General features: G+C 39.4%; 1 protein-coding gene across 2 annotated transcripts; it reads left to right on the top strand.

Annotated features, from left to right (window-relative positions):
- Positions 1-38,075: 38,075 nt before the first annotated feature.
- EMP2 (epithelial membrane protein 2) lies at positions 38,076-62,008 on the top strand. 2 transcript variants are annotated; one of them, XM_068423755.1, is made up of 6 exons: positions 38,076-38,329; positions 44,373-44,479; positions 53,982-54,093; positions 56,134-56,227; positions 57,610-57,756; positions 58,322-62,008. In XM_068423755.1, the coding sequence occupies exons 3-6, from the start codon at positions 54,016-54,018 to the stop codon at positions 58,504-58,506; spliced, it is 504 nt and encodes a 167-aa protein (XP_068279856.1). In that variant the 5' UTR covers positions 38,076-38,329; positions 44,373-44,479; positions 53,982-54,015; the 3' UTR covers positions 58,507-62,008. The 2 variants fall into 2 exon arrangements, with proteins under 2 accessions (XP_068279856.1, XP_068279855.1); XM_068423754.1 differs by lacking the exon at positions 44,373-44,479 and having other exon boundaries at positions 38,077-38,329.
- Positions 62,009-70,427: the final 8,419 nt, after the last annotated feature.

The raw sequence follows: 70,427 nt of genomic DNA, 5'->3' as shown, positions 1-70,427 counted from the left end.
GTGCAGGGTACTACTGTGCATCTTACTACCATGCTGGAAGGGTGTTGGTCTCAAGTCTTGAATCACAACCTCCAGCCACCCTGTGCACAGGTCTCAGGCACCTAAGGGCATTTCAAACAGCACCATAACTCATTAACCCAAACACATTATCCCTTTCCTCACATCACTGCCCTCCCCAAAGAGGAGCACTCTTCTCTAAAAGCTACAGAGGCTCTAGCAAATCAAGGGTGGGGGGGGAAATTAGCTCACGATTGAACTAATCAGTGTTCTGAAATAAAGCATATCTATCTATAGGCATAAGGAATTCATGAGTATTAAGGTCTTTCTCGGGTACAGAATTAGTTCAGGCACATGCTAGAACTCCAGAACCAATACTGTTTTTTGAGCTTGGGTCTGTGCCTAAGCTCAGATTTCAGTCACTTCATGTATTATAGTGCTCAACTCTGCAAGTTTGTTAAAAAACCACGTCCAGTCCAGACACTTTTTTATATAAATATCCTCTACTCTAACTAGTTTTCAATATATAACAAGTGTAAGTTGTTTCTTGACTTAGGAAAAGGTTAAATAACTAAAAGAAGCAGCAAGACCAGCATTCCTAAGAGTCTGAAAACCTCATACTTCAAGCAACAGAAGTATTGTCACCAATTGCCATGATGTTATAGTTGCATGATCTGGCAGGCACAATATGCAGTTTCCAGGACTCAAACTGAGGTGCTGCAAGAGAAGTATCATAGACTGCAATTCTTTCTTTTGCAGCTGAAAACAGAAAAAGCAGTCAAAAGAAATACAGGCCCCCAACATACAGCAAGTCACATGCAAGTACCTGTTTAATGATTAAGAAAAAAAAAAATCTCACAGTGTTACAACAAAATCCTGAAGTTCCACTGTGGTTACAAATCTGGAATTTGAGAGACACGCAGATGTCCTCTCCAGCACAGGAAATGTCATTTCTTGGAAAGATTCTGAATTTTTATTTATCAAATTTCATAATTATTGCAATGGCCCAAAACCTTGCGGTAAACATCATCCTCTTGGGCTGTCTGTGGCTTTGGGATCTTCTTTATTGGTATAGCATTTGTTATATGGTTTTGGAAAGCAAGTGTGCAGTCCAGTGGCCTATACGGTTAACTCCTTTATACACTTTTGAACTGGCTACTTCTGCACTGTTACATGTAACTGTGAGGCTGACCTGATCCAGGTGCTCCCTTTCAATCCAATGGGTTAAATTTCTTCTTAAAAGGAAAGACCAGGAACCTTAATTTGCATTATCAGCAGTAATACATATAAAATGCTACAGTTAACAATATTACAACATCTCTAGTGACACTACAGGATACCACAAGTGAGTTCTTTTCTTATTGGAAATATGCCCACAGAAATGCAACACAAAAAAAAAAAAGAAAATTACTGTTTGGTTTTTTTTCCCCCCACATTGCCAGTTTGATAGGCTGTCTTTCAGGATTTCAACGTGTAGCACACAGATTTTCTTTTACACCGAGAAGTTTGTCACAGTTAACATCACGTTTGCTTGCAAGGAACAATACAAAGTCTTATCCAGAAAGCTAGGAATAGATTCCTATACCTGTTGATTATTTTGCTCCATCATCTCTGCTTATAGAAGGGCTGGGCCTCAGAAAAATTAAGATTCATTGCATCAAACCACATCTCAGACTCGTGTGTCTCCTCTATGCTTTGAAACTCAGTGCAGTCTTATCTACATCAGCTCCCTCCACAGGGATATCCCTCCCACACCTCCAATACATAGCAGAGATTTGCATTCCTCCTGAGTGCCTATGTTTAATTTTGGAGGTATACATTCAGTCTAATGAGGAAAAAATGAAACTAGGTGCCTAGACTGATATGATAGCACCATTGAATACACAACTGCAGGCAAACAGTAAGCATGTTGTTCGCTTACTTCCCTCAACAGGTTTTATCCACTGAGACATGCCTTGAAATTAGAGGATAAGCAAAAAACTTAATGAGAGAAGGGAAGAGAAGGAAGATGAGAACAACCCTCTTTAACCATCCTCTTGGTCACTCTCCAGACTACTCCTGTTTAATCTTGCCTTGAGGTATCATTAATAGAAATTACACTGTATAGGGGTATAAACACTTGTCCCACATGCATACAGTTCTAGTGGAAGAACAGGATTTCCTGGGTTGGCTCACTCAGTGAGGGGATCATACAGTACCTCTTACTCCTCCAGACCTTTCAACAAGGCTTTCCTTGACAATTCTCCTTTATTTAGTCTTAAATGGGTGAAATTCAGCAGTCTACAGTGTTTTAGAAGATCAGGCAAAGGTATTGCATCATCTCCTGGAAGGTCTTTGGAAACAAGAAATAGAAACTACTACTCCCCTTCTGCATACCCTTGTCAGTCCTGGGGTTTGCAAAACGTAGCAGAAATTGGACTGCATGAAATACATGAAGTGGTAGTCAGAGGAATTGTATTCTGCCTGGTCTTTGTCAGAGAATGTTTACTGGCTGGTATTTCTCTCTCGTATTCAACCCTTGGTTATATTAGCTATCAAATCAACCTCTGCAGCTTGGTGGGAAAGTCACCCTGAATTAGCTTCATGAACCTTTTCTGGATTTCAAGTTCTCTCTTACACTATAATAGATATAGCTATTTTGGGAAACAGACAAGATGCTTTATACTTAGCACAATTGTGTCAGGCTATCATTAATGCCAGACAAATCCAAAAAGGCAAAAAAAAGTTTAGTCAAGCAAAGCAGAGGGTTACATTCTTGATTACAAAATAGGAAATAAAAAGTTATCAAAAACAAAACAACAAGTAAGACACAGAACATACTTGAAACAGCTCAATTCTCCCAGATGTCTCAAGACTTTCCTGAGTCCTGTCCCAGGAGCAGACATGGGAGAAAAATGTAACACAGTTGTACCAAATCCCAAGTTTTGACTTTCAGAAATAACCTCACATTATTGTGGAACTAGAGTTAGCTCTGCTGAGGTCACTCAGAGCTGAAGCTACCACTATCTTCACTTCATGCAACATCCATTTCTTCCCCCTCATTTTTGTTCCCAGCTTGGATGATATTAACATTTTCTCTGCCTGGGTGATTTTCTGACTCTACAGTCTGTCCTTGTACATTCTTTTAACTTAAGCGATCTTCAAGAGGGATAACATTCTTCAAGGCTCATACAGCACTTCAAGTCACATCTCAGAAGCAACACTACTATACCTACTCTTTCACTGAACACATTTTATTATGTCATTATATCTTCAGAGAGGTCACTACACAACATTAATCATACAGATTATACACTTGTTTGTGAACATGTGTCCCCTCCTTAACATTTAAGGGAAGGAGCCTTCAATTAAGGTATGTTCCACTCTCCCCTATCACAGAGTGGTTGAGGTTGGAAGGGGCCTCTGGAGTTCATCCAGTCCAACCCCCCTGCTCAAGCAGGGCTATCTTTTCTCCTCTGGAGGGAGAGGAAAAACATCTCCATCTCTAGAGTCTTCAAGACTCTGCTACAGCTGATCTGATCTAGTGACAGCAATAGCCCTGCTTCACATAAGAGTTTGGGCCAGAGGTACTTTCCATCCATATCTCTAATCCCATAAATATGAATGTGCTTCATTCAACTGAAATTTCTCCTCTTTTCTTGGTCAAAAAGTACCCCCATCCAGCAAGTCAAAGATCACTTCAGTCAGCGTGCCTTATTCCATCCGATTGCATTCACACATTGCAATTCTACATCCACTACTGGCAAGCAGACAGCTCCCTACAAACTGAACACTTCAGGTGCTGTCTTACTAGAACATACACAGCTATGTATTTTTAATGCTATAACAGCTTGGTTCTTAACTCCAGTTGGACCTTGTCTTCCTTTCATGAAATATTTACAGCTTTTTGGTAATATTTTGTACACCTGGGTTTTTTCATTCATCTAAAAGCCATTACTAATGTTTGCATAATAAAGGATTGGTTTAGTCAACAAAGAAAACAGTAGCTAGGTCAAGAACATGAACAAATTAAAATTAAAAAAGGAAATAAAGCCACTTAGAATTCAACAATACAACATACACAGCCACAATATTTAAGTGTATTATTCCCTACTAACACTAATATTTAAGTATATTATTCCCTACCATACTATTCTTCACAGTACATCTTGTATTAAATGAACAGAAGTTAAGACAGCATATTCCAGTCACCTAAAGTAACTATCAGCTTTTATTAGATGTTAGGGACAATCTTGCTGTGTTAAATTAGCATCTACAAAAAAGCTTCTATTTGAAAGTCCTAGAAATAAATTTTGATCTGTCATTGAAAGCTACACAACCAGTTGCTTTTCCCTTATTCACAGGTTAAGTCTGTTCTTGGAAAAGTCACTTCCCTCCTTATCTGAGCACTCCCCACAATGGCTGGCAGTTCCTGAGTTCCAGCAGAGTGCAGCCATCATTGGAGCTTTGAACATTTAAGCACCTAAACTAGCCCTGTGGAAGGTTATCACACAGGTCTTTCGCCTGGTATGGATTTGTATTCAAGGGCAGCCAATACAGAGAATAGTCCACAGAAGCCAAGTGTTCCTTGGAGTCATCTATTCATGGAAGCCAAACTTTGATTTCATAATGCTTCTATTCAATAATGAAAATTTATTTTTGTATGCATACAGATGTAGACTGCAGAAGAATGTATACCTTTGGTATGAGTCATATCACTTAGTAGAAGATTACATCTAGAGCTATTTACTGGTTTATTAATGAAGGAGAACATAAATCTAAAGTTTTTAAATATTTATAATTTCTGTTCCCTTAACTAAGTATCTGGATGAACAGGTTCAATACAGTAGTTTTATACTGAATGAACCTGGCAAGAGACAGGAAGAATAAGCAATAATTTTATCTATTGATCTTATAGCCATTTAAAAAAAATCTTTAGTTACACACTAAGAAGTTATCTGGATTCTTGTTGGTACACAGCAGCTTCCACCTTTGATAGTCCAAAAGCACTGGATGCACAATAGTGGATGGATTTTAAAGTTGTGTGGGAAAAATGTGCTCTAGCTGCTGGCTGTAATGAGAGACCTCTCTGCTACAACTACATGCTAGAAGAGAGACAGGAACGAGACTCATCATTTCCTTAGGGGAGGTGGAACAGGACTGATGGAAGAAACTGCTTAAGAGTCCATGGAGAGAGATCATGTAAAGAAAGGGGTGGATCACCGTTCTGATAAAGAAAAGAACATTCTTTCTTGCTCAATGAAAATTATTACACTTAATATATGCCACTAATCTTCCCACATGCCCTGGAGACCTAATTGAGCCTATGCACATTATTCTCTGTTGTTTTTTGATGGCAACTAATTAATCTCAATGAGAGGGAGTGCCGAGTTTAGGGGTTTTATCTCACTGCACTGCAATTTGTTTTCACTGGCAACTGGTTGACTTTTCCTTTACAACATGCAGGTTATGAATGTCTTGTTTATTTTGACAATGAAATCAAAGATTGATACATCTATGTTTAAAGCATTATGTTTCTAATAAAATTGCATTTCAGAGTCCCACTTAGGTACCGAGCCAACAGTGATTTATTTAAGGGTTTACTGCATTCTCAATTACTAGTTCAGTTGCTTTTGGAGCTTTTTCTCTGGCCTCTACCCTCAGTTCCTACTTGGACACTCTTGCACATCCTCCATTTGCTGTTCTCTGAAGACTCTGGTATCCAAACCACTGCCTTATTTTTTTCATGCTCAACAACAGCGACAGAGAGCCAGTAGCAAAGGAATCTGGCAGAGGAAGAAGTCACCACTAATTAGTTGATTAAAGCATGTATCATCTGGAAGAAGTTACTGTACACTCAGTATGCTGCCTTGATTCCATTAATCGAATAATAAAATTCTACTTGAACTATAAAATCTGAAAGTAAAGAAATACAGAAGTGAAAAAGTAATTTACTATGCTGATGAAAGCAAAACCACCCATTCGTTTCAGCTCCTGAATTTAAGTGTTGTGTTAAAAATGCATCTTTAATTTAATTGAGTGTTTAAAGCTCAAGATATGGAAGCAGTTTGTCAAAGTCAGAATTTATTTTTTATAGGAAAAGAGAACATGGGGGTGACAAAAGTAATATATTCTAAGATGTTGCCGCAGGCCCTAGACTGTGCATTTGCACACACAATACACTACCTGGGTAATTACTGTGAGCAACAGGATTTATTTTAAACTATTAGTTCCATAACAGCTTCTTTCTGCTGAAGAATATAGCATTATTTATATTTAAATTTCCTCCTTAAATCAGATAAAACATTTAAATGCTTTGGTAGCAATTGTGGCACTTCTGGTGACATTTCCCATGGGGAATATTATAAGCTTCCATCTTCCTACTTATGCAGGAAAATGGGGGATGCCTAAACATGAGGTACTTGTTAAAAGACAAACTTCTTTCATTAGGCTGTAAAGCAGGCAGGACTTGTCAGAAACTCTCTAGCAGTGGGTAAGCCTGGTAACCAGGCTGCTGGATAGGAGCACATAGACAGCAGGCTCCCTCTTTCCATTTCAGAGTCTTTCGCTTCATTAGTTGGCACACTTCCAGTTGTGTGTCTCTTCAAGCAAAATCTTCCCAAGGGTTTGCAAGGCAATAGAGACAGTCTCTGATTTTTCATGAAGTCCAGCCAAACTCTTCTAGCCTAAATCAGAAGGCTCAGGCAATGACTTGACGGCAAAACAATCTTGAGTACCTGAATCTAATCGGCACCATCTCTGTTCCACCAGTGATCCCCCGTAAACCACCATTGCTAAGTCCTAGATACTTTCCTTGGCAGTCAAGGTCCTTCCACACCCACGCAGAAGTGGAACATAACCTTTTAGCTTGGGGCTTTAGTACTCAACTCCATCACACAGAATTGTAAAGATGCAAAAGTGGAACTAAGACTGTAAAGATGCAATAGTACTGCAGTTTCTACATTTTCTTTCCCAGCACATGCAAATCTCATTTCAAGTATAGTCCTTAATAATGAACCTCAAAAAAGACTTAATACTGTAACACCAGTAATCTGCTTCTTTTTATTAGCTATAGATCTAATTCTTCTAAAACATAATCAAATTAAAATAAGCCCCCCTGCTTCTCCCTGCTGCAAAAAAAAAAAAAAAAAAAAAAAATGCCCTCAATCAAAATCTAGTTTGATTTTCAAGAGTGCTGTGCAATGGAGACTAGTTACTGCTAGTTTATCTTTTATTTCCCCTCCATCTCCTAGATCATTTGAACACTGAACACTGGTTTCATGTTAACTTATTACAACCTGTTAATGATCTCAACTGTTCTGAGAGCGCTCAGTCTGGGCCAACCAGCACAGGTCACAGCATTGCCATAAAACAGAAATATAAGATCCAGCAGTATCAGTGCTGTTGGAACTTGAATGCATTCAGGTTGAACAATAGGCTACCAGTAGTTTTCTGTATAACTCTTTGCCACTGCTCTCTCTGGGAAGTGATGATGAAATTTGAGAAGTACTCAGGCCCTAGTTTCAAAAACAACATTAAGCATTTCTCAACATATCCCATACATCAGCATAATGAACTTAAACTATTCACTGGCTGGTCAACTTGCAACAACAAACAGAAACAAGAATCCAAAACCTCAGAGTTACTTTGCGATTACTTCCTTAAGTACACATGAAGACAGCAGCCTTTTATGATTGCATTACCTATGTGGTCTTAAAAGCCATGAACTACTTGCATTTTAAACCGCAGAGCTTGAAGAGAATCATGTTAGAGGAACTTTACTAACTAAAAAAAAGTTAGAAGAGTTGTGAAAGTTCCCAAACTTACCTAGTCACATTGTCCACAAACATTGCAAGACAAGAGAGTAAGAACCCCTTAAGTTATTTTTCTGCTCTAGTCCATTGTAGATTTATTTAACACTCAGAAGATCTTCCTGCTGCTTCTCCACAAGTTACTCAAAAAGGCAACTGAGGGTATTCACTACCTTGGGAAAGCACTTTACTACATTAGTCACCTTTACTGGATTAATTTTCATCATAAACATGTGTCCTATCTGCAACTTAGGGAAATCTCATATTTCTACATAGACTTGTTTACTTTTTAAAATACAGATAACTTCACCTGTGGGAAGATTTCTGACATGTTATACACATAAAGAGGACTCCCTCCCAACATATCTTGCCAGTGTTTTTAATGATGTAAGACAAAAACAAAAGATATGAAAATCTCTGACTTCATCAATGCTTGAGCATACTTCTATCACTGCACTTGCTCATGTTTCCTGTAAATGCTAATGAAATTGATTTCATGACACTCTGGCACTGTAGCAGAAAGTTTGAGTCCAAATCCTATTATTTTTTTCATTAAAATTAAAATTAACTTCCCACAGAAATGCTCCCTACCTCCTGTAAGGGGAAAGGCAAACAAGTGACTGAGTGAAGACCTGAGAACTGCCACAACTTCAGACCGACCACGGATGGTATCATCCGACTCAACTACATTTACCCACCTCTAGTAGCACAAATACGCTGTCAAGACATGTGAAACAAGCCAAATACTTGTGTGCGATTATGTACTTTTCCCATTATTTTCCATTTCTTGTCTCCTTTTACTCTACATCTTTATGCACATTTTGACAAAGTTGCACTTTTTCAGAAAGATCTCTACTGACAGGAGCCTGTGTTTATGGTTAAACTATCAGAATAAATCGTGGGAGTTACTTTCCCTCCCTGCTGTGCTATTCAGTGACTGGACTCTGTATCTATTTTCCAGTATGTAAGGTCATACTTTACAGAGAGATTGTGCATCAACGTTTCTTAATGATTAAGACCCTACATTGAACTGTTTTATTCACAGATGTTTCTCATTGGTATCATGTGACAATCCTGCACGTGCATTTCTGTTACTTAGATTTCTCCCTCTCTTTTCCCCCTCACAGTTAATGCTGGCTTGGCTTCCACTGCTCTGGACTCTTGGCTGTAGAGGGAACTGGGATAGGCTGCTTTTAACAAGCAGCAGATTTCATTTTAAACCCTTTTGCACAGAATACAAATGCTTGAATGTTTTCCAGAAATCTGAAGTGTGTTGACTTCTGTACTCAGAATAATAAACACAACTGTGCTTGTCTAACAAAAAAAAAAAAAAAAAAGTGGAAATGCAGCTCTGTTACCCGTTCATGATAGAGCCGTCAAAATACTTTCACCCTGTCTATTGATAACATAACCAGGTTCCTCTGCGTGGGAGTGGTGGGGGGGTTCTTTTTTTTGGGGGGGGGGGAGGGGTTTATTTGATTTTTAAAGGTGTGGGTTTTTTGTTTTTAAGTAATTCCTTGGACTAGCAGCCAAGATTTCAAATAGTTGGCATTACATAGATCACTAATAATCAAGGTGCTCCTCAGTCTCTGCCATTGAATTGTGCAATTTCTTCAGTAGGGCATTACCCTACGCTATGTGCAAACTGAGCGTGCCATTTTGCATCAGCAGTAGACAGCCTGGGAAAATACTGCTTGGCTGGCATCGTAATTCTTCAAGTAAAATAAAAAAAGCCTTCAAACTCTAAAGCCTCTAGGGATGTTAAGTTTAGCCAAAAATCTAAATGTTAAATTACACCCAATTGCAATGCACAGCAGCATCTCAAAGTAAGATGCTGGGACTAAGGATATGGTAATGCCAAAAAAAAAAAATAAAAAAAAAAAAATCAAAGCACAGCCATGCCCAAGTCAGGTGGTTTAAAGCTGACTCTGGTATCACAGAAAGCAAGTAATGTCAACTCAGAAGGAGGAATCATCCAACTGCATCTCATTCTGCTCTTATTTTTATGTCTAGGTAATACTGATGCTCAAGCCCATACACAGCTAAGCCTGTCCACAGTCCTGGTATCATTGCCATAGCAAGGCTCTCTTGGAAAAAATTAAACAGTCAAATTGTTAAGGTCACAGCCCAGCTGGGGCAACAGGAGATCAGCCAAGGACATGAATTGTGGCAGCTCCCTCTGAAGTCAGCATGAGGTCTTATTATAACCATTTCTTATCAAAGCATCAGCCAGAGGAAAAAACAAATGTGGCCAGAGGAAAGAGGTGCATTCTAGGTACTGGCACTGCCTCCTTTTGTTTATGCCCATTTCTGCTGTAGATAGGCAGGGAATATTTGTCTTTTGCTGTACATGTGGCTCTAGTTTTCTAACTGCATTTGTGCTGCTTACAAGTGTGAGAACAGAATCTGGTCTTCAGCTTAAAACATTTTCCAGCCTTATTTGGTATGAAACCTTAACTTCTTTATCAAGTACAAGGGGTATTGTGTCTATGCTTTTTATTAACAACCTAGAGAAACTTTAAGATTTTATACTACAAAAGAATAAAACATGGCATGGACTGAACAACATTGTCACCTATTCTATCATCATCAAAATGCAGCAGAGCTCACGGCATCTTTAAGACAAAGAAAGCAGCTATTTGCAGAATGACTTTTTTTAGTAGGAAGCAGTTTTTTTTCCAGAAAATCCCCCTTCCCAGTTTCATACAGGAAACTGCAAGGACTTCAAATACAGAATTACTTTGATCCTGTGTTGCAGTTGCTTTCCTACTCAGTGTGACCTACTGGTTTTCTCACAGCTTCGTTTAATATTTGAACTAGAATAAAGAGAAGTCTGTCAAAACCTTTAACTCTTTAATCCAAATATCTGAGCTAATGCATGAGATTTTCAAAAGGCAAAAAAAATTGGTTCAGACAAGAGCAGAATGAAGTTGTTTCCCTTTCCCAAAAGCATATAAACATAAATGTACATAAAAATGTTATACATAAGTTTATAAAAATATAAAATCAATAAATAAGTGTAGCCTCAAAAGACCATTCACTTTGCTTTTTGGACATTAACAGCTATGCTAAGTGTTGAACTTCAGGGGACCATGAGGGGAAGTTTCTTACAAGTGACCAGATTTCTGATCTGCTTGTGAAATATTCAAGCACAGTTTTTGAGTAGACATAGACAATTCATTTTCCTACAGCTTTGCTCCATTTGTAGTCAGAATTTAACTGTTCACTCCTTTGGTAAGGATGGCCTGTTTTAAAACACGGCCACTCACACTGCATGTGGCAAAGTTCCAGCTCTACACAGGTTCTCTGTTTAAAGGCTCTCACTGCCTCAAAGATTCAGCTCTGCTCCAGTTCAGATCTACCACAGCCACACTCCACCTTCATGTCTACCCATCATCTGAACTTTCCCTTTAAAATCCTTAAAGATAATCAAACCCTAGGTAGCAATACCTGCTTTGAGTAGGCATCTTCTGAGCTGAAGCAACTGCTGAATTACCTTTTGATCCTTTTGTCGTGAAGCAAAGAGCAATATGTACTACTCTGCTGTTGATGGTGAATTCACTGTACCTCAATTGTAAGGGACTGGACTCAACAAAATCTGTTATGTATCAGAACATGTAGGATAAATACTAGGTTATCTATTTGATGACTAAGTTTCCAATTTACTTGGTTAATTACTACTTTTTTGGCTCATAATACTAGAAAACCCTTGTGGGTAGAGATGTACTGTGAACATATTTGTCTCATCATCTATTAAGAATAAAAGCAGCCTCAGGAATGCCCAAATTTGAGTCCATGGTCTGACTTTCCTGAGAAGCATGTGAGAACTCCATGTACAAGACAGTGTTGGTTACACCCACTCACTTAGCTTTCACCATGCCTGTATCAGTGATGTTGGGCCTTGGTGCTGGAGTAGTCACAATCTCATTTTCCCTCCAAAGAAAGGACTCAAAGGCAGTATTATCTGGAGATATCTTTGAGTAGGTTGCTGTTTATACAGCACAACTTCCCAAGATTCTGAGGATCAATATGTTGCAAATTCTCCACTCAATAGCATCCTTTCATATAAATCCTTCCTTCAAAGATCCTGTTAGCAGAGTTCTCCCCTTCTCATGTCTGGAATCAGCAGACAAAGAGGGTATTTCTGCACACCTGAACTCAAGGCAGGACTTTTCATGTTCCACGGGTGGCCTCAGAAGCATCTCTGTGTATCAACCTAGACAGCACTAGATAAACAATTCTTAACTGGAAAAAGAGTTTCAGCAGGTAAGTCAGAAGGCGAAGCAGCACAAATCCTATGCAAGTATAAATCCAGCAGTTGTGCCTTTTGCTTTCTGTCCTCCTGCCATTTCTAACTTTGGCTGACAGTGTTTCCTTTGGGAACCTAGAAAAAACATGCAATTCCCAGCAGCTCCAGCTGCAGTGATGAACTTCCTCTTGGTTAGGGGTACACAGAACTAAATCAGTTTCCTTAAAACTGGTGAAAATCCAGATAAACTTATCTAGATTTCATTAGTCAATCTTTAGAGGTATCATAGTGAAAATAAAAATCCACTCCGTGGCTTGCTTTATTTGTCATAATAACAAGGCTCAGACTTGTGGGGGCTATTCTTTGCCAGTTAAGAGCCAAAACTTAACAGCAATAACAGCTGTTAGGCTAAGAGTTATAAGTTACAACAATTTGCTAAGAGCCACAGCAAGTTTAAACCCATTTCTTCTCAGAATTCTCACAGAGGATAAACCATTTATTGTTTGAAGTCTGTAATCTAATCCTTATTTCTACTCCTCCACTTCCCACATCAAGTTTTATGCAGATTGGCAAGCAAAAATTCTACCAATTTTGGTCATAATAAATGCTACTTTACTCCATGAAAAATTTTACAAAACTATTATTGATCCTCAAAGAATATCTGCAACATCAAGCTGATATTTCTTGAGCAAGAGTCATATCCAATCACTGCTCCATCCTACCTGTCAGTTTCATTTTAAAAGCTTAACATGACAAAAAGGAAATAGCCTGTTGTGCATGGACTACTTCAAAATATTTTGTCATTAATTCTGCAAAGAAGAGTGAAACTAGCCATCAGGTAAGAGGTTGTTTCATATAAGAATATATTCTGGTCCAGATTTCAAGAGAATCACCTTTAAAACACTTTATACAACAAAGAGGTAATGTTTGTTGTACCTTGAGTCTATAATGGTTTGGGAGAACAAGAGTAAAATTGTCAACCCTGAAATCCAAGGACTAGCAGACTACACTAGGTGGCACTGCTACACATGGCTTACTTTCTTTACTGTGGGTTCAAATTAAGCTTAATTTTTAAACAAATATCTGTATTAAGTTTGAGGGAAGTGTTTTGAGGGAGCTCTGCAAGCAGCAAGGAAGCCCGCTCTTTGCTCTCCTGTGATCACAGACAATTTTTGCTGTGAAGTTATTATCTAGAAAGCAGACAGTAGGGGTCTTGATGATAATGCTGTTCCCTCCTTCAGGAATTGCATACCCACTGTTTAAGCCAGTCCTTCAACAGTCACACACACAATCAAAACCAAACATTGCCTTTGCAATGCAGACAGGAGCACAGTCACTGGCTTTGGCAAGATGGAGAACTTGACCTGAAAGAGCTGGACATTACAAAGGACTACAAATAGCAGGAAGATGACAGTACTTTACAAGCCAACTGGGTTAGAGAGAGAGACAATAAAAAAAGTTGTCTTTATATGATGCTGTCTAAATAATTAATTAATTTAGATGTCTTCTTTTAACATTATTCAAAGGTTATTGCTGCATTAATGGTGCTCTACAGTTTGTATTTAGACATGCATTACCCTTTTGTTTACCGTTTTACCTTTTGTTTACGGCTACCACTTAACAGGACACTTAATAGTTACCAACAAATAGGACAAAATAACTGGTAAAATGGATAGTTGCAGGCATCCAAGTGTTGTTCATATTTATTCATAGCCCTGTGCATTGCACAGCAGGATACTTAGCTAAATGCCTGTAATTCTACTTGTCTTTTAAATCTAATTCCTTCATAGTAGCAACTGGAATCAACTGAAAGCCTCTTAGCATTGCAACCCCAGGTTGGGTGTGGGCCACATGGCCAGTGGGCCACCCATCAAACTGAATAAACCCAGCCTTCCCTTTTCTTCTTACAGTAGTTAAATAGAAGCAGGAATTCCAACAACCTTTTGTTCTTGGAGAATCAGAAGGGCGGGAGAATCTGGCTGCATCACCTGCCCAACAGAAAAACTTATGGGTCCAGAACTCAAACACTATCCTTTATTATTTCATCTTCCCCAGTGCTTCTTGGGTAAAAAGGAAGACAGTGATACTAAAATTATCATAGCTGAAACTGGCAAGGCCTTCCATTTCAAACACATCAAGTCTTGACACTAGAGATTGTCTAAATTAGTTCCATGTCATAACTTTCCACCAGAGTGAGTTTTCAACACTAAACATCAGTTTCAGCCAAAGATAAAAATACATGAAGCTGTTTCCTCAATAGAAGGAAGAGGAGAAAAAAAAAAAAAAAAGTTGTGTTATTATCATGTCTTTTAGTCAACAACTCAGTGTCCTCACACCAGACTGAAGAAAGCATATTCACATTCTCTTCTGCTTTATAATACCAGAAAGGAGCAGTGACAAATCTTCTACCACATATTTAAGCAAAAGCTGAGGTTCTGGAAATTATGAAGTCTCTAACTGTTGTTGCAAAATAAGTACAAAGACACACATGCCATTACAGACAAATCAAACAAATGGCTAGAACCACAAAAAACATACACATAAAAAGGAGAAGCAGGAGTCCTGCTCTGCATAATTTTATTTTTGTGCTGCATCTGGCAAGAGCAAGGATTTGTCCAAAAGCAAGCAGGGCAGACTGATTTTTATATAGAAGCATGAGCTGACCCTGCAGAAATACAAAGTTTTTGAAAGTAGAATTTGTTATGGCCAAATTCATATTTCATTCTAAGTTTCAGAATTTTTAAATCTGTTGTCAAAGTACTGAAACAGAAGAATTAGAGTCAAGTGTCTTCTCATACACCTAGAGAGGACTGTATGTTGGGTTTAATCCTATCCACATGCCTTTAGAAAGTTATACTCCTAACTTGCTGAACATCACAGAACTCACTTTTTTTTTTTTTAATGATCCTACAAGAAAGATTCCTATAATTTAGGTGGGAAGAAAAAACACACATTTTGTAGGATTCTAACTGCTCTGTGATAAATATCAACATTACTTTAGACTCTCCTCCCAAGTCTCCTCTGATTACACATGTTTTAGAGTACAGTAGAAGAATCTTGCTAAGCAAATCAATGGAGTTTTTAACATCAAATAATCATAAAATAGGTCTTTTTACTTAAACCTATTTTTTCAGTATAATCAAAAAGTCAGTCTTAGTATGTGAGAATATAATTTTTTCTTTCAGACTAATATCTTCACCATCTTTTCCCCCCAAAAAGAAAACAGTCTGTGTATTTTAGTGAGAACTACATAGAACTTTTTCATTCTTTGCTTCATTCAAAACATGAAAAAAAAAAAAGTAGAACAAGAACTATGATCTTGGCAAACAAAGTGTCTTCACTGTACTAAAAAGCCCTAAGACAGTTTACTGTGGTCCCTTCTCCAAAGAATCGTTAGCAGACATAACTACACCAAACACTGATTTGTGGGATTGCCGTTATCTTTAAAGGAAGTTTGATTCAAATTTCAGGATCAGAACTGGAAGCAACAAACTGAAAGCAGACATTCCTGCTCCAGACAGCTTTTAATATTCCTTAGCTTTGGTTTCATTTCAAGTGTACAACTTACATTTATCCAAGAAAGGGGGAAAAGAATTCAGCGTCTTATGGAAAACTGCAAAATGGAAATGTTGAAATGTATAAAACAGCTCATTGGCAGGTCCTCCTGACAGCAAGTCAAACTATTCCAACAGATTGCATCTTTCTTGGAAGGCCAGAAAGTATCAGGCAGTCCTAAATTATTGAACATATTCTACCACATGACTTCAATTAAGAGAAAAACAGTACTAGCTGTTACCTTTATGAACTTGCAAACTAGCACTGTAAGCAAAAGTTTGCATAATCAGGCCTCTGATCCTGTGATGGATTCCAAAAGCACAGAATTAAACTCTGATAGCATCCTACTGAACTCCATAAGACTGGGGGGTGGTGGGAATCATGCTCATTTCAGAGGGAAACTGTTTTACATCCCATGATGCCACATGATTTGAGTACCCTGTTCTCTATGCAGATGAAACAGGTGTTGCTAAGCTTTTTTTTTTTAAAAAAAAAAATGGAGGAGAGGCTAGAAAACAAACATGTCTATGCTGATCCAGCCTAGAAGGATAAACACCCGCAGAGACAGGCTTGCTCCGAGGTAAGAGTAAAACATTAATTGGATTGATCAGTTCAGAACAGGAGCTTTATCCTCAGCCTGTCTCTATTCAGCCACAAAATGACTGGCAAACACTTCCCAGGGCAGATACCTGGCATATACTAAGAACAGCAATGCAGGAATTTGAACCAGGGGAGCTGTCTAAGCAGACTACATACAGTCAGTCTCAGTTCTGTCCTGAAGGATGTTTAACACAGATAAGAAATTAAACAACTTGAGCAGGAGAGAATAAAAACCTGACACAAGTTTACCAGGCAAGGCTGCCAGCAGAACTGCAAGCAGAGACTTAAGGACAGCCAAATTCAGTGGAGAGGGGGACATGCAGAAGATCTCATGTTCAACTAAGAAGTCTTCCCTGTCAAAAATCCCAAGAAAATTATTTGTTCCCACAAAATTATTTGAATTTTGACAAGTCAGTATTTTCCCTTATATATTTTATGTAAAGCAGTCATTTTAGGTAAAGCCATTAGGAAAATAACCCAGAAGAGCTCATATTAGTATTCCACTGCAGGTTCAAGATCTGAAAGGCAATACTACATTCTGCAAGACCTCAAAAGAAACAGGCCCTGCAGTTCTTCACATTACATAAAGTCATTTATAAATAAGCATTTTATATGTCTTTACCTACTGGATGAGCCTATAAAGCTGGTTTCCTCATGTTTCCAAAAAGCCAGACAAGATCGCTTTTCTTTCTATTTTCTTAAATAAAAACTTTGATTCTCATGTCATCCTATCTTTTCATGAGAGAGGAAAGGCAAGATCAGGGCAGGGAAGACGGGACACAAACAACCCAGAAATGTCAAAAAAGAAAAACAAATTAAAATGTTTGCTGTCCTAAAGCCCATTAACACAACACCACATGGAAACCTGTTTATATCAAAACTGAATTGTTTATGAAATAAGGGTTTGTATTCCAATATCTACTGACACATGCAAATATCCCATTCAACAGAAAAGCAACTGCAGCAGTTTAGTACAGGGTTTAATACAATGGAATTGCTCTTCAGCTGGCTGTACGCTGGCTATGGGCCTGTGAAATGAGGCCTTTAAGGCAGACGATCACAGTGGGATTCTTTTTTTTTAAAAAACAAAACAAAAAAACAAACACCACCACATCACTACTAACTCTGAAAATGCAGAAAACAGTGAGAACATAGGAAAGTTCACAAAGTAACAATTGCGCTTTTGGAAGGCTGGAGAGTGCTGTTCCCTCAGATTCTAATGGAACCTATAATCTTTACACTTTGCTATTAGGAGGAAACAAAAAAGTGGTATGCCTAAGGGACAAATTCTTATTTTTTCATTATGGGTTTAATTATTCAGTATTAACTGATACACCTCCACTGCAGCAGATGGGGCTGCTTTCACCACAGGTGGTCATCTTTGAGGACAACATCCAAGCTCAAAGTTCCCTACTGCAGGTTGGTAAACACAGGTTTCCCAGCAAAGATAAACAACTCAGCACAAGGCAGTTCAGCTCCCATGCAGCCACACCTTGCACCTGGCAGAGCTGCAGGCACTATCAAAGGAGGTAAAAAAAAACACACCAGAAAGCCTGTTTCTCACCTGTCAGGCTGGTTTTAGGTGCATGTGAGGGAGGAGGGTGAGGGAACCACTCTCCAGCCCTGGCTCTTCAATGAGTACCATCAGTCCTCAATGTTTTCAACTCAAGTGATTTGACATTTTAAGTGTTGTTTCATTATGCTATGCCTTAATTTACAGCATATATTTGTGAATTCCCTGTTTGGACAAAACTACAAGAAATTTGCAGTGCTTAATTTGTCACAAACATAAGCCAAAGGAAGGAGATTGCAACAGCTTGTCACACAGGAAATTTGAAAAACAGGCTTAATCTGAAAGCTGATTCTGCTATCACTTCGAGTACAGACCAAAAAAAAGGCTAAAAACTGTAGCATCCAAAGGTTTGAACAAAAAAGGAGAGCTTGCTGTAGTTCCAAGTTAGATGTCAGGAGACATGAGAAGATGCACATCTACACAGCCCCCTCGTTCCTCACAACACACCCACTAGGTCTGGTTCCAATTCCACCCTCTTGAGGAATTCAGCAAGCACTGCCAATCAGCCATAGCAATCTATAAACTATTATGAATATTTTGGAACAACTGCCAACAGGTTTATTGACAGTTGATTACTTTAAACTTTTGTTTTGATGCAAGTAAAAGCTTTAATCTCATTTGCCAAACACTTAAAGGTTAAGGCAGATGAGAAGGCCTTACAGCACAGGAAGAAGCTTTTATCTTCTACAAATGTGACTGTCAAAACTTGCAGGGGATTAAAAAGCTCAAATATAATCTTGTTTTGACTTAAAAAAAAAAGGAAACAGAACCTACAGTCTCAGAAGCAAACACAATTTTAGGATCACAAGCTAAGCACTCTGAAGTCAAGCTGTCCAAGTTAATACACCATCAAGTAATCTTCTGTGTCCTTGTAGTAGCTATTACAATAAAGTTTAGTATATTAATTAGATCCCATATGGGGATTACAAAATAAAGTATCAAAAAGCCTTGCCTTCTCTCTCCTGAGGGGAACACTGCAGAAGTAAGGATATTACAGGAACGGCTGAACGACTCAGCATGGTTTATATACACAAGGGGATTAAACACAGTGCAGTACTGGCCGACAATACACAACAGGTTCCATATGTGCCACATTGAAGTGGTTGGAAAAAGTGAATCATCTTGTACAGAATGTGATGAGCACTTTATGGCATTTAAAATGCACATGAATCTGGGATTCAGAACTTCACAACAGCCCTCGCTCACAGCTGGACTCTTATTTATGGGAAAAAATTTCTTTAAAGCATTTTTTTTTCCTTTTTTATAAGTATTGTACTTTTGTCTTACAAAAGTAATTTTTGTTCTCAGGTGTAAGTACCTATTTGCAAGTGCACCTCACTAACATACAGTGGCATGCTTTAAGCTGAAGAAGTTAAACTGACACTGTACAGTATCTTGTGGTTTGCAAAAAAGAGATAAGAGCTCTTGCTGTGGATGTTTTGATTAAATTAGTGCCTGAAGCAAGTAGTAAGTGCAGCTAACTCCAAAGACCAAGCTGATGTGAGGACTGCTATCAGCATTTTAAACAAGTAGAAGCTCCTTGTTTATAGTAAAGCCTCACTGGAGAGAATGAGTAGTGTTGTGTACCCCGGTGGACTCACTGTCTCCTGTTCTTTCAGATCTACCTCAGGGCTGCAGGTTCCTTTTTCACCCCGAGGCTGCAGCGAGGGCCAGCTCAGCACCTGGTTGAGCAAGCGAGGCAGGGAGATACTTGGGCTGTCCACAGAGCCAGTCTCAGGGCATTCATCTGGGCTGTCTCAGCAGCTGCGATCAGCACTTTGCTCCTGGGCTGTAACCACTGGGACAAGCAGTCAGCAACTAACTCATGCAATCCTGAGAGGAAGGGGAGTTAGACGAGTGCTCCAGGTTAAACACGAGAGGAACTGAATGTACATTCTTGCAATTAAATGAGGATGGCTATATATTGTTATTGGGAATGTACTGATAAATTGGGGCAATAAGTCACAGCAAGTTTGTGCATAATTAATAAAGGAATAATGAGAAAAGATACAGTAACATTTTTTCAATTATAATGTAAGAGACTATGAAATAGGCTCCCAATGAAAGGAGACTAAACTGCTTGATATGGTTCATTTAGAAGACTTCAGTAACATAAAAGGCTCAAAGTTCTGAAAGACTCCAGATCTTTTTGAACTTCAGTACTGTCTTCCTAACACACTGACTGGAATGAATTCTGCTCTTCTCATGTAAGGGAAACAGGCTGTCTCAAAAGACAGCTAGGACATGTAAGGAAAGAGAATATATGAAGAAGAAATTTAATGCTGCGTTAGGGTCTTTCATACTTGTGCCCTTCTGGGGCTTAAATAGAAAGCCACTCTTATCTGGGTTAAATCAAACCTGTTCATAGTGAAGGCAGACCACCAGCTACATTTAATTGTAAATAGATCATTAAACAAAAATTCAGCAGAGCTTCTTTACTGAATGGGCAGCATTAGCTTCCTCCTAAACTGTATCAATGGAGCTTGAATAGAAGTTGGTCATGTAGCTAACAAAACAGGGCATGTGGGTGAAGAGGGAGAGGACCTGATCCCCTTTGGGATGACAACTGGAGGTACCTCTCTGTGACAGCAGCCTCTCAGGCAGAACAGGTACTGCAGCATTGGACACATATGCCCAAGAACAGATGCAAGCAACTCAACTGGGGGCCACTGGGAGAAATTGACACACAGAAATCCAGTGTCCATTCAATTCATACTGTGTTCAAACCAGACAAAGCTTGTTAGAGCAGAGAAAGGCACCTAGAAACGAAAGTTTGCAAACTGAGAGCCAATGCAACGTTTTCCTAAGATGTGGTAAAAAGCTCCCCAGGAGCTTCTGCAATGCCATCCTGAACTGAATGAAGAAACTTAAAACAAATAACATCAATGGATGAGACTAATGGGGAAAGTCAGATGAGAACACACCAGATAAATGACTCATCCCAACAGACTTCACATGTTCTTTCAGGAACAATTCAGAAATCCCATACAGCTTTTGAACTTAAGCAATTTCAATGCTGATGACAGAATGTTGCTACATCCCACCAAACCCACAACCATTTGCACCTACAAAGTGTTGTTAGGTCCATGTTTTCATAACAACTAAAGTCTGTTTTTTTCTGCTAACTACAATAGCTTCCACATACATAAAAGGCTGCTAAGGACAAGACCTTTACCTTCCAACACCTTCTGCAAAGCAGCACTGCACTGAGGCACAGCAGTCCTACAAGGTTGTGGGAGAGTAAGGAAACAAGCTCGTTTGTCCTGTTCATGAGAAGGAAAAGCCAGAGGGATTGAGAAAATACAGAAAGAGCTTCTACAAAGAATATTCCCTCCCTTTCAGTTACAGAATCAACCAACCAAAAACTCAGTCCTGGAAAAGAGAGAACTCCAGGGATCACAGCCTTACAGAAAGACAGGAAGTATTCTGTTCTCCTCCTTTAAGGGGAATTTTCCCAAGTACAATATTTTTGGGGATTGCCTGTCACCATCCTTCCAAGTACCTGACACTGCTTAATGACTCTGAACATGTGTAGACTCTGTTCTCTACCACCTCAAGCCAAACAAAGCTCCCCAGAAATTAATAGTATACGACATGCATTTGTCCAAGGTATAGCTTTCTCCACCCTCTAATTCTTGTGAAAGGGTGAATTTATATATGTCTATAACTGTTCTAGGAAAAAATAAGATTATATTTTAAATATCCTAATTGGGTTATAAAGTGGTTTCTTTCAGGGGGATGTTGGGATACTTCCCCTAACAGTTAAAAAACACTGTTTCTTCATACCATACTGCATCACCAATGTTGAGAAAAGATAACAGATGCCAAACTTCCAATTTGATTTAGGTGAATTACCTGATGAGTAGAACATAAACACAACAAATGGCCATGCCATCACTAAACTGAAGATGACTGGCTTCATGGATTAAAAAGCTTCTGAATGTGGCTCGTTCATAATTTCTTTGGAAAGTATCCATCATGTTTGGGATGATCCTTTTTCCTAATCAGAGGAAAGGAACTGTCTACTTCTGAATCTACAAGCAAGCACACTTCACACAAGCTTCCTATCTAATAGAACATTACCATCACATCCCTGCTTTCCCAGCATTCACCATGAGGCAAACAGAGAGGTAGAGAAAAAAAGAAACAAAACCCAAAACATTTACTTACTTTACCAAAATTCCTCTGATCCACTCAGACTACAGCCATTAAGATGTTCTTCCTCCCACCATCTGCCCCAGCCTACAACTTACCTAAATGTGCCTAAATAGGTTTATACTATGCAGCTGGGGTACCCTGATAGCACAGGAGCAGCACCTGCTCAGATTTCAAACACCAAGTACTCAATATCCCAGGTCCAGAGCCAACTTAAATAGCTCATCTTGTATGCTATCATGATTGATTATCCTTCTCTGTACCCCAATTAACTGGTTCAGTTAGCCTAGACACAGCTATACAAGTTATAGCTCCATCTCTAACTTACAGAAGATTTACCTTTTCAGACATCACTGATAAAAGATCTAGAAATTCCTACTTTTGTTGCAGAGCCACTTGTTGACAGTAGTATTAATTACTGAGGAAAAAAGAATCAGAAAGATAGCTATTGCACCAGCCCAATAAAATTAATATTATAAAAAAACCCGAAGTAGCTAACTAGTACTATAGATTGGACAATGGTGTTTTATCACTGTCCTAATCTTTTGAAACTGTTACAATTAACACTTCTAGCTGTTTCATGAAACACTACTTGAAAAGCTTTCACCCATTTCCAAGCAGATGATAAAAGCAGGCTTATCCAGATCTTGAGGATAAGATTAAATTTAAATTCACAAAAAAAAGGAAACACATTATGATACTCCCGAATAGCCAGTGGAGACTGGCAAACGTGTGAATTTCAGGTTACATTCACCCACAGTTTATACATCAACACTACTGAAAAGCATGCTTATAAACTAGAAAGAGAAGCCATGAGGAAAAAATGGAGAATAAGATTTGAAGAAAATCCAAGGATCTGCTATGGACATGGAGATAGTCCACAACTGACAGAAAATCCAGAATCAAAGGATGACCCAGTACTGATTACCTACAGTGTGTCTGCTCTAAGTACCCAAAGATTTTTGACAAAGGTTAGTAACATGCAGGTTCATTGTGAAGATGCAGATTCACAGACAACACTAACTGGTAGATGTATGTATAAGGTGGTCATTACTACGCAGAGTTTCCAGGCAAAACATTTTTGTTTGTTTTAAGGAAGAAACTAGAAGGAAGAGAATGGTTAAGTTACAGGCAGAAGATTTTAAAAGAAAAAAAACTATTTGAATTAAGTGCCTGTCTCTCTATCAGATATACATTTATCTGCATGAAAATCTGCTGCTAGTTCAGGAGAGAGGAAAAAACCCCAGCTCATCCCTTTTTAAGGTTATTGGGTTTTTTGAAACTGAAAGACTCCACACAGTCATTTGAATCCAGATTTTGTTACCTAGTAAAAGCTCTTAGGAAGAAGAAATGTAGAGAAAAGGTAACAAAAATCAAGGCACAGGAAACATCTTGAATGAGGACACTTGAAAAGAATGAGTCTCTTTAGCTCATCGAAAGATGAGCAAGACAGTACAGAATAAAAGTAAATGACCTAGTGAATTACATAGTTCAGAAACATTTCTGGCATTACAAGTACTGAATATTCACTTTAGAAGAGGTGACGAATTCAGAGCTGGAAAAAGCACCACCTTTCAGCAGTGCATAGTGACTGTCACAAAACATCACTGACGTTTATTGCTTCACTGGACTCAGAAATGGGTGATGATTCTATTAATAGCAATATCCACAGTTCTAAAAAAAGTATTACAAAATAGCCAGAGCTTTGAAAGTGATATAACCTTTTCAGCTTTGGAATGGGAAGAACTTTGGCCTTTTGAAGGTTAAATGAACTGTTGTAGTAGTAACTGTAGTATAACTGGTAGTACATGAATAGCATTGCTAAAATCAGGCATTTTACCATATGATACCTAAATATTTTAAATTTTTATATTTATTGCACTATTAGTGACCAGACTGAGGGACAATACAGTCTAATTTTCCAGCAGTACTTTTCCTTTTGGTCTGTGTATGCAGACCAGCCTTATCTCTTGAGTAGAATAAAGGAGGAGATGGATAACGTGAGATGTCCAAATCATTCTCTATGTTAATTTCTCTAGTACAAGGGCAGAAAGTGGAAATTACTGGGGGGAAAAAAGCAACTATTCCATGTCCCACTTTATTATTTATTCCCTGTATTGTCTAATTTCTTCCAACTTCTGCTCAACAATGCAGTCTGTCTGACAGCAGTTGGCAGCCACAAGAGCAGACTAGGCATTATGAAGTCTTGCTACGTAGAGAGAAATTCTGCTCTGTCATGTGATCCTGGTGCCCTTCTTTCCTTGCACCCTTCCAGCATCAAGAGGGGAAAAATCTATGAATATAGTAGATGCACCAGATAAATAATTAAAGAGCTTCTTGAACAGACCTGTTGGTGGACAAAGGTTACCATGGAAGTGCACTGCAAGCAATTAAAAACTTAACATAGATTTGTACACATTTCTCTACAAAAGGCATTCTTACTTTTATACTGATCTGAAAGTCCAGTTCTTACAAGCCCTACTGTGAGTGGCTAGAGATCTTGTCTATGCATTTAGTGACTTCATATTTTGTAGATCACTAATGTACTGAAACGTGTTTGTTAAGCAGTAAATCTCCTCAAAGAGGGATTACTGTTATCAACCAAAGGTTGAATATGAGAGACCCTAAAGAAGTTCCACACCCTTCCTGTGAATATAAACTAAACATGAACTGGGTTGCAGACTGCTCCACTGTTTGCTCTTTAAACAAAATGGCAGATGGGTAGTTCTCAGTCAAAATGATGGTGGTATAGGAAGCAAAACTACTGAATGACATTTAGGACTATGTGCTTGGTAAATGAAGGTTTATTAGAGCACAGACAAAAAGATTTGTCAGTGTTTTCCAACAAAAACAGCTGGTACTTATGAGCTCTGCTTATCCCATTGCACTTTTTCGCGCTGAATGTTGCAAGATTCAATGAGTAAATACAGTTCCACATCAAATCATCGTTAAAGGTATTTCTGTAAATTTATCACTAGAACATACTGAAAAAATAACATACACTTTATATTAATTTAGTTTATATTATTATACAGTTTATATTAGTTTATATTATTTATATATCCCTTGACATCACGTCAATTCCAGTACACTATCTCACCTATACTCTTAGCTCCCCGTTGCTTTGTGCTGTGTTTAAACACACCATTTTGCTCTACTCTCAAAAACCTCTTAGATTAGGGTAGACACGTTCATTGATTGAATTATATGTATTGCCAACCATACTGGCACATGGACAAAATAAGAGCAATTAAAACCTGTAAACTTTACTAAAACTGAACTATTCTCTCACCCTGATGTAGTGACGGCTTCAGCTAAAAAAAGACCAAGCCAAACAGCTTGTGTCTAACTTTCTTCTAGCGTGTTCATGCTAACATATGACCCTGTGCCACAGGGAACAACTTCCAAATGCATACTATTACATACATAAAGAAACAGAGAACTTTAAATGATGAACTTATACATAACTGGGAGTAAGATAATCTTGTTGCTCTTGTCCTGTTGAGGTCCACAATTTCTTCATTCCTAAGATAAACTGTAGCTGTGTCCTGACTGATAGATTTTTATTGGATATTCTTCTCTTCACATAGAGGTATCCTGAACATGGGCCCTGCAGGCTCACAGATCTTTATTCCTAGAGTAATCTGTGCACATGTGAACACATTCAAGTACAAGTAGTAGGGAATGGTTAGACACAGACTATTCACATTTTAAGAATAGCTGTCATTTTTGTAATTTTCAGCTTCCTGATAGGTATATAATGATTCAATTATCTGTGTCTAAAACCTGACTAAATAGGGAACTAATGACATAAATATATCCTTAGATCATTAAAAAAAGTCATTGCTAAGAAACTTCTTGGCAGGGTGAATACCTGATACCCTCTGGTGACCTGTGCATAGCAAAGCGTCATGCACCTCTCCCTGGCAGGTGGTGCAGTGCTACTCACCAGACGCAGCCGCTGTGGCACCACGCTCTCATCTGGCTTTCCTGCTTATGCTCTCCCTGCTGGTTTCATTCTGTACTGTGCAGGAAATTTTGCACATGTCCTACAAAGAGAGTATTTGTTTAGGCTGGCAAAAAGGAGGCTAACAGGAATTCTAATAACTGCCTACAGCTATTTGAACGGGATTTGTGAAGACATAAGAGCCAAACTCTCCTATGTAGTGCTTAACAATATAGCAAGGGCAATGACCACAAATTGCAGCTCTGAGGGAGCAGACTGGACGCTAGGAAAACCTTTTTAAACGAGAGGGTAGAGCAGCACTGAGACAGGCTGACAGACAGATGGTGGGATTTCTGTCCTTGGAGGATGTAAGTACTTAGCTAGGCAAGCTTCTCTTAGTCTACCTACCAAAGTTTTTCTGACTCTGTCATTCTTCAGAATGAATCTCAGATCAGCATGAAAGTAATGCAAAAGTACTACAATAAGAATCATATAAGATCTATGGAAATGATCATAACCACTGTCTTGAAAGGTTCATAGAATTCTTCATACATGGGCTGATTAAGCTTCGTAACAAGTCTGGATGACAGGTAAGTATACAGTCCATTTCATAGGTAAGAAGTGAACTCACCAGCTAAGCATTAGGAGAAGAGTAAAGCAAGCAAAGGCTCTGCTGTCTTGAACTTTTGTTCTAGCCAACAGAATGATTTACCACAGAAGAGAAGCAATCTCCAAAGCCCTCTGCAGTGTTCAATGAGCTCCCCAAGTGGAGGGGTTGATTACCTGCCCTAGCTCAAAATAATAATAATAATAATAATCATAATAATCATCATCATCATCATCATCATCATCATCATCATCATCATCTGATTCTTAGGCTTCTAATCATTGCTGCAAGTGCCCTTTAGCCAAGCTTTTTACATTCAGGACAGGTTAAAGAGATGCACTTGGCCCCTTTGGTTCCTCTATAGGCTAAACAGACTAAGTAATTTACATAATTCATGTGGAAATAAATTGCAAAACCTTATGTGAACTCCTGTTATTCCTTTCCTTCAGAAATATTTTGAATTTTATCTGCCATTAAATCTTCATGAATACACACCTACAAAACAGTTTTGTACAGGAACAAAAATGAGATACAGATTCTCTCAATACTTAGTGCCCCTCCTTGAATCTCAGTAGCTATTAGCCACTCAGTTTAAGTGAAAGAGGAAGAACTGCAAGTCTAGATATTATATGAGAATATGCTTTTGCACACATCATAAGATTGTAAACAGCATCCTACATGATGTTTTAACCATGGAGAAAAGAACACAAGACAGTTTAGATGGAATTCTTAAAAGGAAGAGAGATGAAGTTGCTGTGGTTTTCTGAAAAAAGAGAAATGAAGTTGCTGTGGCCTTCCGAAAACAGGCCAGCCTGGGCACTCCAGTCACAGCTCGTTCAATCCGAGCAACCCACATGCAGCCAGCAAGACATATGTTTCCTTAAAACTGCCAGGAATGCAGAGCAATGCTAGACAAGTCTAGACTGATCTCAGGATAAATGCAAGAAGCAAAGAAGTGGATCCAACTGTGTGGCGGATGACATTTGCCTGGCAAGGGAACAGTTACAAATCTTCAAGTCCTGGAAGCAGGCGGGAGGGAGGAAGAAACAATTTTCCCAGAAGTGCACTTGGTTCCAGAGGAGTATTCACCTCCCATCAGTGGGGGAATTCAGCTTAGCTAAGTTTGCTCTCCTCTTTGTTAGACAAATACATCTCCCTCTTTCTTAACACAAGTATGTGCAGATCAGGTTGAAAAGCCAAGTCCTGAACACAGCTACTGCACAATTAATGCAAATCACTCTCACGCAAATCTTTCTGCTTCTACTCAAAACACGAGATTATGCCCTTAACTGTTGCTCTCCCCATCTTCTGTAGGCATGCACCTGATGCCCCTTCAGTTATCTAAAACTTATTTGCACAGATCTCATACTCTGCCTCATCTCACTTCCTGAACATCCTAATGATACCCTCTCTTATAAATTAAAAATAAAATTACAGCTTTAATAATTTCTACTTAAAATTTATAATGCTACTCCTGCCTTCAACGAAGTCCTGCTCCTTGATCTAAATCCTAACACTGTCCAGTTTATGCTCAATGATGCTGTTCAAGTTGCCCAACTAATTCATTACCTATAATGAAGGGCAGATGTCAGTCCTGGACAACTGGCCAGCCTGGCGGAGCACACTTAGATTTCCTTTCGACTTACACGTATGTATTTCCTTCCTGTGAAACAGGGAGTGGGTCAGAGGGAAAAGGGAGGAGGGCTGTACACACCCAGGTCTGCAAGCCCAGTGCAGACAGACCTAACTCTCTCATTAGTACCTTCTTTCTCAGCTTCAAATCTTCTTCCAGTCATCAACAGTCTTTTTGTTTGAACTAATCAGTATCTCTTGTTCATTCCCTTCATATCAACCTGATTTCTACAGTCTGCTGCAATGCTGTAACATTTATTTCCTTCCCAAAGTTTACTTAAAGTCAGAATACTTATACAGGTCCCAGCTATTACAATACAGCTTCACCTGCTTTGTGGAATTACTATTTTTTTTATCTTGATGAAGACCCATATGACAACATCTTAGTATTGGCAAGTACCTACATTCAAAAACCATGAGCTAGGTCACAATACATTTTATGATTGGCTTAAAAAATGGTAGGTTTCAAAAAATGAATTTTGGGCTTCCTTTAGATGACAAATACATTTTCTTCCTTTTTTTCTAGTATAAGGGTAAAAGGCTTTCTCATATTCCTATGACTGTCTTTGAGAAAACATTAAATGCCTTGAGACTCCTAATAATGTTGCAAGAGTTACAACACACTGCTGTTTCCTGATACCCTTATGCACTGTGTACATAGTAGGAGTTCAAATGTAAAATTTGTAAGAATCGTTAATACCTCAAAGTTATGTTTTTTTTTAAAATTGCCTGTAATCCACTAAAAACTTAGCTCTTATTAATGATAGGGCTCATCCTGTGCCCATTTAGTATTAATATTTGCAATCACTATGAAAACAATTTCCACTTTAAGAGTACACAGGTCCAAATCCTGCCTGTGGCAACATCCACTTAAGTCAATGAGATTAAAAAATGCATATCTGCAGGCAGAATCTGGTTCATTGCCATGTCTGTGTCTCACGCAGCACCCCAATGCTCCCATGGAGAGTTAAATGCGTAATCCACTGACTACAGGGTTAAAATCTGTAAAGGCTGAGTTCTCTCCCTTTTCTGTACTGATTTTCCTGTGAGATTTAGTTAAGTGATCATTAAAATACTTAAACTTACATAAGAATTCAGTAGGAATAGCAGTATCGTGTTCTTCTAATAGACAGCCTTAGAAGGAGCTAACACTTACATGCATGGAGACATGTCATAATAACAAACAAAGATGATGAATTCCCAAATGGCGTACAGAATAAGTGTGTGCTAGTACTCAGAAAATACGCTAATCCAAAAATTCTCTTCAGATGACCCAGTTCCTGGATTTGAATTTTTATGTGTACATATTTGGAAGTGTACATGTGTACGAGTGCAGAAATTTATATGGAGAAGTGTATCTGCACAGCAGGCTTGCTATTTAAGTGAGAAAGCTGCAGGAATGCTGTGGTTTGCTCCATGAGGAGGGCAGCAGAACCATCTTCTAGATGGGTCAGAGTCTAAAGCTGTTGATTTACATGTGTGTTTTGCAGAACAGATTCATACAGAAAGGTAGTGTCCTCACTGTGGAGCTGTTTGTCACTCACCTTTCACTGCACATGAGTAAGTCTCCTTCTGTGTTTGGACACTAATAAGAAATAAAAATGTTAAGTAGCTCATTTTACTCTACAGGTCAGATGAAAACGTGATTTAGTCATTCCTTACATTCTAAATATTTGATGTTATTTGGAATGTGCTGAGAGTGAGCAGTTCTCTTGGGGGAGCAAACAGGCATATCTTCTAATTAGGTCTTAATGATTTGTGAGTGATTAAAGATTTGTGCTTTCTTGGATGACGAAGTCAGTAACCACAGTGACAGAGTATATTCTTCCTCTAAGCAGTACAAGTGGCTACTTTTCAAAATAGTGTTTTCTGGTAGGGCACTTTGACCTTCTTTTGGATTTTGTTTGTACAATGAAATCCTAGTCCTGCCATTTTAACCACACACTCCTGCAGATTTCAAACAATGGTAAGTTTTCTGTGGCCAAGTCCTTATTAACCCTCTTCAATACCAAGATTTAGTCTCCTGTATTCATATCTCTAGCAGAGTGACTGGTTAGAAGTTGTTTTCTTATGTGTTTGATTTGTAAAGCTATATGTTCAGAGGGTTTGGTTGCTATTGCAATTGTTTTGGCAGGATGGTAAGCAACATACAGGTTTATTTGTAATCTCTCAAGTCCTTGACACACTGTACTGTACTTCAGAGGCTCCACAATTTATTTTTTGTTGCAGCTTGCCTTTAGTCCTTGCCAATTTATTTCCTTTCCTTTTCCAAACAAAGCTAGCATTGTCAAATCCTAACGTTAAAGAATTTTAATAGCTAGATCCAGTTACGGAGCTAATTTTTAATTTACCATTGTCTGTACAACTTTTGACTAAATAGAAAAACTCTGTAAATGGCCTAAAGAAACGTGACCCACTAGCCCACAGCATCAAAATTCCCTCCTGACTTAAAGGCCCCTGGACTCAACACTTTTGCTACCATCATCCATAACCATTTTCTGAAATACTGCTTTTAAGAATTCTCATAATGAGATCACTGCACTGGCAAGCAGCTTTGTCTGATCCAGTAATAACATTTCCAGGGGCAGCACTACAGTTTGCCTTGGCTAGTTTTTGCCAGAAATTTTTATTGGTTTTCTTAAAGCAATTACAACATTAATACAAAAAAGAGCATTTTCCAAGAGAATACACAAGAGTGGGGAAGAAAGGAAGGGTAAGCTCTTCCTTTTCATTTAATATCATCTCCACAGATTTGCAGGTCCTGCAGATCACCATGGTAAACAGAGATTTGAATTAATATATCCTATATATGTTTGCTGTATAAACCAGAGAACAAAGCTCCCTGACACGTTCTGCTGTTTATGCCCACTTGTTTCAGCAAAGCCTTACTGCAGCTAACGAAAGGCATTCGATTTCAGGAATATTTTTGGACTCATGCATCTTTTGGTTTGGAGGATGACAGTAGGATAAGATGCAGTGGAGAAGAACGCTAACGGAGATGGAAGCAGGGAATGAGAAAACGGAAATGTCCTCAGATCCCTCAAGATTTTGTAAGTTTGTCAGAACTCCTTCCAACCTCCTTGTTCTGGGCTCAGCAAGCCTAAACGAGGACTTCGGTTCTCAAGGAGTTAAGGATTGTTGGGAAGCTGCTGCTCTTACTTAATCTCATCATGTTCCTTTGAGGGGGAGGAGGAAACGTTCCCAGGGCTGGAGTGGGAAGGGGTATGTGAGTAAGGTTGTTTACCAAGGACACACTAAGGTTTGTAAAGACCTGAGACACTTTTTACAAGTATACCAGGGCTCTCAGAGATGATTAGCAAAGAACCCTCTGACACCTGCAGAGGGGAAGGAGAAGGGGGACAAAGCTCTGAGAACCTTGATGTGCCTCAGTGGTTTTTAAGGTGACTAATGAAATGATGTTCTACACTGAGCACGGCAGCTCCCTTTGTATGGACTTTTAAAGAACCATGAGAGACGAAAAGTCCATTTCACTCGTTACTTTCTCATTGTTTTCTCCATTCCTCCCCTCACAGAGCTGTCCGATGGTGGGATCATTCTACAGCACACTTCCTAAGGTCCACAGGGGGAAGAAATAATATTCATCTGGATTTTGAATGTTAGCAGAGTGTGATTTTGCTCTGAAATTGAATGGTATTCCTGTCTCTCTGTCCCTAACACTATGTGCATCACATGATAAGGCACGGATGCTTCCCAAGCAAGCCATATAGGAATCTCAGCTCCAGATTTCCAAAATTTCCAATGCTAAGCATTTACTGTTATGTTTCACGTTACCTTTGAACTCTCCAGGCCCTATTTTATAGAATTTTCTGTAAGAATTTTTAACTCTAAATAACAAAATATAAGCCTCGCTTTAGTATTTCCGCAAAGATTTTTGCTTGTCAGACCTTATGTTAGGAAAAGGTGACACACAATGGAAGGATAAATGCTGCAGCATGGGAAGCTCTGTGGATGACAGCTCTGTGAATTGTGGGCAACATTTTATTGTTCACAGGAACTGCTAGACAAAGTATGACAAATGACTATTTTTTTAGAACAGACACATTTATAAGTTGACCTTTTGATTACCTAAAGCTGCAAGCTAATTTTCCCCATGCTACTGTACCTGATAGGTACTGATGGAAGAAACACATGAGGTTTCTTCCACCAGTGCTCTTTTAAGAATGCTTTGAAGTCCACTCTACTCCTCCCTAAGTACTTGGCAACTGCTGCCTCTCCATGTGAAAAACTAATATGGAAAAAACATAGCTAAAACAGGAGTCTCAAACAGTGTTTTTTTTAGCAGCCAGAGGAAGCAATGACTGGAGTAGTTCAGCATCCATCCTGCTGGAAGACAGAAACTAAGAGAAATCTAACAATATACAATCTACTTTTTAGATAACCACTTTCAAAAAATGTCATGGGCAAATTGCAATGAAAGGGTTATACTCTCACTCATCGATACACAACAATCACCAGGAAAAATATCCAAAGGAAAATATCAGACATTTCAAACAGGTCTAATTTTTGACATTAGAGAAGAGTAGATGAGTGAGAGTTCACTGTCTTATTGGACTTCAGCTTATCTCATATCTTGAGGAATATATAAGTCATCTGCTGGTACCGAAAAAACGAGTCTAAGCTTGCTAAATAAAGCCATTATATTCAGACTTTCATTCTTCTAATTCAGATGCAAAACTAGAAGTGTCTTACTAAAAACTTTGTAACATAAAATCAACCTGAAAAGAGACCAACTTTTTTAAGGTTATCTTATACAAACTCCTTATACAAACCCAAGTGCTACTGTTTACAAGTACAATGCAAAAGTTACCCGGTCTAATAGTGGTAAGCATCCTATATTCCAACACAAGAAACGGAGTAGAATCACAGAATCGTTTTGGTTGGAAAGGACCTTTAAGATCATCAAAGAATTGGGTTTGTTCAGCCTAGGGAAGAGAGGTTTTAGGGAGGATCTAATAATGGTCTTCCAATAACTAAGAGATAGTTACAGAGACGACAGAGGTACTCTCTTCACAAGGATGCGTGGTGACAGGACAAGAAGCGACAGATACAAATTGCTTCATGAGAAAATCTGTCTGTATATATATAAAAAAAAAAATCTTCACTGTGAGAAACAGCTGTGAGGTTGCCCAAAGTGGTGGAATCTACCTTACTGGTAATACCCAAGACCGAGCTAGACAGGCTCTTGGAGAATGTAATCTAAGGCCCTGCTTTCAATAGAAGGCTGGCCCAGCTGATCTCCAGAGGTATCTTCCAGCCTAGACTTTTCTATCACTCTGTACATGCAAACACTTCAAAAAAACCTAATGGGTGAAAATGAAAAAGGTTCATAATACTGTTCATACATATTACGGAAAGTGTATTATTTGTTGCTTCCGACTGCCCTTAAATCATTGAGGAAACTTTTCCATAAAGTGATGAAAAAGACAAGCTATTTTTAAAGCAAAATAACATTGGTATTTTATTACAATGGAAAACTGAGCAATTCAAATCATTTTACTAATGATACCTTATGTCTGAAAGGCCGTATGGAAGTTAAGAGTCTTCAACTTCCTATCTGAATGCTAAATTAAGGCTTCTACACCCTTGTTCACATCCCTAGATTGAAATTAGTTATGTCTGCAAATAGTCCTAGGGTTTTTTTTTCATAAATATATAGTTTTGGGGCTTTCAGCTTGCGAGCCTCTCTTCCTGATCAGTGGCAATGAGCAAAATCAAGGCTTCAACTTTCAGTCTTGCTTACAGAATACACACTTCCTAGCAGATTAAGAACAATTTATTCAATAATAAAAATGGCAGCACAGCCATACAAGCCTACATTTGAACTCAGTTTCATTGATGAAACCTCTTATCATTCAGCACCAGCTCATCAGTATTACTTGTGCCCACGTGACTGAATATTGGCAGTAAATGTAACTTCTTGTTGAAAAGTAAGCATGAAAAGGGTCTGGTAGTGTTGTATACTGTGAATCAATAATCTGGAGGATTCTTACACAGATACTTGAAGAAAAATAGTGTCAGTTTTGTTATTGTGCTAAAAATCTTTTATTGGTACATCGGTTTTCATTGGGACAAACTAACAGATTGATATTACAAGAATGCCTATAGAGGATGTTGCCCTATGATCCTCTTATTAGGAGTTTTGGCACAGTATTTCCACTTTGAGAGAGGTCAGCTTACAGCCTATCTAGGCAGACATACTTTTATCAGAAGCCTTTTAAGATTTGGATAAGTAATTACTCAATTACCCTGCTGATCAGCAGCTCCCTCAGTCTGAAGTCTTCTCTTTCCTGGAGTCACTGGCAATCATGAGGTTCCTTTCTTGCAGGTTCTCTCCTGTTCCTGTTCAGATAAAGCCAAAGATCTTGTTAGCCTGTGTTTTTACCTACAACCTCTTATTGCACAGCAGAAAGCATGCCCTGATCCCTTCTAGCTATGTAAATACTGAACTTGTTTGCTAATTTTGATAGATACATGATAAGGCATAAACTGTAGCTATATAATCACTAAATGTAAAAAAAAAAAAGAACTTATTCCACTCCTTATATTACAAATTAATGAGACCAACACTTATACCACTGTCTCATTTTACATATCTGCAAATTGTCTGTAAGATGTTTCACATCAAGCTTTCAACATTCAATGCACACACATATGCCAGTAAGATCAACATTTGAGCCTGTCCTTCCATTATACAGTCTCTCCTGGTCATCATGGCTACTCAGCCTGCACTTTCAGACCTTGTTCTGACAGCTTCTCATGTATAAAAGGGAATTGTAACTACTGGAAAAAAGGCTTATCTCAAATACACAGGCAAACTGTGTCCACTGTGTAACAGCTGGTAGTGGGAAGTGGGAGAGATACATCTGTTCATTATGAATTCCATCTGGTTTCAAAGATACAGCTAGGATATGGCAAGACAAGCAGGAAGAACTGGCATGAAACAGTTGTCTTGTGTTTGCCCACTATGAGTTCTGTGGTCAGTAACTTTGCTTTCAAATGGCTTATCTCTCAAGATAAGCTTACCAAGGTAGAAGGAGGTATTTGGATATGCCACCTTTTCCTTCACACCATCATCCTTCACACAAATGAGTGAAGGAGGAGGCTGGAAAAAAAGGTCAACACCACTTCAAGATACTTAGCACTGCATTAAAAAAAATTCAAAGTGCCCCAGTCCAACACAAGTCTGAAAAGCATAACCTGGATAATTTCTTTCTAGGAAAAGCCTGAAGTCATCTGGCAGTGTGTTGATACTGCTTTAAAAATATTTACTCTTGGTTTCTAGCTAAGATAAAATATGGATGACAACTGTACAACAATTAAAAACACAAGCAAGAGAAATTGAGGGAGAAGAAAGGAGACTATTTTTACCAGTAAATGTTTTCTTATAGGGACAATATTATACACTTATTAGCAAGCAGTGCCTTTAATGCAGTACATGATGAACTATAACAGTCAGTTTTCCTCTTTCTAGCCACTTAAGTTGTAAGCAACAACATATTTTATTTAAAAATCAAGTGTTCTGTTTCGTACCACAGTTCCACTGGCAAACTTCGCTCTGTATGAGGGGAATGTTTTAAGTGACTTCAGCTCTAGTGCTTCAGCTTGGTGGAAGTCAGGCTGCTTACGCTCATAGTGGTTGGCTCAGCCTGAGTTACCACTTTCTTTCCTGAAATCCCTGGGAATCGACAAGCAGGGCTGCCTCCTCCACCGATACTCCCAAGCTTCTCACTTCTACTCTTTCAGCCCCGAAGCTATAAGCAACTCTCCTGAGAGCCACTTTGAATTCCTATTCCAGTCTAACCACAAGGCAATTACCAGAAAATAGGTGATGTACAAAGGCAGCAGCCACCAGAGGTCTTTGCCAGTCCCTCCCACACAGAAACTTGGAATACATGAGCATATAGAAACCTAAACTTTTAGTGAACATGGTTGGACTGCTTATGACACTGGGTATTCTTGTGTACGATTCCAAAGTGATTTATGATCGCAAGATTTTTTTGATGTTTGGTAGTTGTAACAGAGATAAAGCTAATATCAGAGTGAAAATGACACTGTAAGAAGGATTACCAGGCCACCAAATGCCATTTACTCCAGTTGAATTGCTTGTGGTGTTTGGTGGAGTTAGTGGTGCTTAGACTGCTGAAGCAACTCTTTCACAGTGTTTCTATAATTTTGCTTTTTAGCAACACATGACATTCCTAACAGCTGTACATAGCCATTAATGCTGCACTTCAGAAGGGGTGAAGGTGCAATAAAGTAAGGTCATGCTAGTTTTGAGTAGTAACCAACACAGTGTTTTGCTTAACATAATAGTTGCTATTTGTGTGAAGATGTTAGGAATGGGGATAGTGTTGCTGGAATTCACTACAGTTCTTACAGAACGGGTAATCTCTGGGACTGGGAAACACTGCCCATAACTTGCATGTACGATCTGAATCCAGAGTCACGGTCTAATTGAATTTTAGGTAACAATCCAAAACAAATGTTAACAGCAACTTGTGCAGAACTGTAACAGAAGGTAAAACACAAATGAAAACAAACATAAACCAGACAGCTTGACAGTCACAACGGCATAGCCAGGTTTCCTCGCCAACTTTATGCAGAGGTAAGAGCTAATCCTGAACAGCAGCGAGACCTTTCAGCCCTCTGAGCAAGCGAAGAGGCTGTCCCAACACTAAAACCTGCAAGGCAGCCAAAAAGCAGAATTAGAGTCTTCATTCTGCTTGCGAGTAGGAGTAAATAGCATCACCCGTTGGCGATGGTCATTATTTTACCTACTTTGTCATGTATTTTGGGAAAATCAAGCTGAGAACTGACACAGCTTGTTACTGACGCTTGCTAAGGGCCATGGTGGTTAGTGAACCTCTTCAGGAGAGAGAAGGTTCGTGAGGTGCGAGCAGTTACTCCCGGGGCTCACCTCAGCTGCCCGGAGATGGCTTTATAAGCACAGATTTCCTCAGCTCTCCACAGACGAGTTTCTCTCCGTGACGAGAACAGGCCTCCCGTGAGCCGAGTCCCGGCGGCGCTACGCTCCCGCCAAGGAGGCTCTGCCTTAACGTGGCACTCGCTCCCGCCCGACGCGGCCCCGGGCTCGTCCCTCAGCGGCGCTGCCGGGGGCCGGAGCCGCTCACACCGTCCCACCGGGCCAGGAGGAACCCGCCGCTCCCCCGCAGGCCGCCGAGCCCCGGCCCTGAGGGGCGGGAGGCGGCGCGGAGAAGCGCGTTGCCGCGCGCGGCGGGCGGGGTTACACATGTCCGGCGGCGGGAGCGCGGCGGAGCGGCACCGCCGGCTCGAAATGGCGCCTTTCCTCCGCCGCCCCCCGCCCAGGGCGCCGCTGGCCTCCCGCCCGGCCTCTCCGGGCCGGCGGTGCCGGGACAGGGGCCCCGCGGGGCTCGGCCGCTGGGCTGGGGACAGCGTCCTCGGCCGTGCTGGGGGCTGGGGCTCCCTTTCCTACAGACCGCTCCTGTGGGGGCTCCGCCCTAGGCCTCCCCCATGTCCTCCCCGGGGAAAGCCCTCGCCCTGCCGCCGGGCAGGCACCCTCATTCCAGCCCCTTCCCTCGCCCTCGGTGACAGGAGGCTGGCAGGCGGCTGGCGGGGTACCGCCGAGCCTCGCCGTGCGCGGCTCCCCGGGAGGGGTGTGCTGAGGAGCGACGAGCCCCCGCCGCCCCACGCACTCCGCTGCCAGGCGCGGAGCGGTCGCTCCTCTGGCAGAGCCAGCGCCCGGCCCGCTCCCCCCTCAGCCGCTGAGCCGGAGGGCGGGGGCAGCCCGGGGAGCGGGACCAGCGCCCGCCTGGTGGCATCCCGTGCGGCCGGGGCTCAGCCCGCCCTGCCCAGGCGCCGCGACCCAGGGGCGCCGCCGGGGCAGCGCTCACGGGACCAGCCCTGGCCGCAGGGGCCGGCGGGCCGAGCGCTCCCGGGCAGGGCCGGGCGGCGGCCCGGCTGGATGCCCGCCCGGCGCGGAGTGGAAACGGGCGGGGAAAAGTTGCTCCCGTGCTCGCCCCATCCCTCCCTCCCCGCTCTCACACACGCACTCACACACACACCCCCCTCTGCCTTCGCAGGCGGCGGAGGGGCACTTTTGAAAATTATTTTCTTTCCACACCCAGTTCGCTTCTGACATCATTCCTGCAGGAGGGCGGGCGGGAGGCAGCCGCCGCCAGACGGTCGCAGCCCGCGCGGAGTGCTCCGCGCCCGCCCCGCGCCCGTGAGTAGCCTCGGCCGGGCGGGGGGCGCGGGGCTGAGCGGGGCGGGGGCCGGGCCGGGACCGCCGCGGGGGCAAGGTGGGGGGGGGGGGGGGGGCTTTGCCAGCGAGGGGAGGAACAAACTGCGAAAAAAGGGGGAAAAATAAAAATCCAGGGGTTTGTTTACTACAAAACAAATTTTATTTCGGCACGTCGGCGGCCGCTGTGCCGAGCCGTCTCTCGGGGCTGGCGGGCTCGCTCTAACGCCGGCCGGGGAAGGCCGGCCCCGGCCCCGGGCGGTCCGCTCGGCATCGGGGGAGCGGCAGAGGCGGGCCCACGGCGGTGCCCGGAGGCTGGGCCGGCCGCAGCGCCGCGCTGCCCGCCCGGGACAGCCCGGCCGGCCGCTGGCCTCGGCGCGAGCCGCCGTGTCCCGCGCTGCCGCGCGCTGGCTCCGGCAGCGGCGCCCCCTGGCGGCAGGAGCACACACTGCCGTGGGGCTCGGGGCAGGTTCGGTTCGGTTCGGTTCGGGTTTTCCCAGCGTTAAACGTTTTTCCACTCGAGTCAAACTGCGGTTTTAACAAGCCAGTCTGTCTTACTGGTGGTTCTTTTCTGTCTGTAATGTCCAACTTACACCCGGGAGGTCATGTGCCAGATACCGGACAGGCAGCTTTCAGTAACAGGGGTTGCTTGTAATATTGACCATTGAATTTTAGAGCTCAGCTCCTTGTTTGGACATCTCTTGAAAGAATGGTACACCGCTGTCCTTTCCCCAGCAGACATACCCAAGGCTTGCTCCTACTCAGAGAATGCTGCCACCAAGAAACCTGCAGTTCAGCCTCTCTGTTAATTTCTTGGCAGAAATATTTAATTCACAAGGTGCAGGAAGGTCTTTTTTTTTTCCCCCAACACCTGTGAATAATATATAAATGAGCAGTAATTATTGCAGCTGAGCATCCTAGAAGTATCTTCTGACTTGGTACAGTGCTGGGAAGAAACCCACTGAATAGCTGTAAAATACACATTAGGTTTTCTTCTTTAGGAACTTTGGAAGTAAACAGCTATGGTTGGCTGATCTCCATCAAAAAAAGAAAAAGTAGCACACTCTCTTCACTTACTTTCAGACTCCGTACGTACAGTTCTGGTATGTTAACTATGTAAAATAAGCCTTCTTGCCTGCCTGAGCAGATGTTTTTTCTGTCAAATAAAATAGTCAGTAATGACTCTTCCATCCAGACCTGCTCTCTGGTGTGGATTTTGAAGGCTTTGCTGTCCAGGCAGGGTAGCGTAGTTCAGGAAAAGAGCTGTGAGGCTGGACTGCCAGGACTGAGATGGCAGGTGGCTGCAGAGGTGGATAGGCAGGAACCCACACAAATGGTGGGGGAGTGCTGGGCATGAGTTTTAGTGAGGGGAGAAATGTGAATTGCAGTTTACTGCAGAATCCAGCTACTTTTTAGTAAGAGAGTATGTGGCAAATTAAATGCCATGCTAAGGAATGCAGCTGGGATATAGGTGCTTACCACAGCTGGTAAAATCAAAGTGGGAGTGGAAACAAAGGTATATGGAAAACATGTTCACCAGAAGCTGATGTGAGTTTATTCACTGTAAGATGTAAGGACTTGACCTTTGCTGCAAAGACATTGAAAGAAAGAACTCTTGCTATCCTCTGCATCCCTTTGTGAACTTGTAGAATAAAGTTGGAGAATGGACTGTTGGGATACCTGGGGGAAGATTCATCCTCCATGCTGAATAAAGATGTGTACAGATTTTATCATGTCAGCTGCATGGCTGACATGGATGTTACAGGTCAGCTGTCTGCCCAGCCAGGAAACTGGGAATTACTCTGCTGATAGCCATCAACATTAACTCAAGGTGGAATTGCAGTAATACCATGAAAACTCTTAGCAGGTGATCAGTTTCTTGTTACTGTGCTCATTTGGGAAGGAAAACGGTCTGTTAATATCATGTAAAATAAAACCAACATACTGTCAGTAGACAAGATGCTACTGGTGGTGTATTCTTTATTTGTGGTTTCTGGAAAGACTTCTATCATAAGCACCCAAACAGCGTTGATTATGCTGTGGATCTGCCAGTGAGGAAGAACAGTGTGTTCTATTCTTGTATTAACAAGATTTAAAACCTTGTTAATAAAGAAGGTTGTTCAACAGACTGAGCAGGTCAGGAGTGAAGGCTGCTGCAACGTCATTCTCTTAGACAAGGGTTCTGACTCAATTCTTAGATGACGTAGTTATTGTTTCTGGCCAACACTGCTTAAAAGAAATTAACATCCCTACCTTCGTCTTATACCTGCTTTCAGTTAATGCGCTCTTCACGCCTTGATTTATTAGCATCTCTCGCTTCATGGTTGCCTTGTATCTTTCTCTTATTTCCATTTTCATGCCTTTTCTTTTGTTGTCTTGTTTGTCTCAAGATTGTTTCCCATCTTGGGTTTGATGTTCCTACAATGGTGAGAAGAATGTTGTACTGATGAGTCCCGTTTGGATATTTAGAGGAGCGAGACCTTCCTCCACTTTTGCTAAGTGTATTAGTTGTAGTCTATCTTCTTTCATAATGCTGTTTCCCTGCCCGTTTGAAAATGAGATGGATGGCAGCACAAGGAGACTCTTCCCTTTTCACCTCAGCAGTTTGTGTATGTTTTGGTTTTCCACTTACACTTCATGTTCTATTTGAGTCTTGAGCATCATGTAAGACATGACACCACCACATAAATCAGTACAAGAATATGTTTGATTAAAGAGATAAGTAGGTCTCTGGGGAGAAGATCTTTTATATTGCTAGCCAGCAGAAGATGTACTTTTCAGGTTGTACGGCCCTGTTCCTGTTGGAAGATGACCCAGCAGAATGAGGCACTGTGTTACACAGGAACTAATAAGAAAGAGATTTACTCTGAAGTGTACTAAACACTTTTTATATATATCCATGCGATACTTCAGCACAGCCAAATTTGAAAGTAGAAAGGAATGCACAGCTTTTATTGAAATCAGATTGGTCTCAGAGGGAAAGCAGGGGAAACAAGCACAGCACTAAGGAATTCCATTCATGGAGCTGTTCAGTGTTTGTTAGGGTTTGTTTGTTTTTTGGATGCTCAAAGCAAACCAGTGATCTTTGCAGTGGGGGCCTCAGTCTTCGCTATTTTTGTTGAAAGCTTTACTATTTTAGAGAGAAGATAATTTTGTAAAACACATCTCAGTATGTCAGGTGATGCTCATGACTTCATCAGGAAGATAAGCATCTTAATTTTTAGAAAATAGATCTTGCTGGGTGGGATTCAAGAGAAAGCCTGATGGCCTGAATTCATCCATCAAATTATTATATCAAAATATTATTTCTTCACTGAATGGGGAAAATGTAATTATGCCTTTTTATTTTGCCTATGAAGTTTCATGGGCAGGTTTAATGACGGTATGTGCATGCCAGGTGAAGCCTCATAATTTGGGTGTGACCTTAAAATACAACCCTCTGGCTGTGTAGAGATGTTCACAGGAGTCTGTAGGTGGGGCAGAAAGTGGACTGACTCAAACACCCCTTAGAGGTGGCTATAGGATATATATTTATGGTTTACTTCACTGATTCTTAAACACTACGCTGTGTTTGAAATTGCATGAGCCGCAGACAGCCAAGGTGGGCAGTATGAACACTCCCTCAAGTGTTTAATGCAGGTGTTAAGTGTCCTGAAATACATCAAAATTATGGCCTTCTTCCAGGCAGAACGTGACCTTCCAGAGTCCCCAGATATCCGTGTTGAGATGAATGTGCTGATGGTGGTCTCTGCAGTCAGTCTGCAGACTCATCTGGACTGTAAGGCTGATGGTTCTCAATCCACAGAAGGAACAAACCAGCCGCTTAATTCAAATGCAGAAACAAATGGCAGTCTAGGGAGTGCACGAAGAGTCTAATGTAGCGCTGAAGAGAGCGGGCTGAGCCTGCCCGTTTATCACCTGTCAGTGTGCTTGACGGGGCCTTTACCTGGCACTGTGGCTAGTACGAAGAGATGTGGCTCTGCAGTGACCCAAGCACTATACGGGCAGCCAGCCTGGTTGAGGTGGAGCCATAGGGTAGAGCAAAGTCGACGCAGGTAGTAGCAGGAGGTGACTGGGCTCTGTTTTCCGTGGAGCAGCCAGAGCGTAGAAGAACAGTGCAACCAAGGTGCTCAACTGTGCAATGGAAACAAGTGTTAGAAATCCTTCTACCCGAACTGGTAAAGTTCACATGGCAACCTTTAAGTTTTACTTTAATTGCTTACGATTTAGAATGTAAAAATGACATTCTGAAGGTAGGCTGAGTATTAAATCCAATCATACGCTACAGTATTGCTGTGAAACAAAATAGTAGTACTTGTGGAAGAGTTTGCACTTTTTATTTTCTAGCCAACTGTTGTACTGTCAGTAGAGATGTATTTTCACACTCCTGATTGATAGATGATGTCTAAACTCTGAAATAACTAAAACCAAAATTTGCCAATACAGAGCTAGTAAAAGCCAAATCAAAACAAGCAGTTTGAAAATTTTACAACAGTGAATGTAACACATTTAATTGCTAGCAATTTCCATAGAGCATCTGCCAAAGTTAAAACAGTATCAGCTTTCATTTCTACTGAATTAAATGCATTGCTTTCAATCTGGAAAGACAGACCTTTTCTGCCTTTGTTTGTTGGTTAATTAGGTGGAACAACATAAATCACTCAAGCCGTTCTGTTGTATCTGGAATAATCTCTGTATAAGCAGCAGTCTGTAGTCAGTAGAGCTCAGGGTCTGAGATTTGCTCTCAGAACTATATTAATGTCTAGAGTTAATGCTGCAGGTGTGCCTTTTTATTGCTTTTCGTTGGATCAGACTGAGGACACATTTAATCTGTCAACCTGATGAAAAGGTCTGGTATTATTCTTGGTCTGTCCCTCCCTGCCCCGATGAGGTATTGAACGGGAACAACCTCGACACCAAAACGTGGCCACACAGTGATTGAGCAGGGGTGAGGCCAGGCCACACCTCAGTTCAGTTATTTGCTTCAGAAGCAGGTTCCCAGGAGGTTTCTCATAGCTTGAATAGCTTATTGATACACCCCCGTGTCATTGTCCCAGCTCCATGAAACAGCAGTCTGACTCCCCTAGCTGGAGGCAGAGCTGTGCCAGGAGGCTGCAGCGAGCTTGCGGTTCCTGACCACTGCTCCTGAGTGTTGGGAGGCAACAGTGGCCCTTAGGTCGCCTTCAGAAAAGGGGGACAGGCCTTGCTCGCTCTTTGTAGCTTTACCACCTGAGAAATGAATCCTTCCTTAAAGCTGATTGTGTGTCATCAGTCCCATGATCACCGCTTGTATTGCTCCACTGTACAGATCAACAGAGCTTTGCTCTCAGCATTACCTGAAGTCCTTGAAAGACAGGAGAGAATTCAGCAGAGTGCCAAGGGCATAGGTATCATGCAAAAGCACGTTGCAAAACATATGGAGATCTCAAAGAGATGGCTGGGATAACCTTCACAGGAGTGCAGAACTGGAGGGACCTCTCGGGTCACCAGGTCTACTCCCCTACTAGCACAATCACTGGATCACATAATCTCTTTTTGTGGAGGCAGGTCTTTTTTTTTCCCCTGCTGTGGTGGTTGTAAGCTTGTTCCAGAAGCTGACAGCTCTAAGAGTTGTAATTTCCATACTAAATGTGCTCACACCTGATTTATAGCCATTTATTTTCATCTTTAGGTTAAACAGTTCTTCCTTCCATGTGTTTGCCTTGACCTGCAAGCAAGTATATCCCCAGTCTGTCTTCATCTTTGAGAATGAACAAGTCAGAATGAGAAGTTCTTGTCTTGTTTACCTTAGGAAAACAAGTTTTTAGTACTTCTAGACCAGCTTGATTGTTAAGAAGGTTTTAATGTATACCACAACTTTCTTTATACTGAAGTGGTTTCTGGTGCACAACTTAAAGCAAACTGGCTCGACAGAGAGGGTGGATTGAACGCCTGAAATGATGTGTGCTTTTTTTCAATTTCTAAGTGTACAATTAAGCTCTACCCATACATGCTTCAAGTTGCAAACATTTTGTAACATGTTTTGCAGATGCTACTGTGAAAGCTGAGAGAATACATTCATGTTTTGTAAGAAACCAGAAGCTACAGTATACAAGCAGCTCCTTCTTTCAAATTCCCGCTGGATCTTCTCAAACAGTATGTGCCCTTTGAGAACTAATCTCTTGAATAGATTGCTTCCATGGGGTATCTTTCATTAAAGACCCTTTTTTGTTAGCATTTTTGCAAAGGCATGTGACTATCAGCATAAACTGAAGGTGGATGAGCAGGTGGTGGAGAGCACAAACAATGACTATGATGGGAATTAGAGATGAATGGTAACCATTTCAGATGTTATTTTAGTAATGAGGCAGCCTACCTTGCACCACTATGGGTTGTATTGGGATTTAGAAGCAGGCATAGAACAGGTTAAATGTGAGATTATGTTTATCTAGTGTAAAAGTGCAGTTACAAGAAAAAGTGCTTTAGGGAAAAAGAAGGATATATAAAAGATTTACTTCTGAGGAAGCTCCTGGTTTGTGCTGCTAGAGGAGAACAAACATTGTCTTTCTGCTGAACATGCAAAAACCTCTAAAGAGCAGTTTTGAAAAGATGAAGGCTTAAAGACTTGTTCAAATATGCCTGTAGTCAAGGGTCTGTCAGTGTAGGTAGCTGGCTTCTGTACCTGCTAAACTGCCTTCTCAGCATATAGTGGCTGTTACACTTCTCTTCCAGATTTTGCTGGAGTATTTTTTAAGTTTGAGGCTATTTTTTAGGATTTTCAGGTAAGACATCACAAGGCTCGTTTTCCCTGTAAAGTGCCACTTCCCCACCCTGCAACAGGGCATTGTGTTGGTGTTTTCCCATAGGTCCTGCCTGTTCTCTTTTGCTGAGTTTGCCCACAAAGGTGCTTCATGGCAGAGTGACTTCCCTCTGCTGTGCACACAGTAGGGCCATAGTGAAAGGAGGGGTAGGGCAAGTCTAAACCCAGTCTGAACTTGTTTGCAAATAAATGACTGACAGAGTTACAGAAGTGGCAGCAATGCTGGCGTCCCTAGGTCAAAACTTTATTAAAAGCATTCCTAAGAAATTAGAAACATCAGCTTCTTTGGGTCTCAGTACTCAAAGTGAGCACTTTGCATTTTTGCTGCAATTTTTTTCTTGTTTTTGTTTGGAAACTTATGGGTTATAATTTCCCCAACTTTGGAGTTCTGTTTAATAGCATAGATCTAATGAGGAAGTCAGGTTGAGAAGGAACAGAGGAAGTCCAGGGAAGACCTGCCAGGCCTAACTGTCTGTTCTACTTTTGGTAATTAGGTGGGGTTTCTGAGGAGGAGCTGAGATTTAGTTTTTATGAAATAGATTCAGAAAGAGCTGAAAGGGTGCTTCAGTAGCCCCTCACAGGTGGTAGGTAGGCCAAGAACAAGAGCTTATTCACTGTAAGTTTACTGTTGTTCAGGCAGTCCCACACGGTACCAATAGGATGGACAAACACCCAACCGCCATAGTAACAAAAGGCTTTATTAAGCTATAGATGCACATTTATATTAACCTTGGTGCACACAAAAAGCAGACCTCAGGGCTTTTGTTGCAAGGTAAGATTTTCTGAAAGAAGCTGGATAAAAACTAGGTCATACCATATCTTGCTGTTTTTTCTCTGAGCCCCTGTATTTCACTATCAAAATACATCAAGTGAACTGCTTTAATTGGGCTGGAGTTTGCTGGGTTTTAACACAGCCTGCTGCAAGGGCACCAACACATCTAGATCTGTCAGAGTGATCATTCTTTCATTGTCTGCAATTGAGTTAAAAAAGCATAAATGTTGTAATTCAAATAGAGCTCTAAAAAATACTGTGAGTTAATTTTTGCTGTATTGATTTTTTTTTGCCTACATACAGTGCTTGTATGCAGGGAACATTGTTTCATTTCCTTCTGATTTCCTTGCTTTGTGATGAAGGACTTTGAAAAGTAGCTGAAGTGTAAGTGAGAAGCTCTCTTCCTTCCACATAAAATAGGTATCACAAAGAGCTACAGGCTTGAATGTGTCCTCAATTAACCGACTGCTTGTAAGCAAAAAGACCTGATGGTGTCTGTGCCATCTGGGGGCTGACAGAACGTTTAGCCCTCTCGAGTCCAAGTCCAGCATCAAGCAGGGGACTGAAATTTTATTTCTTGAAGAGTGTACATTGTTTTTCATGCTTAGCTTCATACTAGGAAAAAAATGGTTGAAAGAGGACATACTGTTTCTGTGTTGACTGTTAGCTCTGTAATACCTGAGCATGAAAACAGGTAAGGATTTGAGTCTACACCTGAACATGAAGAATAGGTCAGCTAGGGTCCAGTTCTACAGTATATTTGATTCTCTGAAAACAGAGAATATGTGAGCACAAATACGGAGACTTCCACATCTGTCAGTAGACCTATATTTTTAATTGCTGAATTATACTTATAAATAAGACTTTAAGAAAAGGGAAAACTCAGTTTCTGTGTAGTTTGTACAGCTGTGAGCTCTAACAGTAGCAGCTTGCTTTATGCACCAGAGAACTATCAATACATTTTTCAGGGATTACTGGCAGCAAAACCTCTGCATGCAGATTATAAATCTACATGCAATGCTAGCTTCAAGATTAGCACTCCTGTCCTATGAAATGTTTAAAGGCTGGTTCCTTAAAGCAAGGCTTCCCAGTCATCATCTAAAAAAGAACTAGATTGCTTTAGTTGTATTTTCTTTTCCAATATGCGCTGATGACCCAGGGAAAAATAAGAAAGAAAGGAAGGTACAAGGATGTGCTTATCCATTCCAGACTTCTCCCTGCATGATAGAAGGATTCTTCTGTAGCTGACAAATGTGTCACAGCTGGGGTATGTGCACAGCAACACACAGGGCTGCGCAGAAACACTGAGGACAGTGAGGACGGGCTGCTGCGCTGGTCACAGGTGTCAGGCCAGCCTGGCACTCGGGCATGCGGCCAGGGTAACCCTGCAGCAACAAAAACTGACAGACAGGTGATCAATGGAAATCACTCGAATGATGGATTAATGTACAGGTACCACAGACTGTGGATAGGGTCACAGCAATAGTCACCTCGGAGAACACTGAAAGGATAAAGTGTAGAAAGAAAGTATAAGAGTTTGGATAGTATCTGCCTCGTTTTAAGGAATATCACTCAGTAAATTATGCCTTGTAATGTTGGTGTTCCAAACTGTTAAATTAACTCAGACAGAAGGAATAATGAAATCGGAGTAAGTTGTTTCAACTGGTATAATTATTCCCTCGGTGTTGAATTTCCTGATTTTCTTGTCCTTTATGGTTTTTTTATATTTAGGCATTAGAGGATTGATGAAATCCTCAAAGCTTTTGCTAGTTTGGGAGGAACTCTGCTGCCTGAACTTACTTCACTTTTGATTCCAGTTCTGAGAATCACACAAGAAAAACAGAACCCTTCATATTTAGTAAAAGAAAAAAAGGAAAAAAAAGAAAAAAATTAACGGTATCACTCTATTCCTTATAAACCAGGGAATCTTATGCAAGTTTAGAGACAATGGTACAGGCAAAACATGAGCCAACTCCTGAGTTCTCTGTCATGAGACACCATGAGATGTGGCACAAAAACACTGAGCAAAACTAAGCAATTATAATGTAAATCCAAACATCTTATGATGCATCACAAGATGTCAGACTTCTCATGCCACCAGTATACAAGCTTTTTCTTCTAATTTCACATTTGCAGACTTAATTATAGCACCGAGAGGCAGAAGAATTGATAATTAAGAAGGCTTGCTTTGATTCAGTTTTACACCAGTGACCTCAAGAAAGTTCAGCTGAATCGAATCCTTATTGATGGCCCAAAGACCTGCTGTTCTAGTTGCAATGAAAAATCTCAGTGCAGAAAGCTGCAGGTATGGTAACTTGTTCAGCAGGATCCCCTACACCTTCTTTTGGGTGTGTCTTTTCAGTGCACTAAATGTGGGCGACGAGCAGTCTGCACACCTCCAGCCTTGGTCTGTACAGAGCAGGAGCCATTCCGCGGTGTTTTCACCGTGTTTGTAGGAGTATAGAGCAGGATTGTCTGTGTTGAGATTTTCTTCATGCATGGACTCAGATGAAGATGATGATACAAAAACTGACTATTGTAGGAAGTGAGGGCAGCAGACAGTGTGTAGGGTAAGCTTTAGCCTTTTCAATGCAAATGAGCAGAGGATAAACATACTGTACTGTGTGCCTGTTTCTCCGGTTGCAAAAATCAAGTATGCACAAACATGAGAAATCGCCTGGCAGCAGAATTTAACTGCTTGGGAAGCAATGAAATCATGGGTTGTGGAGATGACATCTGGACTGGAAAGTAGTGATAAACCTTCTGCTAACAACTGTCAAAGACAGAGTTTTCCTTTTTGCTTGCTTGCTGTCCTAAACAGCAGAAAAAATTCAAATAGGCATGTTTCTTTGTACTGCTGGACGTTAAAGATAAATTTTATCTTAAACTGAGGCTTTTTTTGCAGGGGGTGTGTGGAGTTTGACATAGGGAGGCAATCCAGTTTCATAACGTGTTTGCTTACTACAATACAGAAATGTTGGGAACCCCTGGACTGAATACTTTTTTTTTTTTACTGTGCAGTTCTGTGATTGTCGTACTGTTTTATCTTGTAAAAAGGTACTTGCCTCTGCATGTCTAGAAGATTATAGCAGAGGCCCTTCTTAGCCACCTCTTGTAAAGCATATCAGGCTCTCATAACGAAAGTGCAAATTACTGCTTCCAATAGTCTGTATTACTGAAAAGATTAAAGATAAGTGTAACTGCTGCATTTATTCTCCCTGTGCAAAATAAGGTAGCACTGGAGTATTACCCAGAAACAGTCCTTCTGCACTAATTGAAAAAATCTTTGTTGTTAATAAAACTGGCCTTCTGTTTTCAGTGTGTTTTGTGTAAGTGTCCTGCAACTTGACAGCATTTGTGGGAAACCTTACTACCACAGCAAATCTGGATGTGTTCAGTAGGATTCTCATAACTTACTCTTTCTGGATTCAGTGGGAGTCTCCACTTCTAACTCAGCTGTACCGGTACATTTCTGCCTTACAACATACTTTGTCAAGTGGTATTAAATGGTGAGGCTTGCAATTGGAGAATTCATGTTGATATGCAATGTCATTCTTACTATAACTCCAAAATCTGTTTTTAATGTCACATGTAATGAGCTAAGTCAAATTTTATGTTCTGTTTTGTCAGAGCTTTGCTGGAGATTAGTACAGGGAGGTTCCTGAAATAGCTACAGATTGACAGGAGAGCAGAGCTGGAGGGGGCCTCTGGAGGTCTGTAGTCCAGACTCCTGCTACAAGCAGGGAGTTAGTTCAGGATGCTCTGGGCCTTGCTTCAGTCAAGTTACGAAGATGTCTAAGAATGGAGATCCCACAGCCTCTTGGGCCCTATTCCAGTGCTTAATCATGCTCATTGAATATAATTAATACATTTTTCACAATTGGAATATTCCTTGTTGTAACTTGTGACTGTTGCCTCTAGTCTTTTCATCATGTACTTCTGAGAAGAGTGGCTCCATCATCTCCATTAAAAGGCAACTCTAGTGTGTCTAAAAAGCTTTTCTTATATGTGTGTGTGTGTGTGTGTGTGTAAAAACTATTAAAAGAATTCAAAGCACTTTGGGGAATGATGAACAATATCTGTTGCATCATCTCAGTCTTCATACATACCTAAAGGCAGTGTACTTAAAAATCATAAACACCTTAACTTGAGAGCATAGTGCATATTACTTCAAATGATAGAAGGTAACAAATTACTCAGCCCAGGAAGCTTTTTTTGATCAATACAAATATTCTTACCTATAATCAAGCGACTAAAACAGAAGAGTTGAGCAATGGTTCATTTAAGAGCAAGACACCTGTAAGAGCAAGAAGCCTTTTCATAGCAGCATGTATAAGTACTGATATTAGGGCAGTGCTTCCAAAGCTGCAAAACAGCAAGAGAAAAAAATACAACAGAATCCCCTATCACATCACACATTGATGCCAAAGTTTTACTTGAAGAGTCTGATCATTTTTATGCATCTTAATATAGTTGTTTGCAGGTTCTTGTTCAGTGCAGTAGTATAAAGTACTAGAGTCACAAATTTATGTGATTTAAAAATGCATTTTCTGTTCTTATTAACAACCCCTTTGAAGCAATATTTTCTTGTGGCTGCATAAATTAAATGTAAGGTATTAAAGGATTTTAATCTGGTTGTACTGTGGAGCAGAATTAGTTCAGTCAGGTTAAACAGTAGTGCTAGCTTATTTGTTCTTGCAGGTACCCTCCATTTTGAAAGAGTGAGGCAAAAGCCACTGCCAGGTGGCATGCTGTTGGTTTGGCAAGCTTCGGCCAGGGTTTCAGCTGCTGCTAAAAGAACCAGGAACAACTGTGAACCTGCAGAGAGCCCTTGAGAAACAGTTAATAGTGAATACGAAACAAAGAGGACTACAGCTAGCATGCAGAATAGATGTTACCAAAGTGTTTGGTTAGTAACAAATTATTACAGTAAGAATCCTGAATGTTAATGCAAACAGTGTTCTCAGAAATTCTCCATGTGAAAACATAACTGTGTCCTTCCCTTGCTCATAGAGAGAGGAAAGGAGCTGCCTGCTGCTAGGAGAGATTACCCAGGCAGGCTGTCCTCAGCGGGTCAGGGAAGGAAGAGCTTCTTGCTGAGGGGGTGGAAGGATCTTGAGTCTCCAAAATAAACCTTTAAACTCCAGCATTGCCTGGAGTGGAGGAGAACTGGTTACTGATAGTCCCCCCTGAGAGATGAAGTACAGAATTTCTGCCTTGAGAGGGATGCAGATACTGTAGGAGCTTCTGCATCTGTGCTGGCTGCATCGTAGAAGGGAGCTGCTCCTTCCTTCCTGTGCACAGATTACATCGAGTTTAGCTGGAAGACTCTCCTCCCTTCCTTACGCCTTGTGCAGGCTGTGATGAACCAGAGAAACCCTTTCTTGGTCTCTGTGGGAAGAGAAAGTTGCTAGGAGTGATTGAAGTCCAGAGATCTTTCGGTGCACTTCTGGGATCCCTGCTCAGGCATGACAGATTGGGTAACAAGTTGTTGTCTTTTCCTGGTATTAAATTACTTGGAATTGGTCTGTCTTCTTCCTTTCTCCCAGCGTATTTAATTCCCCTATCTGTGTACAATTGTTGTAGCACTGTGTGCACAGGAGTAGTAGCAGCTCATGAAAGGAGCATTGCCAGCAAGTCAGGAGGAAGGATCTAAAAATGGCTGTTACGAAGTTCTTCGGAACAGAAACATTGAACTATTCTTACTCTCCTTTATTTTTTTGTAAAGACAAAACAAAAAGCTCTTTTATTCAATCTTGGCTTTATTTGGGTAAAACATAAAATGTCTTCTCCTCATCACCCATACATATTTATCCATCCTGTTTGAAACACTTCTGTTTATGGCTGAAAGCAGTAAACTGAAAACATTCACTTGATTGCAGATTAAGTGGATTTTTCTGTGCTGGCAAGTCTTGATCTTGCAAGATTGGTTTTAATTAGGTGACATTTTTCTGTCTCTTACTTTATGATGCTTCATGTAATAAGACGAAATCGTATTGTTATTCTTAAAATAATACTGAGTACAATTTGATTCTCTTTCCTTATATGGCAGATGACTGTTGTATTATTGTCTGCTTAGAAACCATCTCTGCAACAAATGAAACTCAGAAAAAAACCTAACCACAAGACAAGAGAGTGCTGTATGAAGACTGGTACATTTTGCAATGAAAATATTTTGATGTGGCATTATACAAAACCACAAAATATCTTCTTTTCCTTCTTCCTTCCCTTCATTCAAGAAAGGCTCAATAGAGAGCCATGAATGACATTTCTAGAAGCCGCACTAGATTCAGAGGATCTTGAGTCATACAGCAGAATTGGCTCTTTGGAGGAAATTACCACTTCTGTTCTTTGTTGTGGCTGAGAAGGCAAAGTTTAACAGTGAGAAAATGGGAAGGAATAAAAACTCTAGTAGCTGCTTTCCTTATTTTAGGATTTGACTTAGCTTTCCCATATAGCATTCCTACTAGATATGGATATAACGTTATCTGATCAATTTTCGTTATCTCAAAAGCACTTTAATGGTGTTTGGCTTTGTGCTTGTTGTAACGCTGTACTGCAGTGAAACGCTATACTGCAGTGTAGATGTAGAGGATTAGTCTGGAACTTCTAGTCTCTATTCAGCGTGTTTATATGCTGTCTGTTGTCTTTTTGTTAAAGTTTTGCAGAGTAATTGTATTTTGGCCTGATGAGAATGCCAGTGGAGCTGCTTTAAAAATGCTGTCAAAGTAGTCCTTTTATTTGGTTAAATTCTCCATGTAGTTCATGATTCTAGTAAATGGCAGTAAGGGAGAGAGGGTTAGACATGACAAAAATCATGGAAGTCTTAAAAAAATCACAACTGCCTTTTCTTCTGGGTATTTGCTGTGTTATGTGAATGGGATCGTTTGACATAAGAGAATGCGTCCAAAGCAAAGGAAGTGGAGAAACATGCATTAATGTACTGATGAGTGATAACATGCAGATAATGCTACGGAATGGTGCACATCAAATGCAACAGAAATATCTGCAAGACTGCAGATCTCTTATAGAATATAGCATATATTATAGCAAGCATTTTTACACAACAAGAAGAGAAAGATAATAGATATACCAAGCAATTGTACATTTCTGTGTATTAGTAACTAGTTTTCCCTAACATATTTTTTATGTGCTCACAGATTTCCTGGGGATTCCAGTTCAAATAAAGTTTGTGGTTCCTTTGTACATGAGAATATTTTGTTTTCCATTTGAGACATGAAATGGTAATAAATGGGTTAGATAAGGTATGAAGATAATAGGTAGGCTAGGGAGAGTATGAAGTAACTGAACATAACATAAGTAACTGGATTATTACATGACTAATGGGTTTATTCAACCCTACCAGTCAGAGCAATATACTGGAGAAAATGGTAGCCTTAAGTCATTCATCAATGGATAAAACTTGTAACTATATGAACAAAGGACAACCTGTATGAGACCTAAGATACAACACAGCTGTTACTAAATCTAGGAGGTAGTTCTTGATGCACTTAATTTTATTCTACCAGCATCCTTTGGAAATTGCGTTTCTTCCTCTTTGAAAGCATGGTTGAAGCAAGACTTTACTACAGCCAGTGGAAGTTCTAGCATCACATGCAAATGAGGCTGTAATTTGAGAAGTACTTCTCTAAAAGTCAGCATGAAGCAGTGTTTTATATCCTTGCTGGAGAAGCACACAGAAAGAAACTTCTCTGTGTGCTTACTCACTGCAGCCGTCCCCCTGGCAGGTTGCAAAATGCACCTCTTGGCTTCATTTCAAGTTGTGATTCATTTTAACGCCAGTGATGCTAGTTACGTATCACATCTGACAAACAGAAAGCTGTTATGCTGATGTAAAGTCTGATTAAGTGAAATCTTTTATCTCTGGAGAAAGAATGCGTGCTGTGGACTCAAACTGCCTACGATGCTCCTGACTAACAGCACCTCGCTCTGAAATACACTCACGCTGACCTTGGCTACTCACAGCCACAGTGAAATAGCGTCATGACAGGTTGATCAGTTGACAGCTTTTAAAGACTGTTTGTATGCGCTCTTGTTTTTAACAGATTTATCCCAGACTAAAGCCTCCACAGATCAAGGATGTTGATTCTTCTGGCTTTCATTATTGTGTTTCACATAACCTCAGCGGCACTGCTGTTCATCTCGACTATTGACAATGTAAGTGTCGTTTCTTCTCTTTTTCTCTCAAACACACAGGTGTTTCTTTGCTTCATAAAAATGAAGTTACTCTTCTCTAGTTGTCTTCAACTTGCTTACTGAAAGCACCTAACTTTCTCGTCTTCTCCCCTATGAGATACTTGGCCAGGGATTATATTTACAAATACTGCCATGCTTGCAGGGTGGAGGTATGGGATTTGATATGAGGAAAAGAGGTGGGAAAAAATCTATTGTCCTTTTGTGTCAAGTACGTGAAGTCAAATAGCTCATGATTAATGCGTGGGGATAATGTCAGTCAAGGCATGCTTTGCCTCAGAATTGGTTGTCCAAGATGCCCAATTAAATCATTAAGGAGACACCATGAATTTATCTGTTTCCATTCAGTTAAGCAGTTTCAGCACAAAGTTTTAGAATAATTTATATGGCATTCTTTTCAAATTTCCTTCTTATTTTTGCAACCAGAAATAATTTACCTTCCAGTATTTACATCTAGCTCTTAATTTGAATTTTCCTCTTTCCAGACCAGCCCACTATCCTGACTGGTACTCCTAACTGTGCACTGGAGTCTTTCTTTCTCTAAGAGGTTCAGTGTATGTACAGGCTTTTAGGATTAAAGAAACTGTCTACTGAAAATACTTCATTGTACTCTGTGAAGCTCGTTTGAATCCCATAGTCTGTTCCAAGATTATGCTCCCAGTGAAATGATGTGTTACCCACAACTTTTTATTGCAAAACCGTACAAACTTTCAGGCAGCTGGTTGATTTGTTCCGTTGAAGTAGGTCATTAATTGAGCACTAAAGCAGGTTGTCTTAACCTGCTCCTTTGAATATTTAGAAAGCTAGGACAGTGGACAAAGCAACTTAACTCTTAGTTCAGATCTGCTACATACAAATGAAATTATTATAGAAATAAAACCCCATGTGCTCTGCTTCGTGTCATTAGCTACTTTTAAACAAGTATGAACTTAAACCGTGCAACCACCTTCTATTAGATTTTATCATCTTCAGAGGCTTTTTATAGTCTTGAAAATAACTGAAAGGATTATATAGTACTCACAGCTGAAAAATAATACATTGAACTTGGACTGCAAAATCCAAATGAATGGCATCCTGAGAAAGTAATGCTTTTTCTTAACACACAGTGTTACTATTACACATATGCCTACTGTCATAACCTATTATATTTTTCATTGCAGTATTGTTTGCAAAACTGCACAGTAAGCTGTGAGGTTTCTGGAATGTCTGTTTAAGCAGCAGGTGCTACCAGGAGTCATATTTAAAAGTCGCATTTTTGCAACTCTAGGAAAAACAAAGGCCTGGGTAGCTATTGGAATGGGAATGGGTTTCCTGAGGAAATGTCACTTGTGTGGGGTGTTCGCAGCACTTCCCAGGCTAATGTAAAAATCTGTTCAGTCACTGTAGTACTCTTTTGCATTAAATGTTAAAACATCAAAATAGAAATATCACAGGAGGATCTTAATTTGTCACTAGCCACTTTGAGTCAGATGCCGTAGTGTACATACTGCACTTTCACTTTGACTGCACAGCACTGTTAATTTGAGATTAATTCAGTTCAGTGTCAGGAACCAGAAAAATTATAAAGGGCTTCTGTTTCATAGATGTATAACCTGCTATTTCCTGTGAATTAAAAAATGGTGTGCCTTTGAAGAGTTGTGCATTCTAAACAGGGTCTGGATGAACAAAGCAGATCTTGTCTAAGTATCTTAAGGAGTGAGAATCACTGACTATCCAAAATCTCTGCCTGAAGAGTGGAAAATCTCTAGTGCTTTGGGATGTTTAAGATTGCCATCTGTTCCCTTTTCTACTTTACACAGGTCTAAAATGAAAATGACATGTGAATAACAATATGCCCTTTATTCCAAAATGCCATTAGATCTCAAATTTAGTTTGAACGGTTAGTTCATCAAAACTGAACAGAAATTTGTTCCAGCTGATGTATCTGATCAGGAGACACTTGGACAACTGAGTTTTGTGGGTTTGGTTTTTTTCCTGTAAGAGCCCTTTACTTTTATTTTGCAGGCCTGGTGGGTAGGAGATAATTTTTCTACAGATGTCTGGAGAATGTGTGCCACGAATATTAGCACCTGTACGGCTCTTACTGATCAATTCAGAGGTGAGTGTCTCTCCATGCCTCTGTCTCAGTTCCTTTAGCAGGAGATCTGGTGAAATCACCATGAAATTTGCAGGGGCAATAATATATTTGTTCAAAAAGCTGCGTGCTCTAACTAGTCAGGTCTTCTAAAAACTTTAAAACTGGCTTTTCATTTTGGAAAAGCAGACTGTTCCAACAGTTTCTGTAAGACGAAAACAGAGGGAACTGTCAGGTGCACTTGAAAGCCCAGTGCAAGAGAGTAAACACAAACAATGAACTAGTGCTAAAGGGTTCTTAAAAAATTAGATCAGGTAAAACCAGTGAAGTCATCTGGAAGTGTGGCTGAAGTGATAGAATTTGCCTCAGAATTGAACTTTAACTTCCGAAGAACCTGAAAATACTGGCTGCGTACAGGGATGGGGAAAAAGAGGAAGAAAGAACACAAGCTGAAGTTTTAACAAAGAGGACTTGATAAACAGCACAGCCCAACATCTTGCTTTAAAAAAAATTAAAAAATTCTCAAATGTTACATTTGCTCTATTTCTATACTTTTAATCTTTGTGTATATTAGAGAGGCAGATGATTTGAAGAGCCATGCATCCATAAAGTAACTTTGCTTTCCAAGCATCAGGTTGGTTTAGAGCATATCTGTGCTCAGTGAGATGATCCATTACTCACAGGCATATCTAAGCTAACATGAATTTAAGAAATTTGCGTTTGATGTCTGTGTTGCTATGCATTCATTGAAATTAGGTACCTGAACTAGCTCGATTATGAGTAGCTCAGGTATGTCTGCTGTTCTGGACCTACTAGATAACTGCAGTGTAGCTATGCTAGAGGAGAGGTGCTGTAAGGAGGTTACCTATATGGCTTAGCTTTGCCATATCATTGCAGCAGAGTTACACAAAGCAGCTACATGTAGTTACAAATTTAATGGTTACTTTAGCTCCTAGTTAGAGGGAAGTAATTGACAGGATGTAAAACCTTAATCAAAGGAATCTTCTGTGCTGAGTGTGGATATCCTATCTGGTTACATCTTATCGGATAGAGCTGTCTCCAGGTCTGCTGAGAGGCTTCGGCCTGCACTTGTACGCCATCTGGGACACCTGGCCATTTCACCGTGCTTTTAGTACATAGATGGTAGCAAAGGATGTGGTGTTGGAGAAATAGTTTCTTCAGTATTTTCATTCAGTTTTATGAAAAGCTTTTAAAAGTCCTTAAACCACTGGCTGTATTAATAACAAGGAAGCAGAGAAGAACCACCCCAGGCAATGCATGCACAACTGGTTTGCTGTATCTGCTGAACTCCTGCTTACGGAACGTGGCTCTGCCCCACTACTCATTGCAGGAGTAGGCAAAGAGAGAAACTGTATTGTTAATCAAGGCTGCTTTTGTCTTTGCAGAATATCAATCCATTCAGGCTGTTCAGGCCGCCATGATCCTATCTACTATTTTCTGTTGTGTGGCATTTCTGGTTTTCATTCTTCAACTCTTCCGTCTAAAGCAAGGAGAAAGATTTGTGTTAACCTCTATTATCCAGCTCCTGTCATGTGAGTGATTTTTCAACACTTGTGACTTTAATGATGTTTACATGAAAGTAGGAAAGGGAAGGGGAAAAAGGTTTCAAAAAGAATGAGCTCCATGAGAAATCTGTAGGGCTCTTGAGGTCCTAGCTTATCCTTCGTATTTGTTTAAACAGTGAACTGCTCCATTAAAACATGGATGACATCACTGCTCAGAATAAAGTCATTTAAACTTTGAAGGGAAAGAATCTGAGATTCTGAACTGCTTGAACAAATTAAGTAACTCTGTAATTGTACAGGCAGGTATTTCCTTGATTTTTTGTTAGTCTCTAAAACTATCCAGATGCTTAAAATCATTTTGTGCTCACTGCAAATGACATAAACACACAACAGCACTTCAAACTTAATTCATGCCAAAGAAACTGAAAACGTGTCCTGAAATGCTCCCAGTTTAGTCTGAGGATGGAAAATGAGTGGCTGCAAAAAACAGACATTGGTGGAAGCAGCTGATAGGAGAGAGACAGTGAATAGTTGTTATGCATATTGATAATATTTTAAAATGCTAAACTTTACTATTTTCTTCCTCCTCCAGGTCTGTGTGTTATGATTGCAGCTTCCATTTATACAGATAGGCATGAAGAACTACACAAGAGCAGTGCATATAGAATTGAAGTTTCTGAAGGCCAATATGGCTATTCCTTCGTCTTAGCCTGGATTGCATTTGCCTTTACTCTCATCAGTGGCGTTATGTACCTAGTATTAAGGAAGCGTAAATAAATGTCAGCAGCTAGTTATTTCTGTCACTACAGTACAAAACCAAATTCCAGTAACCATTTTGTATATAATCATTTACATGGTTTTGTAGTAAAGGTGTTGTTTCTCTAAAAATGTACTGTGTTCTTGATATGAAACAGAATTTTAAAAAATGGCAGGTTTAATGGAATGCCTGGCACCTACAGGTCAGGGGTCTGAGCAGGACAGAGCCAAGTTGTTTCTTTTACATATTTCATCATCATAAATGGTTTTCCCTTGACTAGACATTAACAGTTTGTTCCTGGCCTCTAGTAGATTACAAATAAAGCCCGTGCAAATTAATTTGTAAGCAATAGGCTAACTATATTCCTGGACCAGATATATCCCTTTGGGGTGGGATAAATATAGGGAAAGTAAAAAATGAGGCCCAGATCACAGTGAAAAAGTGACCAATTATAAAAGCCCAAAGCTGCACTTGGTGCATCTGTTCTGGCAGAGCACTACTGTTCTGCTATCCGTAATGTGCAGTAACTGTCATCAAGCTTTTATTAAAACCACTTGCTTTGCAAAAGTAAACAACTCCTTTTTGTACTCCAGCAAATGATTCTCTTGATTGTCTTCCACATTTAGTTTAAGCACACAGAGCCTTTGGCGGGAGAATTTACTAGCAAATTCACTGCACAACTTGGGACCGGAATAGTCTGAGCAGTAAGAAATACCCCACTCAAGTCCTATATCTTTTTTTTTTTGCATTGTGCATAGTCCTTCTGGAAGGAAGAAAAGGAAAAAAAGAAAGAATTACCTTGCCTACATCTGCAAATTTCTAAGCAAATTAGTGATCAAGCAATGCCAAACTGAGGTTTTTACAACCAAACTCAACATGTTTATTATACCGGGCTTTTATTATGTAGTGATTTCACGGCTAATATTTCATTTACAAAAGCATTCCCCAAGTCTGCCCATTAGGAAATTGGCCTTTAAAAAATTCATTCTAAATTCCTTTGTGGATTTTTCTTGAACTAAGGACTCCTACTAAATAAATCAGAGTGCAATTACTATGCTTATGAATTCCAGGGTAGTTTCTCAAGATAAAGTGGCTTGGTGATTGTTATTGTTCAATAATTTTGTGAGATAAATCTGTACTGTAATACCAGGCTTAACTGCTCAGCAGTGTAATACTGGCTTTGGCTGATGGTGATTTTGGAGTTGGGAGATCAGTGTGGAGAATGAATGAAGTGGCTTTTTCTGGTTAGTCACAGCTTCGATGCTTAAATATAGATTTGACTTTGTAAAAGCGCTAACCATGTATTTATTTCAGTATATGCACTACAGCTGGCCCAGTACACAGGCAATAAGAGTAAATAGGTTTTGAATGAGGTTTTACACTTAATGCAGAACAAATTCATTATTACAAAGTAGTGTAGCTCTACTAAAGTTGATACTTGCTGTATTATACATCAGCTGATGGTCTCACCCATTCCTTCAGATAATTCATCCTTGATTTCTCAAAAAGTGGAAGTTCAGGAGCATAACTGTATAGGAACTGTCTCCAACATGAGTAATTGGTTGTATAGTTCCACCTCCGTTCCTTGAACATCCTAAAATGCTTTGGCATGTACTGCTTGTCTTTTGGGAGCAAAGAAAGCCCAACAAGACCCTTAAGAAATCGGACGAGTAAGCAGGACAACACATCATTAAAAACAATAATAATAGTAAAAAACTCAAATCAGTCTGAGCAAAATGCATTCTCACCAGTCTAGCATGATGCTAGTATTTTGTCAGGTTTTTTTTCCTCTTAGTGGGAATGCTCTGAATTTCAAGAATTATTAACCTACTTTTTAAAAAAGTATTTCTACAGTTTGCTGAATACATTTCAGACTCAAAACCTGAATTTTGCCAGCAAGCAGAATTTGTCTTAAATAAGCAGATGCAGGTTTAAGGTTGAAAGTAGATAGGCTGTTAGCTAGGCATTTTGCTAGTTTTATTCAAACATGAAATAGTAAGGGAAATTCTTAAGCAAATATGGATGAAAACTATCTTATAGCTAGAAGACAGTCCTGTAAAATTGTAAGTTAAGCTGTTATGCCACTGACTTGATTAGATGCTTCTTCAGTTTCTTGCCTTGATAATGGTCGGGTCATTTATAGAGCAAATATTTTAAAAAAAGATGTATATATACATGAACACACAGCTTAATTCCACAGTACAAGATCTGTCCCTTTAATAAAAGTGAAAAGCACGCACACCACGGTGTACAAACAGCAGCATATGCATGATGCCACATAAAACAGAACAGATGGGAATGCTCTGCATACCAAGAAAACAAATGCCAAAACAGTTTGAACTAGAGTTTTAACAGGACAAACATTTTAGGATATTCTTTCTACCTGAAATGCCTTTAAAATATACCATTTTCTATGCTCTATATATTCTGAAACTGTACATGAAAATAAAGTTAAAACAAATTCTTGTACTGTAATAGCAAGCTCGATACATTTAGCAATCTGACCTTGTCTTTAAGCTTGGGATATATTTACACAATGTTGGATGAGAAATAGTTGAGTATTTGTGTGAACAGGTAAAATTAAATTCTTCCTGCCTGTACTAGAAGCACAAGCTGGTTATTTTTGTCCTTTGTCGAAGACCTTCCAGGTTAAGCAGAGAAAATATTAGTGTACTGAACATTTTAAGTGTAGAGTGTCAAAAGAATAGCTACTGAGTAATGCAAGATCCACAGATGCTCTGATAAGTAGTTTACTTGTAAGGTTTTTTTTTTCTCATTATTTGCAGAAACAGCTGTGTATTGAAGATTACGCTGAGTGTCTTGACCGTGTGAGAAAATAATGTTAGCAACAGGCCGGTGACTTCTATATCTGCTCCAGTCCAAGCTTCAAGTTTGCACTGAGATGATAACAATACCAATGGGTTTATACAGATTGATCCAAAACGACCCCTCCAATTCCCCAGAAACAATTTCGCAAACCCCATAAAACTTTTGCCTTCTAATAATAGTGAAGAAAAGGAAAAAGTCCAAACTATTAAAATACTAGCAGCTGTGAATCTACGTTGACTTTTTTTTTACCTGGCAAGTCAGCATCTGAAAGGAAGTACAGGAAACAATCTTGGAAAACAAATCTAGAATATTTATGTCAATATACTTTTTTAAAAAAATATGTGTTTTTTTAATGTATTCCATCCAGGCCAGGAGAAAAGAAAGTTCTAGACTACTTTGCTCTGAGATATCTTTAAAAAAAATGCATTGTAGGTGATAGGAACTGTGCTGCTTAGGCATTAACCGTTATTACCCCAGCTACATCAGCCGTTCATTTTATATGGTTCTTCATGGCTTCAAAATAATGGAGGGACTACAGCAGTGTTGTTTTATCTTGAGCATTGTGGAAGCTTGTGCCATTTAGCTAAACAAACAAAACGAATCCTTCCTATAATTTCTAAAAATAGGAGTAAGATGAGCCACTACCTTTCCAACCTAAAGAGAGCTAAGATCCCCAAAATCATGGTTCATCAATGCCACTGAAATAAAGAAAATAATGAAGCTGAAAACTTTTATTATATTTTTCATTTCTTTTATATGTGCAATAATCCTTTCTGAAGTAATAAGATGAAAGAAAGTGAAATGTGGAGGTAAATTAGTTTTAAAAACAAGACTTCATTTTCAAGGTGGTAGAAACGAGCTTACAAAATTAATGGAATAAAGTTCATAACAGACTGTAACAAGTAGGAAACAAGGAAATTAATACTGTCTGCAGTACAACTAATGCTTTGACTCAGAATTCACTGCAAGTAACAATATAGTGGAACAATAGTAGAGCACTTGTTAAGGTAGTCTGGGTCTTCTAACAAGTTTTTTAAGGAGTTATAGATTGTATAGATTGTATATTGCAAAATGGTCTGTAACATCCACATATTTTTCATTGAATGACAAAGTAGTACTTCTTTGGGGCAATAACCTGTGATAAACAGCAAGCCATTGAAAGTGGCAAAGCCCTTATTTTGCCTATTCCAATGGGGTGCGGAATTGTTACTGAGATCTTCATGGAGATACAAGTGACAAATGTGTAGGGAAGCACACTTTTTGGATCCATTTCTGTAAGGGTCCGTGGCAGTGCAATCCTTTTTGGATTTTCCATGTAAGTCACTTCTAGTTTCAGGATTCTGAGGAGGGTCTTTGAATTCTTCAGCAAGCTGTGGACAAAGAGGGATCCTTGGCAGTGGAGGAAGATGTGGAAATTGCTTGAAAGTCTAGGCACCGAGACAAACCCAGTTGTTATTTAAACAACAATAACAAATAAGCCAGTTGCGCTACTTTTTATTCATACTAACTTAGCTTCATGTAAATATATAAAGTTCTGAATTGTTACTGTCTGTATAGTTTCCAAACTAACAGAAGTGTCTAATGGTACTAACGGAGTACCTGATGTTCAGGTATTAATATTCAGCATGTTGCTGATGTTTGTTTTGTATCTGCCCAGTAAGCTTTTCCCCCAAGTAGAAAATACGCCTTTCACGCTAGTAATAACAACTTAGAACACCAACTTGTGTGCTATCAAAAGGAGTGCTGAAGAGGTTACCATTACATCTAGAGGGATATTTGTTTACTTTGGATCATTACTGCACTAAATTAATTTCTAGATGGGGGGGTGGGGGTGTTCTTTTTTCTTTTTTTTCCTCTCTTAATAAATTTAGCCACAAACCTGTGCATGTAGTTACTTAGTTGAACCAGGTGTACATTGCACAGATGAGTAAAATTGCAGGTGCCTTCATGAAATTCAACTACAATAATAAATTTCAAGATATGAAACAATCCTAATGATATCCAAACTATATGACGTGGTGCAGTTTTTGGTCTTTTTTACTGCTGCTTCTTGGAGAAGAAAGCTCATGTTCTATTTATCTTCATAAAAAAACAAAAAAATGAAACTGTATTTCTAAAAAAGGCAGTTGTGTTGCTGTCATAAATGCTAAAGTTCGGAAAACTTCATTTAAACCAAATATGCACACTTTGCTACAAAAGAAAGGGTAGGAATATAACACACATGCATTGCTTCACAGACTTAACCTTCTTAATATATTATCAGCAAGAAGTAAGAAAGGTGCCATATTCTCTTCAGAGGGTTTTTTTTAGATTACTTCAGATATTTTTATTTACTTTTTAGTAAAGTATTTTCAGCAGAAAAACCTTACTTATTCTTCAAGTATCTGTATTGAAGAATTAAAACTATTTTGGAACCTAAAAGCTCATAGGATAAAAGTTTAAATCCCGTTAGCAAATAATGGTTTCACACATTTTTAGGCATGACAAATTTGGAGGAGGAAAAAGAAGATAAATAGGGAAGGACAACTGGAACAAGTTTTGAGGTTAGGGTTTTCTGTGTGTTTATTTCTAACGAGGGTGTCTCCTGGCATTACTTATATGCTTACTTCTATAGAAAAATGTTTTACTGTTCCAATACCGTTACAGTAGAGCCTCCTTGTGGCGAAAAAAGCAGCCTACTCCTTCACAGCCCAGCTGTTTAAACACAGTTCCTTTCCCATTTGAAAAGATCTTTAAAAAGTCTAACTTTCCATCAAGTTCTGAACCATCCTGCAACAGGCAAATCCACAATATGAAAATTGATACCATACAAAAGTTGAATAAAATAGTACCCCATCTGATGTTTCTTCTCTCAGCTTTAGAAACCCTTAATTGAAGTACACTGGCTTCGAATTCTGTTTGCTTGAGAAATATTTCTCATCTTTTTCTGTTCTGCCTGCAAACAAGATGCAAGCTTTAAATATATCAAAAGACAGCTTTGTTAAAATCCTTACTTTATATATGAATGATTTTGCTTCACATGCTGTGGGTTTTTTCCCTATTGTGAAATGTGTTAATTTCAGGCTAAGACTCTTATCCTTACAAAACAATCCACCAAGTGAATTTTTCTTGAAACTGGAAGATTGCTTCGGTTTAGTCCAGCTAGATTATCATTACATGAAACTGGAACAGAATAAGTCCATCTTGAATCCTTGTAACCACTGATTTTCATCTTTCAGTCATATAGACACCAGAAGGATACTGATTCATTCCACACAGAATTAGCAGCAAATTTCTTTCACTGACAAAAGAGCTTTCAAATTGCTCTCAAAGCTATATACCTGTTATCAAAACTGTGAAACCAACTGAATGACACAATACCAATGGGGCAGTTTACAAAAATGATAATTAATTTCAAGGAATGTAGTAATTATCAAATGGATTTTGTGACACACTTGTTCAAATCAGATTTTTCACGCCACTGGATTTAAAAATTATTCTACTATGAAATGTGACCAGTAGTGATTACAAAGAATCAGGACTCAATTGTAAGATCAGCGCAAAACACAAACCCACCAAAAACTAGGCCTAGCTTCACCAGAAGTACTTATTTGATACACATTCATAGCAAGAATGAGAATCTACCTAAGTACCTGCAAATGGTGTAGAGGAAGATGCCAGATTTTGTCTTTTCCCTTGCATTTAGATACAACTTAGATTACGGGATCCAAGGAGTCTTTAAACAATTTTTGTATGTCAGACTACTCGTGTGCAACAGACGTTCTTCAAACATGCTTGCAAAGAAGGGTAGTTAAAGAGATTGCAAGTATTCCCTCTTAATCCTAAAGCCATTCTTAATCTGTGTAACTATTACGGGTGTAGACATCACCACCCACACATCTGCTATTCCTAAAATGGCTTAGGATCCCCCCACCCTGATTTGTACTTATCCTTCATGTATTTTCCAGTTCAGACTGACATCTCTTCCCCTCTCATTTGCTCAAGGGGAAAAGCAGCATGACATTTCATCATCACTTTTCACATCATTGTTTTCCCTTTAAGTTCACCTTTTAAGAACAATAATAAAAGCTCTTGCTTTTATGTACGTATGACAGTCCACATACCTACATTCTGTGTTCATATGTTTGCCCCAAATTTAAGTACCCATAATAGTAACTCAAAAGCCAGGATATTGAAGCAGTCTATGTACCATCAACGACAATTGGTTTTATTTGAAGAAAACATGAAAAATATCCTTAGTTTATTTTTTACCTGAACTGTTGCTGACATTTCTGCTTGTGTAGACATTTGATTTTTTCGAATAGCTGTAACACAATTTTCACAAAAGTTTAAAATATGTAACTGTGTTTTATCTAAAAATCTTAATTTACACTGTGACAAGAATACTTTTTAATCATTGTCAGAGCAGCAGAATATTACCAATCCCCCTCCCAAAACACATGGGACAACAGTCTTATGGAAATGACACTCACCAAGAATTATCAGTATTGCCTCTGTCTAAGAAGCAACTATCTAGCAAGTCAACTCAACCTGCCCAGAATTGTCTTAGAGGGGCTCTAAATATCAGAGACATCTTTGTAAGGAAGCAGTGTGAGAAAGTGTGCATTCTGAGATGCTAATCAAGGTTTTGTGGGCTTGCATTGCTCTAGAAGTTTTTTCCCCAGTAAATTAGTCCAATTTCAATGAAGAGAATATGCGGGTAGAGAGGACAAACAGCCTACTGTGTATTACTCTTGATTGAAGGTTGATACCTCCTTTAAGCAGCCACTGCTATCAGAATGAGGAAAGAGCTGCTCAGAATGCTCACTTTGTCACTACATTATTTATATGAGAAAATCAAGCTTGGTAAAAAAATGTAGTCTTTCTACCATTTTAAAATATCTATTAAGTTAAAATAATTTAGTTTTAAAAAGATTAAATTAATCCTCTCCTCTTTCTATGCTATTCCCTGAAAAGAATGCTTTAATAATAAAACAGCAGGTTGGATGTATAAAAGTTTTCATTAGTGCATCTCATAGTAGACTTTTAATTGTTTTAATTTAAACATTCTAAAAATAATGTAAGTCTGTGGATAGACATCTTGCTAAAGTGAAAGCACGCTAATGTTTCAATTAAAAAAAACCACACAAAAATCTGGCACATCTGTAAGCATTTCAGAATCACAATTGGATTTTAATGACATTTTAAAAAAGAAAAGACATGACTAGGTACGTTTTGAGATCTACTGAGGTACATTTTGTTATCTCAGATCCAGGGTCACTTAATACTCAAAAATATCAATAGATGCCATTAGGCATACTGAAACGTATACATGCTAACAGGTCAATTTTATAGTGTTCCTGCAGACTTTATATATGTATTAATGGCTAAGCTAATTCAGTTGATCTGGGGTGTAAAACATCATCTGTCTAAGATTAGAGGGACTAGAAACATATGAAGCGTAACTGTACTTGGAGAAAAAGATAACATCAACTAAGGGGACATTTGTTTGACATTTGCACTGCCCATATTGTGGTACACTTGTCTAGGCTTTCCTGATGCCAGCCATCAGGATATAGTGTAAGCAGAGGAAATACTAGGTACCCAGGATGCATTAGACCTACTGCATCTGTTTTGATCAAAAGCACAGCAATTTAACACAATAGACTCACTGTAGAAGATTTGCCAAAAAGAAACAAGGGCGTTCTCATTCTAGAAGTGTTCTGATAATGGAAATAGAATTTCCATGGAAGAAGGATGTTCTTTTTTTTACATTTTCTATTAAGAAGTTACCTGGAAAATTTTTCCTTCCACTACCAGTAAAATACCTTTACAGAGATTTTTTTTCCCTGTCATTCAGTAAGAAATCAGCACCCTAACAGACCTTGAAGCACTTTAAGAATTGATCATCTAGCTTCAGCTGCAATGGATAAGCTGGAGATACCAGCAACAGCACTGGATACCTAACGACAAATGAGTTTAAATTCAACTATTAGAATTTAACTGCCAATAAAACAGTTGAGAGAAAGAGTAAGTTTTCTCATAAATGCTTTAAAGCAAGATAAGGACATTAGCTACATTTTACTATTCAACTCTAGACACATACCTTACATATGCTGAAGTGAAACCAGTGTAAGGTGATAGTAAAAGTGTATTTGAGGAACTCGGTATATTTATGATACCAGGACAGAAAGCAGAGGGTCCAAGCTGGTTTACTACTATATTTTGATAGCCTGCACTTGGAAGCATTGTCTGACAAAGGAGGAAACAAATACTGCATTGTCATAAAACCTACAGTATAAACCTGGTCGTATTTACAAGAAGTGCTAAAGTAATCAGGGTGTACTTAAACACAACAAAAGAAAATCACATTAAATCCACAGTAATACCAAAGCACTTTTTTTTCTCTTGAAGCTTAACTTGTTTTTAAAAACCCGAAACAGTTAAATTTTGAGGCTTGTAAGCACCTTACTTGACCTTATCCTGTTTTATGCTTTGTTTAAAGTTTTTGGGAAAAGGCCAAGAGGATATGAAACTAATTTTGTAAAACATGACAAAGCCTTTAACAAAAAAACAAGACTGCATGTTTGTCACATGCAATTCTTTTATACTTTTAGATGTGAAAGCATAAAAAGACTTAGACTCTAAAGACTTCTTTTAAACAAGCATATTTCTGTAAAAGTGAGTGAGACTTCACGAAATATACAGTCAGCATGAAACAGGAGGCTGACAGTTCACAGAACTCCTTCTGTAAGAATACCTAGAAGAATTTCAGCACAACAAAATACAACCATGCTAGGGATGTGAGAAATTCCTCTTCTTCCTAAGAATCAAATGTCCCCACAAAAAAAGATGTTTTGTAATCTTATCATTTTAGTACTAATGCATCAATACTCCCCATGAAAAATGCTCATGTATTAATAGCTATGTTACTAACATTTTCATTTACTCTATCATATTTTCAATTTCATTACCTGAGGAAGTGGTTTTCAACTTGCAGCTCGTGACCCCTATGCAACTGGTGGACTACAGCTAAATGGCTGATGAAAGGTAACTCAAAGATGCAAGTATGCTATAAGAAGCTTTAACTTTGTAATAAAGAGGTCTGTCTCTTTACTAGAAAAATCCCAATGGCTCTCCAATAGGACAGCATCAAAGCAAACGTTGTCCACGCAGGTAGTGTCTACGCCCTGTTTTGAGTTTGTTTAATCATGATGACTGAAAAGAACTATGTTGTAGTCTAAAACTACAAACAAACAAATTCTCAAAAGATCAACCAATTTAAGAGCTCTGTGTAGGTTTTTTTCTATTCTTAATGCAAGAAAGTCACCAGGTTTCAGTGTACACATCCATGGTCATCTACTAGTTTAGAGCTAGTCATTAATGCTTATATTAGCATATGCATCTGTATCATACCTGATGAACAGCCATTTTTGAGAACACTTTCTCCTGAAATGCTATCACAGCATTAATACGTCTCTCAAGTTTTGATACTTTCTTCTGCAACAGAAAAGAATCAGCATGGGTTAAGAAACGCTTAGAGTTCATCTGTAATAAGGAAGTTATATATTATTATCATATGAAGAATAGACAGTCAAACAATTGTAATGAACAAAGGCTAAAATAGAACTATTATTAACGTATCTTTATATCACACAAGATTGCATACTTTTGGGGTCTTTCTCTAAGGTAGCATAGTACTCGTGATACACATCAGAATATTCACAGAGTTATGCAAAGAAACTTACTAGCAGTGCTTTAGCTATTTCTTCGTGAGTTTTTTTGCATTGTACTTGTTCAACTCTTCTTTTTAAACTTTCTAGTTTTTGATTAAAGAAGTCATTATTTAAAACATCCGTTTGCTCAGCTATCATAAGTTTGATCTATAATAAAGAAAAGATGTTTCAAATATAAAATTAAAAACATTGAAATGACTATACAAACACAGTGCTAAATTTAAAATTCAGCTAAGTTTCAGGAGAGTAGGGTCATTTTCTTTCTATTGTTTATATGGCATTTCTGGCAGGTACAAAACTTAGAATTTTGTACCTTGGCACTCTCCATTGGGCTTAAATCACTTTGCATACAGGAGGGGTTGAAGCATACATACCTTCTAAAATTTAAAGAGGTAAAATTATGTTTATATTAATCACTATCAGTGCACTAATACAGCTTTAAGCATTTCAAAAATGTTTCTGATTTCTCTATGTACAAAATTTAGGATTTTACTTTCTACAGGACTGATGATCAAAAAGTGCTGAGAGGCAAGACCTCTGCTTTCAAGGAGAGAGTACTCATGAGCAAGTATAGTTTGTTATCCTGAGAAATAAAACTATTCTTAATGACTATATAAACATGAATAATTAAATTTTAAATAAATTATAAATAATTTTAATTATTCCTATTAAAAGTATTTGTTGATTTTACACATAGTGAATCATAGAATCAGGTCAGGTCTCCTTGATACCAAATACAAGGAAAAATTGTCTATACAAGCAGGCCTGAGAGTGTATCTTAATGTCAGGAAGATAAAGATTTTATAATAAAGGATTTCATAGGGAAAAAAGTTTCCATTAAAACACATACAAATTCCTGATCATTATTCTCTACATGGAGTACTTGTTTTCTGCCTCTGTGATAAAAAGAAGTTGCCAAACTCATTCCTTTCATTCAAGGATTTTATTGAATTGCTTCTGCTTTCTTGCAACAATAATCCCCTCTTCTTTACAAAGAGCAAAAGAGCAAAGGAAGTGTTTAGCTTCTTTAATTCTCTTAATTAAAATATTTATTTCCTATTATACCTGATAATTGCTAAAATGCTGAGGCTTTTAAAATACTCTCAATCTTAATGCCTTGAACAAAGCATTGTCTTCCTCCCAGTTTGAAAGAGAAATCTCGCTGTCTCCAAGAGAGATATTGATGAACAATAGCTACTGATGTGCTACAATACCGCTAAATGTGAAAGATACTTATGTTGATGACACTCATAGGACCAGATTTTTCACACTCGATGGTCATTCACTGCAGCCATAAGTTGAGAACTAACTGTAGTTTTCCTGTACAGCTCTTCTTTCTCCCTCTTCTCCCTCCTACATTTGCAGTCTTTCCTCTTCAGTTCCAATGCAGACAGGAG

The sequence above is a fragment of the Nyctibius grandis genome, chromosome Z, assembly GCF_013368605.1.
Source record: "Nyctibius grandis isolate bNycGra1 chromosome Z, bNycGra1.pri, whole genome shotgun sequence".
Classification (NCBI taxonomy): domain Eukaryota; kingdom Metazoa; phylum Chordata; class Aves; order Nyctibiiformes; family Nyctibiidae; genus Nyctibius; species Nyctibius grandis.
Note: the sequence above shows the minus strand (reverse complement) of the source record. Positions and strands in the feature narration are given on the sequence as shown.

Excerpts from the sequence above, each read along its gene's own strand:
- EMP2 (XM_068423755.1), top strand. The coding sequence starts at position 54,016 with ATGTTGATTCTTCTGGCTTTCATTATTGTGTTTCACATAACCTCAGCG. Across the intron at positions 56,228-57,609 it reads TCTTACTGATCAATTCAGAG|AATATCAATCCATTCAGGCT; the intron begins GTGAGTGTCTCT and ends TTGTCTTTGCAG. Across the intron at positions 57,757-58,321 it reads TATTATCCAGCTCCTGTCAT|GTCTGTGTGTTATGATTGCA; the intron begins GTGAGTGATTTT and ends TTCCTCCTCCAG.